General features: G+C 41.1%; 1 protein-coding gene across 1 annotated transcript; it reads right to left on the bottom strand.

The window, feature by feature from the left end:
- Nucleotides 1-45,041: 45,041 nt before the first annotated feature.
- Nucleotides 45,042-46,810, bottom strand: LOC135630722 (uncharacterized). Its single transcript, XM_065137880.1, has 3 exons — nt 46,577-46,810; nt 45,321-46,524; nt 45,042-45,064 (listed from the first exon to the last, which is right to left on the bottom strand). Exons 1-3 carry the CDS (start codon nt 46,808-46,810, stop codon nt 45,042-45,044), a joined length of 1,461 nt encoding a protein of 486 aa, XP_064993952.1.
- Between the last annotated feature and the right edge of the window lie 25,279 nt (nt 46,811-72,089).

Raw genomic sequence — 72,089 nt, 5'->3', positions numbered from 1 at the left:
TTCATGTATTCATATCATCACATAAGGAATATCAAGAAGAATTGGTAATGAGATTTACGAGTTATGTAGACAAATTATGAATATTAAGAGACATATTATGATTCTTTTTAGATAACTCAAATAGCAAAAAGAAAGAATCATTGTAAGTTATTTTGATTTATAAAAAGAATTCTCAAGTTATAATTCCAAGAAATCAAGATTCATTTCAATACATTTCAATAAGAACACAAAGTAGGTGATCTTGATTCATAAATGATTTCAAGTTATAATTCCAAGAAATCATGATTCATTTCAATAAATTTCAATAAGAACACAAAGTAGGTGATCTTGATTCATAAATGATTTCAAGTTATAAATCATGGGAAATTAAGATCATGATTTCGATAAAACCCATTAAATTCAAATCATCAAAATCTCAACATTACTTTCAAGAGATTCAAAATGGCATATATAATTTTATTAATCTCTTATTGAAATAGTCAATAAGGTAGAGAAAAATAAATTTTCAAGAAAAATACTTTTCTCTTTTTAGTTGTTTTAATTCATATGATTTTATTTCATCTATGCCAAACATGTAGCATGTTTTAAAATCGAAAGTGCAAGTTTTATTATGACAAATATCAATAAGGCACTTTCATTACTGTGAAAATCGCAAGATTCATCATCCATAATTATAAAACCAATAAACACGATTTTTAAAATCTCATGCATAGAATAAAATCATGGTATCAAAACATCATTATATCATCAAGCATGATTTCATATTTTCAGTCAAAATCATTTTGTTTGTTTATCATAAAATATGTATTTGTTGAATCTTGGATTTTGATGATGAAATCAATTGATGGGTTAATTGATCTAATCCATATTATTGAGTTAAGTGTGTAGGATTAACTACGATAACCAGAAAACACAAAGCAAGAATACCGGAGTCAAGATCGATGGACGTTTAAGAGTCCGAAGAATCATCGGAGATGCTACCGGAACCAACCGAGAAAAAATCGGGAACCTATCGGAATTTTCGGAAGTTCGCCGAAGAGATCGTCGGAGGTTCATGGAGATCACCGAGAAGGCTCGGCTACTCGTTAAAGTCATCACAAGATCGGGAGCTTGATGGGAGTCCGTCGGAAGAAGCTCGTCGGAAAGCTCGCCGAAACAAGACTCGACGTTCGCGGTTGAAAGCTTGCTTAGGATGTGTTTTTGTTATGTAGTTCACTTGTAATTAGGATTAGGATTAAGAGATAATCCTATATCCTGGTTAGGGGCCAATTGGGCCCAAAGTCAGATATGGTTTGGGCTTAAATTAAGCCAAACCAGTGAAATCGGAGTGCCAGGCGGTGGCACTGCCCAGGACCCGAGAGCTGGGCGGTGACACCTCCTTGGCTGGGCGGTTGCACCGTCCAGCACCCGAGCGCTGGGCGGTGGCACTGCCTGGCTAGGCGGTGGCACCTCCAGCACCGGGAACCCTAAGAGAATTCAAATTTTGGAGCCCAAAATTTGAATCCTCTTGAGGCCTATAAATACCCCTCAAATCTCAGCTGAGGTTACAACTTTTGAGAAGCATTTTGATTGAGAGAAAAGTCTTAGAAAGTCTTAGCAAGTCTTGTTTTCAATTTGCTAGAGAGTTCTCCTCCTTCTTTCTTATTGAAAATTTGTAAGAGATTGAGCTGCTTGTAAAAGGTTGTAAGAGGGGTGTTTACCCTTCCATTTCAAGAGACTTGCTAGTGGAAGGTGGGAGCCTCATCGAAGAGGGGCCTCACAAGTGGAGTAGCTCATTTGACCGAACCACTCTAAAAATCGGCGTAATCTCTGGTTTGCATTTTATTATTGCCATTTACATTACTGCAAATCTTCTTACTGCTTTAGTTCCTTATTACCCTTGCTGTGCAACTTTAAGAATACGCTTTCAAGTTAAACTTTTCAAGTTCCGTTCTTATCGTACGAAAGATTTTGATAAAATCAAAGTTTTAATCCGCTGCACTAATTCACCCCCCCCTCTTAGTGTCGCTCCGATCCTAACAAGTGGTATCAGAGCAAGGTTATCTCTCATATTTGGTTTAATACCCAAGAGAGATGGCTTACTCCGGCATGCAAGAGGGCCATTCTATTGCACGACCACCTTTGTTTAATGGGTCGGATTACACATATTGGAAGACTCGCATGAGAATCTTCCTCATTTCTATGGACTTTGAGCTTTGGTCTATTGTCGAGAATGGATTTCAAAAATCTTCTCTTCCGATGAGCGAATAGGATGAATCGGAGAAGAAGGTTTTTGCTTTAAATGCAAAGGCTATGAATGCCTTGTTTTGTGCACTAGACAAAAACGAATTTAATCGTGTTTCAATGTGTGATTCGGCTTTTGATATTTGGAGAACTCTTGAGGTCACTCATGAAGGCACTAGCCGAGTGAAAGAGTCCAAAATCAACATCCTTGTGCACTCTTACGAACTTTTCCGAATGAAACCAAGTGAGTCCATCGGAGACATGTACACCCGGTTTACGGATGTCATCAATGGACTCAAAGCTTTTGGTAAAGATTTTACTAACTTTGAACTAGTAACTAAAATCTTAAGATCCCTCCCTAAAAGTTGGGATCCAAAAGTTACGGCCATTCAAGAGGCCAAAGACCTTAAAGCATTCCCTCTTGAAGAACTCATTGGGTCTCTAATGACCTACGAAATGACATGTTAAGCTCATGACGAGCTCGAGAACCCCCTTCCAAAGAATAGGAAGGATATGGCACTCAAATCACAAGAAGACCACTTGAAAGGAACATCAAGTGATGAGGACAGTGACAATGACATTGCACTTTTGACTCAAAAATTTAAAAAATATTTAAGAAAGAACAAATTTAAAAATAATACAAAAAATAAATTTGAACAAAAGAAGGACCAAGTGATTTGCTATGAATGCAAAAAACCAGGACACTATAAGAACGATTGTCCTCAAGCCAAAAAGAGAACATCAAAGAAGAAGGCGTTCAAGGCAACGTGGGATAATTCAAGCGCATCCGAAGAAGAGGAGTCCAACACCGAGCAAGTTGCTCATTACGCGCTAATGGCGTTAGGAGAAGAGGTATGTGATTTATTTAATGAAGATTTATCTTTTGAAGAACTATCTATCGCTTTTCATGAATTATTTGATGAATGTAGAACTGTTAGCAAGAAGTTAAGTATCTTAAAGAAAGAGCATGCTTTGCTACAAGATAAGTTTGATAGTCTTCAAACTCCTCCATGCTCTAAGTGTGAGCACTTAGAAGCAATAAAAAATAAAAATTTTCTTCTTAAGGAAACCTTAAACAAGTTTAAGGTTGGTAGCAAAGGATTAGATATGATCCTTGCACACAAGGGTCACATCGCAAATAGAAATGGAATTGGATTTGTAAAAGGATTACATCAAAATCCTACCACTTTCATTTCCTCTTATATGAAATGCAACTTTTGTTGCAAATCCGGACATATTGCCTACAAATGCCCATTTAGGAAAATTAGTTCACAAAAATTAATATGGGTTCCTAAAGGAACTATAAAGAATTCAATAATAAATAACAAAGTTAGTGGGTCAATTTTTGAGACACCCAAAATCAAATGGGTACCTAAAAATCATCCTATTTTGTAGACAAACCCACAAGCTAGGAGCAAGAGATGGTATCTCGATAGTGGATGCTCAAGACATATGACTGGAGATCCATCTCATTTCTCTATGCTCACTAGCAAAGAAGAAGGGTACGTTACCTTCGGAGACAACAACAAGGGCAAAATCATTGGCAAGGGAACTATTGGTAACAAATTTAATTTTTCCATTGATGATGTCTTACTAGTTGATGGATTGAAACATAATCTCTTGAGTATTAGTCAACTATGCGATAAAGGTTACATCGTTAGATTTGAATCAAATATGTGCATTATTGAAAAACCAAATCATAACATGACTATGATTGCTTTAAAACAAAATAATGTCTATACCATCAATCTTGATGAACTAAGTAATGAAATGTGTTTCTCCGCCGTAAATGATGATGGTTGGCTTTGGCATAGGAGATTAGGCCATGCAAGCATGAAAACAATATCTAAGATCTCATCTCAAGAATTAGTACAAGGAATTCCAAATATAAAGTTTATTAAGGACAAAGTATGCGATGCATGTTAACTAGGCAAACAAATAAAAACAAGCTTCAAACCAAAAAATCAAATTAGCACCACTAGACCATTACAATTGATCCATTTGGACTTATTTGGACCAATTGATACAACAAGTCTAGGTGGAAGCAAATATGCTTTTGTGATTGTGGATGACTACTCTAGATACACTTGGACCTATTTCTTAGCTCACAAAAGTGATTGCTTCAAGTGTTTCTCTAAATTTTGTAAACTCACTCAAAACGAAAAAGGCTTCATGATTTCATCAATTCGGAGTGATCACGGTGGTGAATTCCAAAACCGTGACTTTCAAAATTTTTGCGAAAGTAATGGGTACAATCACAACTTCTTAACTCTAAGAAATCCTCGACAAAATGGAATAGTTGAAAGGAAAAATAGAAACCTACAAGAAATGGCAAGAACTATGTTGAATGAACATAGTTTACCTAAGTACTTTTGGGCCGAAGCCGTAAATATGGCTTGCTACATCATGAATAGAGTCCTAATAAGACCATCCTTATCCAAAACTCCCTATGAATTATGGAATAACAAAAAACCAAACATCTCCTATTTTAAAGTTTTTGGTTGTAAATGCTTTATTTTAAATGAAAGGGATGCCTTAGGAAAATTTGATGCTAAATCCGATGAAGGCATCTTTCTTGGTTACTCTTCCGTTTCTAAAGCTTTTCGGGTTTTTAATAAAAGAACTTTAGTAATTGAAGAGTCTATTCATGTAGTTTTTAATGAAGTTTCAAATTTAAAGAAAAATGATTTTGATGATGATCTTGGTTTTGATAATTTGAATTTGAATGAACCCCCTCCTCAAAATAGCAACTTGGATGCACCTTCTTCCGAAATTTCCTTACCTAAGGAATGGAAGTATATAGATGATCATCCAAAGGAACTAATTATAGGGGATACATCTAAAGGGGTTCAAACTCGTTCCTCTTTCAAGAATTTTTGTGCTAATGCCGCCTTCCTTTCTCAAATCGAACCTAAATGCATTGACGAGGCCATAAAAGATGATTTTTGGGTTATTGCAATGCAAGAGGAATTGAATCAATTTGAGAGGAATAAGGTATGAGAGCTTGTTCCTAGACCTAGTGACCATTTAGTCATTGGTACTAAATGGGTCTTTAGAAACAAGCAAGACGAAAATGGTATCGTGGTTAGAAACAAGGCTAGATTAGTAGCCAAAGGTTTTCAACCAAGAAGAAGGTATCGATTACGAAGAAACCTTCACTCCCGTGGCTCGATTAGAAGCCATAAGGATGCTCCTTGCCTATGCTAGTAGTAATAATTTTAAACTATTTCAAATGGATGTCAAAAGTGCTTTCTTGAATGGTTTTATTTCCGAAGAAATATATGTCGAACAACCTCCCGGATTTGAAAATTCTCTTCTTCCTAATCATGTATTCAAATTGACTAAAGCTCTCTATAGCTTAAAACAAGCTCCTAGAGCTTGGTATGAAAGGCTTAGTTCCTTTCTTATTTTAAATAATTTTACCAAAGGCAAGGTTGATACTACATTGTTTATTAAACATTTTAAAAATAATTTTCTTATTATGCAAATTTATGTTGACGATATTATTTTTGGCTCTTCGGATGAATCACTATGTGAATCATTTGCCAAATGTATGAGTCATGAATTTGAAATGAGTTTAATGGGTGAATTAACTTTCTTTTTAGTATTACAAATCAAACAACTTAGTGATGGTATATTTCTTAACCAATCCAAATATACATTAGAATTGTTAAAACGATTTAACATGGATAATTCAAAAACAATAAACACCCCTATGAGTACTGCGACTAAGTTAGATATGGATGAAAATAGTGAAAATTTCGATCAAAAAACATATAGGGGAATGATAGGTAGTCTACTCTACCTCATCGCGACTAGACCAGATATTATGTTTAGTGTAGGACTTTGCGCTAGGTTTTAATCTAATCCTAAATTATCTCATCTAAAGAGTGTTAAAAGAATATTTAGGTATCTTAAAGGAACTCCAAATTTAGGATTGTGGTATCCAAAATCTGAAAAATTCGATCTAATAGCTTATGCAGATGTCGATTTTGGCGGATGCAGGATAGATAGAAAAAGTACATCCGGAACATGCCAATTTTTAGGACATGCACTTGTTTCTTGGACTTCCAAGAAACAAAATTCAGTTGCACTATCTACGGCGGAAGCCGAATACATTGCTGCAAGTGCATGTTGTGCACAAGTCATTTGGATGAAAAATACATTAGAAGACTATGTAATTCACTTTAAAAACATTCCCATAAAATGTGATAATACTAGTGCCATATGTCTTACTAAAAATCCAATTCAGCACTCTAGAACTAAGCACATCGACGTTAGGCATCATTTCATACGCGATCATGTCCTTAACAATGATGTTGTTCTAGAATTCATTGACACAAAGCATCAATTAGCAGATATATTTATAAAAGCTTTGAATGAAGACCAATTTGAATTCATTAGAAGGGAATTAGGTATGTTAAATTGTCCCTAAGAATAAACTTGTTTGAATGGATTTTCCATAAAGTTTTTCATTCTCTCTCCGTTCCTCGGTGACTTGTTAAATTATCTTATCCTATCTTGAGTCAAACACCGCTTCCATCTGATCAAGATTAATGATTTTATAATATTTTGAATCTCGAAATTGATTTTGATGGCTTGATTATGAGTTTCAAGTTGACGAATTGAATTTGAATGGATTTGTATTCGAATTATGATCTTGACTTATTGGAGTTACTACTTAAAATTTTTTTCTTATCCCAATCTCTTCTTTGTACATCTACAATTTTTGTTATTTATAAAAAGAAGAGATTTGATAATATGGATGAATGCTGAATTTTCCTTTAAGATGAACTCTGCGTAAATATTTTAGCATACTTAATTTTGAATGATAAAATCTTTGTATGATAAATTATGTGCTTCAAGTCTCATTCCCTTTTTGTTGATGACAAAGGGGGAGAAAAGTGATGACTTGTATCATTTTAATAGCATGACTTATATGAATTGCAAAAGCTTGTGTGATATGAATGTCTTATATGCCTTGTAAAATCCTTGAGAATATCACAAGATTGATTGATCATATTGAAAGTATGCCTTACATCGATATCATGAAATTCATGTTGAAAATCTTTATCTTCTATCGTAGTAAAAATTGTCTCTTATCATGATTTTTATCGAAGTTTCGCATTTACTATTGCTTAATGAGAATAACGATAAACTCTACGGTTAGAACTTATCAGTTTATGCTTGAATTCAATGGATGAAATTCAAGTGTTTTCATCTTCTCATAATATGGCATATAGATAGGGGGAGTTATGTTTAACTCCGTCATCAATTCATTGTCATCATCAAAAAGGGGGAGATTGTTGAATCTCGGATTTTGATGATGAAATCAATTGATGGGTTAATTGATCTAATCCATATTATTGAGTTAAGTGTGCAGGATTAACTACGATAACCAGAAAACACAAAGCAAGAATACCGGAGTCAAGATCGATGGACGTTTAAGAGTCCGAAGAATCGTCGGAGATGCTGTCGGAACCAACCGAGAAGAAATCGGGAACCTATCGGAATTTTCGGAAGTTCGTCGAAGAGATCGTCAGAGGTTCACGGAGATCACCGAGAAGGCTCGGCTACTCGTTAAAGTCATCACAAGATCGGGAGCTTGATGGGAGTCCGTCGGAAGAAGCTCGTCGGAAAGCTCGCCGAAACAAGACTCGACGTTCACGGTTGAAAGCTTGCTTAGGATGTGTTTTTGTTATGTAGTTCACTTGTAATTAGGATTAGGATTAAGAGATAATCCTATATCCTGGTTAGGGGCCAACTGGGCCCAAAGTCAGATATGGTTTGGGCTTAAATTAAGCCAAACCAGTGAAATCGGAGTGCCAGGCGGTGGCACCGCCCAGCACCCGAGAGCTGGGCGGTGACACCTCCTTGGCTGGGCGGTTGCACCGTCCAGCACCCGACCGTTGGGCGGTGGCACCGCCTGGCTGGGCGGTGGCACCTCCAGCACCGGGAACCCTAAGAGAATTCAAACTTTGGAGCCCAAAATTTGAATCCTCTTGAGGCCTATAAATACCCCTCAAATCTCAGCTGAGGTTACAACTTTTGAGAAGCATTTTGATTGAGAGAAAAGTCTTAGAAAGTCTTAGCAAGTCTTGTTTTCAATTTGCTAGAGAGTTCTCCTCCTTCTTTCTTATTGAAAATTTGTAAGAGGTTGAGCTGCTTGTAAAAGGTTGTAAGAGGGGTGTTTACCCTTCCATTTCAAGAGACTTGCTAGTGGAAGGTGGGAGCCTCATCGAAGAGGGGCCTCGCAAGTGGAGTAGGTCATTTGACCGAACCACTCTAAAAATCGGTGTAATCTCTGGTTTGCATTTTATTATTGCCATTTACATTACTGCAAATCTTCTTACTGCTTTAGTTCCTTATTACCCTTGCTGTGCAACTTTAAGAATACGCTTTCAAGTTAAACTTTTCAAGTTCCGTTCTTATCGTACGAAAGATTTTGATAAAATCGAAGTTTTAATCCGCTGCACTAATTCACCCCCCCCCTCTTAGTGCCGCTCCGATCCTAACAGTATTTTTCATGATTATTTTCAGAACTACTAGCATGATCATAAATTTTACATTTTCATCATTTTTTTTGTAATTTTCAAGAAAATTAATTCTACACTAAAAAAGAAAATGTATTATGAAGAGCATCATGTAATTTCGAAATAAATTAAGGGGGTTTTGATTACCTCATCGTTGAATATCGTTAAGGCGTAGTTTGCCACCTCTCCTTTCTTGATTTTCTCCTCGTCTGCGGAGGAGTTCGATTCATCCCACTTTAGGTTCTTCTTCTTTGGCCTCTTCCTTCGTTCAAGTTTATTGTTTATTTTAAACTTGTTTCTTTTAATGAATTTTTTAAATTTTCTTGTTAGAAGTGCCAAGTCATCATCACAGTCCTCATCACTTGAGTTTTCTCTCAAGTGGCTTTCTGAAGTTTTAAGTGCCATATCCTTCCTGTTCTTTGGAAGGATGTCTTCTTGCTCTTCATGAGCTTTACAAGTCATCTCGTAGGTCATTAATGACCCGATTAGTTCTTCAAGAGGGAAGTTGCTTAGATCTTTCGCCTTTTGAATAGTAGTGACTTTAGGATCCCAACTCTTAGGAAGGGATCTTAGAATCTTATTTACGAGCTCAAAATCCGAAAAACTTTTTTCGAGTCCTTTTAGACCGTTGACGACATCCGTGAAACGGGTAAACATGTCGCCAATGGTTTCACTCGGTTTCATCCGGAAAAGTTTGAAAGAATATAACAGAAGATTGATTTTTGACTCTTTCATTCTACTTGTGCCTTCGTGAGTCACTTCGAGTGTGTGCCAAATATCAAATGCGGTTTCACAAGTTGAAACACGGTTAAACTCGTTTTTATCAAGTGCACAAAATAAGGCATTCATAGCCTTTGCATTAAGAGCGAAAGCCTTCTTCTTCAATTCATTCCAATCGATCATTGGAAGAGAAGACTTCGAAAATCCATTTTCGACAAGATTCCAAAGTTCAAAATCCATAGAAATAAGAAAGATCCTCATTCGAGTCTTCCATTAGGTGTAGTCCGTCCCACTGAACATGGGTGGACGTGTAATAGAATGGCCCTCTTGGTTTCCGGCGTATGCCATCTCTCTTGGGTTTTAATCCATTAGAGAGTTAACCCTGCTCTGATACCAATTTTTAGGATCAAAAGCACTAAGAGGGGGGGGGGGGTGAATTAGTGCAGCGGAAAACCTTATGCGATTAAAATCGAAAACTGCTTTCATTCGGTAGAAGTGATTTTGGTAAGAAAGCCGATTCGTAAATCACTTCAACTTTTGACTAGGAGAGATGCAGCAAAGATATGAACGCAGTTTGAAGTTATGATGGAAATCAGATTATAAGCGCAAACTGAAATACGACGTTCGTACGATAAAAGCGATTTCGGTATAAAAGCTGATTCGTAAACCACTTTAACTTGAGATAAGGCGAGATGTAGTTAAAGCAAAGATATAAAGGTAGTTTGCAGTTATAATGGAAATCAGAACGTAAGCGTAAACTGAAATACGACGTTCGTATGATAAAACTGATTTGCATTTTAAATCCCGATTCGGAAAGCACTGAACTTTGAAACACGTTCATAAAAACACAAAAGGCAGTAAGCTATTAAGGAGGTTTGCAGTAAAGATAAGATGCTCAAAGTAAATGCAAACCGAGATTTAGAGTGGTTCGGTCAATCTTGACCTACTCTACTTTTGGCTTCCTCCACCGACGAGGTCACCGACGTCAACTAGAGGCCTTTCTTCAATAGGCGAAGGCCAACCACCCTTTTATAGATTCACTCCTTTTGACGGGCTTAGGAGACAACCCTTACAGAATTTTCTCTCATCTCTTTACAACTCAGAACTTGGAAGAACAGAGGGAGAAGAACTTTTGGCCTTTACAACAATTTTGAGCTCTAAGAATCACAGAAAAGGATCAAGATTTCGGTGTTAGTTCATTGCTCTTTCAGTGCTGAATGGGTGGGATATTTATAGGCCCCAACCCAGTTCAAATTTGGAGCTCAAAACTGTCAATTCCCGGAATTCCGAGATCAGGCGGTTGCACCTCCTGACTGGAGCGGTTGCACCGCCTGGCAGAGCTCGAAGACTGAGCCTCTGGGCGGTGCCACCTCCTGTCAGGGGCGGTTGCACCTCCTGCCAGAGCTCGAAGACCGAGCTCAGGCAGTGCAACCTCCTGATTGAGGCGGTTGCATCGCTTGGCAGAGCTCGAAGACTGAGCTCAAGCGGTGCCACCGCTTGTCAGGGGAGGTTGCACCGCCCAGTCTCGCTCGGAGACTGAGCCCCAGGCGGTGCCACCGCCTGGCTGGAGCGGTTGCACCTCCCAGTCTCGCTCGGAGACTGAGCCCAGGCGGTGCAACCTCCTGCCTTAGGCGGTTCAACCGCCTGGCAGAAATCAGGGTCCGAATGGGTTGATCCATTCGGCCCAATTCGGGTTTTTCAGGGGCCCAATTGCCCCAATATTAAGTTAATGGGATCACCTCCCATTTCCAACTTAATCAAAGTGCTAACTACGATTTTTCCTAAGACATTTACTGCAACTTGCTCCGGTGCGTCAATCGCTTCTTCCAGCGAGCTTCCGGCGAACTTCCGTCGATCATTCGATAAACCCTCGGTGATGCTCCTGCGGACGTCCGGCAAACTCCTGGACTTGCGACGATTCACTTGGCTAGTTCCGACGAGCTTCTTTGGCAAGCTTATGGACTTCTCGGATTTGTTCCCGCAGAACCTCCAACGACTGTCCAAACTTCCGTCGAACTCTCGAACTCCCAACGTGATCATTGTCTTGACTCCGGCGCAACTCCTACTGCATGTCTTTCTTCCATCGTAGTTAATCCTGCACACTTAAAACAAAACTTCAATCGAGACAATTAATCCTAAGCAATTAACCAAGTTGTCCGACATGTCAATGGTCCCTCGACGCTTCGTCCGATTCTTCGGCGCATCGTTCTCTCCTACAGCCTATTGCCCAATCAACCAGTTGACTCCACAACTCCGATATCCTTGGCACAATACCCGCTCTTCTTGGCCCGATGCTTGAGTCCACGGCCCGAAGCCTTCTGTCGATACGTCGACCGATCCACGGCACAATATGATTTTCCTACTTTATTTGTCTCATCCTGATCGAAGCATCCTGCGTCACTCAAAACGCAGATTAAATCATAAACATATATCAAGTAGTTTCATCATCAAAATATGAGATTCAACAATATATGCCAAAATATAATAAACAAAAAGATTCTGTATCAAGTCACACGTGCCATCACTCACGTGATTGGCTTGCTAGGCACCTATGACTAGCAAGACATACACCATCACAAGCTAGGAGCAAGAGATGGTACTTTGATAGTGCATGCTCAAGGCATATGACCGGAGATCCATCTCAATTCTCTAAGCTCACTAGCATAGACGAAGGCTATGTCACATTCGGAGACAACAAAAAGGGTAAAATTATTAGCAAAGGAACCATAGGTAACAAATCCAACTTCTTTATTGAAGATGTTTTGTTAGTTGATGGTTTAAAATATAACCTCTTGAGCATTAGTTAATTTTGTGATAAAGGATATATCGTCAAATTTGAATCTAATGCTTGCATCATTGAAAAACCACACAAAAACATATCTATTGTTGCATTAAAACAGAATAACGTATACACCATTGACATCAATGATCTTTGCAATAAAATGTATTTCTCGGTTTTGAATGAGGATGCTTGGCTTTGGCATAGGAGATTAGGTCATGCTAGCATGAAACTAATCACTCAAATATCATCCAAAGAACTTGTATGAGGAATTCCTTATATCAAGTTCATCAAAGATAATGTGTGTGATGCTTGTCAATTAGGAAAATAAATTAAGGGTAGTTTCAAATCTAAGAATCAAATACCTCTAGGCCCTTACAATTAATCCATATGGACTTGTTCGGACCAATCTCTACATCAAGCCTAGGATGTAGCAAATACGCCTTCGTCATTGTAGATGACTATAGTAGATACACATTGACTTATTTCTTGAAACCCAAAAATGAATGCTTTAGAGATTTCACCAAGTTTTGTAAACTTGTTCAAAATGAAAAGGGTTTTATGATTTCATCAATTCGAAGTGATCACGATGGTGAGTTTCAAAATCATGATTTTCAAGAATTTTGTGAATCTAATAGATATAACCACAACTTTTCTACTCTAAGAAATCCTCAACAAAATGGAGTAGCAAAAAGAAAGAATAGAAATTTACAAGAAATGGCAAGAACCATGTTGAATGAACATAGCCTACCCAAATATTTTTGGGCCGAAGCCGTAAACACTGCATGCTATATTTTGAATAGAGTTCTAGTAAGACCCTTACTTACCAAAACTCCCTATGAGTTGTGGAACAATAAAAAACCCAATGTTTCATATTTTAAAGTTTTTGGGTGTAAGTGTTTTATCTTAAATGAAAAAGATTCCTTAGGAAAATTTGATGCTATATCCGATGAAGAAATTTTTCTTGGGTATTCTTCGGTTTCTAAAGCTTTTCGTATCTTCAATAAAAGAACTATAATTATAGAAGAATCTATTCATGTTGTTTTCAATGAGATTTTTGAAATCAAGAAAAATTATTTTGATGATGATGTTAATTTCGATTCTTTGAATTTAAATGAAACCCCTTCTCCAACTAGCAACTTGGATGCATCCACTTCCGAAACATTCTTACCGAAGGATTGAAAGCATGTAGATGCTCATCCTAAGGAGCTAATCCTAGTAGACACATCTAAGGGGGTTCAAACGCGTTCTTCTCTTAAAACTTTTTGTGCCAATGCCGCTTTTCTCTCCCAAATTGAACATAAATGTATTAATAAAGCCATGAAAGATGATTCATGGATTATTGCAATGCAAGATGAGTTAAATCAATTTGAGAGAAATGAGGTGTGGAAGCTTGTTCCTAGGCCAAATGATCATTTAGTTATTGGTACTAAATGGGTCTTTAGAAACAAGCAAGATGAATATGGTATCGTGGTTAGAAACAAGGCTAGATTAGTGACCAAAGATTTCAACCAAGAATAAGATATCGATTACGAAGAAACCTTCGCTCCTATGGCTAGATTAGAAGCCATAAGGATGCTCCTTACCTATGCTAGCAATAATAATTTTAAGTTGTTTCAAATGGATGTTAAAAGTGTTTTTCTTAATGGCTTTATTTCTGAAGAAGTTTATGTTGAACAACCTCCCGAATTTGAAAATAATAGCCTCCCTAATAATGTATTTAAATTAACTAAAGCTCTCTATGGTTTAAAACAAGCCCCAAGGGCTTGATATAATAGACTTAGTACTTTTCTCATTGAAAATAACTTCACAAAAGACAAGGTCGATACTACATTGTTTATCAAGAATTTTGAAAATAATTTTCTTATTATTCAGATTTATGTTGATAATATTATCTTCGATTCTACGAATGAAACTCTTTGTGAATCTTTTGCTAAAACCATGAGTCTCGAATTTGAAATGAGTTTGATGGGAGAATTAACCTTTTTCTTAGGCTTACAATTTAAGCAACTAAGCAATGGCATCTTTATTAGTCAAACTAAATATGCTTTAGATATACTGAAAATATTTAATATGGATAGCTCAAAAGCTATTAACACTCCTATGAGCACCTCCACTAAGTTAGAAGTTGATGAAAGTGAAGAAAGCTTCGATCAAAAAACTTTTAGGGATATGATAGGAAGTTTACTTTACCTCACTACAACTAGACCAGAGATCATGTTCAGTGTAGGACTTTATGCTAGGTTTCAATCGAACCCTAAGATATCTCATCTCAATCAGTTAAAAGAATACTTAGATATCTTAAAGGTACCACAGATCTAGGATTATGGTATCCAAAATCCGAGAATTTTGAGTTAATTGCTTATGCTGATGCGGATTTTGCTGGGTGTAGACTAGATAGAAAAAACACTTCAGAACATGTCAATTTTTGGACATTCCCTTGTTTCCTGGTCAGCTAAGAAATAAAACTCGGTTGCACTATCAACAACCGAAGCTGAGTATATTGCAGCTAGTGCATACTGTGCACAAGTTGTGTGGATGAAAAATACCTTAGAAGATTATAAAGTCCATCTTAAAAACATTCCCATTAAATGTGATAACATAAGCGCAATATGTTTAACAAAGAATCCCATTCAACACTCAAGAACAAAACATATTGATATTAAATATCACTTTATATGAGATAATGTCACTAATCATGATGTAATCATAGAGTTCATTGATACTAAGCATCAACTAGTTGATATTTTTACAAAACCTCTAAGTGAAGAACAATTTGATTTCATTAGAAGAGAATTAGGAATATTAATATATCCGAATGCATAAACTTGTTAAGATTATTTTTTGAACTTTTTTTTTATTTAATGATCAAATCACTTAATTGCCATGATGATTTTACACAATTACATGCCTTAATTACATGTTGAAAATTATGTGTTTTGGATATAAAAATTTCTATGATAATAAGCATGTTTTATCTTCATGATTGAATTTGAAAATCTATAGCAAAACCTCATCCGAATGCATGAAAGTGTTAAATTTCATTTTCGGATTTTTTTTATCCTAACAATTGGATTTTCTCGATACATTATTCTCTTCCGGACTTAATAAATATATGTCATATCGAGTCTTGGATTCACATCATTGATTTTTGATACATGGAATCAACTAGCAAATGCATCTCTCATAGACTTATCATGTGAAAAATATCTTTCGAGAAATGGATTGGACGATTCCTTTTATATCTTTTGAGAAATAGTTTTACGTGCAAGGATTTGATTCACACACATATTTTGATTCTTGTAAAAATAAAGCGTGCTTTAATATCTTATCAATTTTAACTTCATTCGAGTAAGCTCACAAATGGCTTTCGTCCATTATGCAAAAAGATAATAACAAATAAAGAGGAAGAAGTAATGCATCTCCATGTCATGTTTTCCTTGAGAAGTTTGTATAATTGGTATCCTATCACTCATTATTGAAAAATGACATAAACCTAGTTAAAACTTGCTAATATCGTTCTCCTTTTTGTTGATGACAAAGGGGGAGAAATATATGAATTGATACTATGAGTGTTATATTTGAATTTAATGCTATATAAATTGATGCTATGAGTACCATATTTGAATTTGAATTATGTTAAGATATCAAAAGCTTGCATCGAAATATATGATAAATTGGTGATAGAATTACTTGATTGCCATATTTGCACTATGCCATATATCTAGAGCATACATCGCAATTCTACAAATTGATATCTTGTCATGTGATGAAATGCTATGATTGCTAAACACTTGAAACATTTGTATTATGTTAAGATATCAAGAACTTACATCATAGTTTTATATGTTGATATCTTACCATATGATGAATTGCTACGATTGCTATCTTTCACATTTGAAATGTAAAACCTGAAAATGGATGTCAAGCCTTGACATCATTTTCAGAGAAATACATCATTATAAGAATCATGATGGGAGTATTGATAAGGTTAAACGATCTTAACTTATCAATATGTCTCTTGAATTCAAAGGCTTTGAATTCAAGAATGACTTATCTCAAGTATGGCATATAGATAGGGGGAGTTAAGGTTAACTCCGTTATCAATTGATTATCATCATAAAAAAGGGAGAGATTATTAAATCTCAGATTTTGATGATGAAGTCAATTGTCATTTGTTATCTAATCCATATGTTGAGATAAGTGTGCAGGATTAACTACGATGGAAGTAAGACATGCAGCAGGAGTTGTGCTGGAGTCAAGACTATGATCACGTTGGGAGTTCTAGAGTTTGACGGAAGTCCGGACGATCGTCGGAGGTTCTACGGGAATAAATCCGAGAAGTCCAGGAGCTTGCCAAAGTGGCTCATCGGAACTCACCAAGTGGATCATCGTAAGTCCGGGAGTTTGCTGGAAGTCCGCCGGAGCATCGCCGAAGGTTCGTCGGATGTTCGTCGGAAGTTCGCCGGAAGCTCGCCGGAAGAAACGATTGACGCACTAGAGTAAGTTGTAGTAAATGTCTTAAGAAATATCGTAGTTAGCGTGTAGATTAAGTTAGGAATGGGATGTGATCCCATTAACTTAATTTGGGGGCAATTAGGCCCTTGATAGACCCAAATTGGGCCAAATGGATCAGCCCATTCGGACCCGGATTTCCTGGCCGGCGGTGGCACCGCCCAGGAGCTCAGTCCCAGGAAAGCTTGGCAGTGCAACTGCCCAGGTCAGGCGGTGGCACCGCCTGAGCTCAATCTCCGAGCGAGACTGGGCAGTGCAACCGCCCCAATCAAGTGGTGGCACCGCCTAGAGGCTCAATCTCCGAGCTGCCAAGCGGTTGTACCGCCCCAGTCAGGTAGTAGTGCTAGTCATAGGTGCCCAGCAAGCCAATCACGTGAGTGATAGCATGTGTGACTTGCTACATAATCTTTTTGCTTATTATATTTTGGCATATATCATTTTATAACTATTGCATATATGCATATATATATTGTGATGTCCTTGGATTTGTGCAATGGGAATCGGATCGTGATGAGATCACGAAAATGAGATCGATTCACCTTTAAACACATATCCTAAATAATCCCGGTCATAGGTTACTCGAGAGGGACATCGTGATAACCGGACAGACTAGTATATTATATACCTGTCCATATGATGGATGTAGCTGGTCTTATAGCTGCTCGTGTAGGGACACTTGGGATATAGTACAGGTGCTCATTGGAGAATGAGTTAACTAATTGATCCGTTTACGGAATGCTGGATGGTTGATGATGCCTTATTGTCAGATAGCGATTCCATAGTCCTAGTGGTATATCTGGTCCTTAGATTTGAGACACCAAGGATGTCCTGTATGAGTACTCCACTCTTTGATACTAGACTTATAGGTTTGGCTGTCCCAGATCTAGTACAACTGGTCATTGGGCGTGGTAATCGACCATACGAGGGCTATTGAGTGTCGATAGAGGATCATCAACTCTCGATGTTATGAGAGGAATATCCCATGTGTTCTTGCTCAGACAAATCCTTGGCCAAGGTCATTTAGGTTGAGAGAGAAAGAGTTCTCCGGGAAAATCCGATTAGAGCGAGACTCGAGTAGAAACCGTGTGGGTTCTGATAACACCATTCTCGATATACGGTCTCTGGGATATTAGATAGATGAGGGACTATATATAATTGTTAGGATCGGAGCGGCACTAAGAGGGGGGGGGGGGGGGGGGGTGAATTAGTGCAGCGGTAAAGTACGATAAACTTTTGACGATTTAAACACTTTCGGAAACTTCATACGATAAAAGCAACGTTTCGTTTGAAACCGTTTCGATTGCGTTTTAACTTGAAGGGATACGTAAGAAGGAGACAAAGAAGTATAGCATTAAAGTGCAAATGGTTTGCAGTAATATAAATGACAATAAGTAAATGCAAACCAGAGATCACGCCGATTTTAAAGTGGTTCGGTCAAATGACCTACATCCACTTGCGAGGCCCCTCTTGGATGAGGCTCCCACCTTCCACTAGCAAATCTCTTGAAGGGGAAGGGTAAATACCCCTCTTGCAACTTTTTATAAGCGGTTCACTCTCTTACAGATTTTCAGCAAGAAAGAAGGAGGTGAACACTAGCAAATTGAAAACAAGACTAGTTAGGACTTTTCTAAGACCTTTTTCTCAATCAATTGCTTCTCAAAAAGTTATGATCTCAGTTGAGATTTGAGGGGTATTTATAGGCCTCAAGAGGATTTAAATTTGGGCTCCAAAATTTGAATTCTCTTTGGGTTCCCGATGCTAGCGGTGCCACCGCCTGTTAGTGGCGGTGCCACCGCTTGTAAGTGTCAGACACTGACAGTGGACTTGCGGTGCCACCGCCCAGCCAAGCGGTGCCACCGCCCAGCTCTCGAGTGCTGGGCGGTGCCACCGCCAGACCCTTCGGTTCACTGGTTGGGCTTCAAATTTAGCCCAAACCAAGTCTAATTTTTGGCCCAATTGGCCCCTAACTAGGGTATAGGATTATCTCTTAATCCTAATCCTAATTACAAGTGAACTACATAACAAAAAAAACATCCTAAGCAAGTTTTCAATTGCGAACGTCGAGTCTTGTTCCGGTGAGCTTTCCGACGAACTTCTTCCGACGGACTCCAAACAAGCTCTCGATCTTGTGATGACTTTAACGAGTAGCCGAGCCTTCTCGGTGATCTCCGTGAACCTCCGACGATCTCTTCGGCGAACTTCTGAAAATTTCGACAGGTTCCCGATTTCTTCTCGGTTGGTTCCGGCAGCATCTCCGACGATTCTTCGGACTCTTAAACGTCCATCGAACTTGACTCCGGTATTCTTGATTTGTGTTTTCTAGTTATCGTAGTTAATCCTGCACACTTAACTCAATAATATAGATTAGATCAATTAACCCATCAATTGATTTTATCATCAAAATCCGAGATTCAATAATCTCCCCCTTTTTGATGATGGCAATCAATTGATGACGGAGTTTAAACATAACTCCCCCTATCTATATGCCATATTATGAGAAGATGAAAACACTTGAATTTCATCCATTGAATTCAAGCATAAACTAATAAGTTCTAACCGAAGAACTTATTGTTATTCTCATTAAGCAATAGTAAATACGAAACTTCGATGAAAATCATAAGTCAAATGATATGGGACGATTTTTACTACGACAGGAGATAAAGATTTTCAACATGAATTTCATGATATAGATGTAAGGCATGCTTTCAATATGATCAATCAATCTCGTGATATTCTCAAGGATTTTGCAAGGTATTTTGCAAGGCATATAAGACATTCATACAAGCTTTTGCAATTCATATAAGTCATGCTATTAAAATAGTACAAGTCATCACTTTTCTCCCCCTTTGTCATCAACAAAAATGGAATGAGACTTGAAGCACATAATTTATGATTATAACATTGATCATACAAAAATTTTATCATCCAAAATTAAGTATGCTAAAATATTTACGCAGAGTTCATCATAAAGGAAAATTCAACATTCATCCATTTTATCAAATCTCTTCTTTCTATAAATAACAAAAATTGTAGGTGTACAAGGAAGAGATTGTGATTAAAAAAAAATTTCAAGTAGTAACTCCAATAAGTCAAGATCATAATTTGAATACAAACTCATTCAAATTCAAATTGTCAACTTGAAACTCATAATCAAGCCATCAAAATCAATTTTGAGATTCACAAAATATCATAAAATTATTAATCTTGATCAGATGGGAGCGGTGTTTGACTCAAGATAGGATAAGATAATTTAACATGTCATTTAGAATCGAAAGAGAAGGATTAGATTCACCGAGGAACAGAGAGAGGATGAAAAACTTTACGGAAAATCCATTCAAACAAGTTTATTCTTAGGGACAATTTAACATACCTAATTCCCTTCTAATGAATTCAAATTGATCTTCATTCAAAGCTTTTGTACATATATCTGCTAATTGATGCTTTGTGTCAATGAATTCTAGAACAACATCATTGTTAAGGGCATGATCGCGTATGAAATGATGCCTAACGTCGATGTGCTTAGTTCTAGAGTGCTGAATTGGATTTTTAATAAGACATATGGCACTAGTATTATCACATTTTATGGGAATATTTTTTAAGTGAATTCCATAGTCTTCTAATGTATTTTTCATCCAAACAACTTGTGCACACCATGCACTTGCAGCAATGTACTCGGCTTCCACCGTAGATAGTGCAACTAAATTTTGTTTCTAGGAAGTCCAAGAAACAAGTGCATGTCCTAAAAATTGACATGTTCCGGATGTACTTTTTCTATCTATCCTGCATCCGCCAAAATCGGCATCTGCATAAGCTATTAAATCGAATTTTTCAGATTTTGGATACCACAATCCTAGATTTGGAGTTCCTTTAAGATACCTAAATATTCTTTTAACACTTTTAAGATTAGATAATTTAGGATTTGCCTTGAAACGATACCCATTATGGGTATCGTTTCAAGGGAACACTCGTAAGGTACATGTCTCATATTCTTGGAAGCCACAATGATGCAAGAGTTGCTTATCTTTTGGTCATGCAAATGAGCCTGTCAACAAACCCCGAAACCAATTAATAAGATCTACAGGCCACGTCAGATGCCTCAGCAACAAGGTGAACCTCCCCTAATGGTAGTAGAACCGGTGGTGACGCAGACGTGTGAGCATTTCGACTCGCAGGGACAGCGCCATAGACAAGACAAATCAGGAACTTTATCTCTCCCTATTATGTCGGAGCTTTCCACAACAGCCCATGGTACTCATAGATAGGAGAAGCATAAGTTGGAAACTTCATCTCTTACTATATTACCGGATCCATCCACAATAGGAATTCCAATATCCACTCAACATGCCAACCAAGACATTGTGACTCAACAAACTCAAGCACCAACAAACATCACTAGCAAGGATATTCTGCCACAACAAACACAGGCCCCAACAAACCTGGTTAGTAAGGATATTCTGCCTCAACTATCTCATGCATCAATAAATCATACTAACCAGGATATTGTGCCTCAACAATCAGACTACTTGACTCAAGGTATAAAGTTTAAAAATTTGATAGCTGTGGATGAAGTGGATAAATATAGAAATAAAGCCTTAAAAGGTAAAGATATTGTGCGGGAGGAAAATACAAAACCTAAGGATAAGAAAAAGGATGGTACTATCCATTCAAAGTCGTAGAATGAATACCTTACTTTCTTTTTCTGATGAAAATAATTTGCTGGAATGTTCGTGGACTTAATAAGCCTGAAAAATATTGGGAGCTCAACAGAATAATCAAGTCTGCCGCATGTGATATTGCTATTCTCGTAGAAACAAAAATTAAAAAATCGCTCATTCTTGCTCAAAAGAATTTAATATGGCCGGACGCAGAACTGTTTACCAATGACTCTAGTAAAACATTTGGTAGAATATGGGTCTTATGGCATCCTAACTCCATTAATGCTTGGTTTATTTCTGCTACCGATCAATTCATTCATCTTAAGGTGGAGGACAAAATGAATGGCTGTCAATTCAATTTTATTGGTATATATGCTTCAAATAGTATGCAAGAAAGAAATACACTTTGGACCGATCTGACTAACATTGCAAATAACTGTCTTAAAATGCCGTGGATTGTTCTTGGTGACTTTAATATTGTTCGATACACAAATAAAAAAGTGGGGGGTAGATAGCATTCTGAAAGTCAGCTTCAAAGATTTAATGATTATATAGACACTGCCGCATTGATTGATATGAAATATGTGGGCAATTGGCTCTCCTGGAGTAATCAAGGCGATGGTAATAGAAAAATAATGGCACGACTAGACAGATGTTTGATTAACCAAGAATGGTTAACAGTTTACCCTGATTCACTTCTTGAGTATGATGCACCATTATTTTCTGATCATTCCTTAATGTATATACACGCAGAGAAAGCAACACCTAGAGGTAAGAAACCATTTAGATTCTTTAACATGTGGAGTACTCATCCTCAGTTCCTTGATATTATCAGATCAGCTTGGAATATTAATATACATGGTTCGCCACTTTACATCTTATGCCAAAAGTTCAAAATTTGCAAAGCGGCACTGAAGGAGTGGAATACAAACACCTTTGGAAATATTACCACTCGGGTTCAAATTTACAGAAAGGAACTAATGGTGATACAATATGAGCTACAACTTCAGCCCCAAGATGAGAATCTTATCTACAAAGAGACAGAAGCCAGAAGTAACTTCATGCAAGCCTTAAAGCAGGAGGAAAGTTTTACAAAGCAGAAGTCTCGACAGCATTGGCTAACTCTAGGAGATTCCAATACTAAGTTTTTCTATGCATCCATTGCTACTCGAAGAGCTGTTAATCACATCAGAAAATGCAAAGACAAATATGGTAATCTTATTGAGAATTTAGATAAAGTTAAAGCATACATTGAGCGATTTTTTTATTCCTTACTCAATCAAGCGGTGCAACCTAATAACATTCATGTGGAGCCAACTAGAAAGCTTGATTCGGATGACATTTCAATCCTCAATGCCCTAGTTACAGATGATGAAATTGTAAGAGTTGTCTTTAAGTCACCGAAGGATAAAAGCCCTGGTCCAGATGGATTTCTAGCTGAATTTTACCAAACTGCATGGTCTTTTATTGGAAATGATGTGATTAAGGCTTGCCAACATTTTTTTCTCTTCAAGCCGTATTCTTAGAGAGATGAACTGCATTTTTATTTCTTTAATTCCCAAGAATGCAGGGGCTGATTCACTAGAAAACTATCGACCCATATCATTATGCAACTTTATTTACAAGATCATCTCCAAAGTGTTGGCAGATAGAATGCAAAAGGTAATACACAAGATTATTAGTCCAAATCAGGCAGCTTTCATCAAAGGGAGAAGTATACATCATAATATTCTGCTTGCTAATGACTTGATAAAGGACCTGCACTCAAATGCGAGAGGGACAAAAATATGTTTTAAAGCTGATTTACGGAAAGCCTTTGATTCAGTTAATAGGAGTTTTATCTATAAGATGCTCATCGATATGAACTTCCCACAGAAATGGGTAAATTGGATTCAAAGTTGCTTGGAAACTCCAAAGTTTTTGATACTTTTTAATGGCTCACCTATTGGTTTTTTTGGGAGCACGAATGGCATCCGACAAGGTGATCCACTTTATCCATATCTCTTTACTATTGCAATGGAAGGACTTAGCTGTATGTTAGAACAAACAGTCTTGAATGGCGGTATTAAGGTACCAAATGCTGGTTCTATTCACATATCACACATGATTTACTTATATTTCTCCAAAATGATCCAACTTCAGTGAGGAACCTATCTACTATTCTAAATGACTTTGGTATGGTTTCTAGCCTTCAGTTAAATCATGCGAAAAGTAAAATCTATATGGGTCCTTGCATTGAGGACAAGGACTTTATTACACACACTTTGGGGGTTAATGAGGAAAGTCTGTTAGTTCCTTATCTGAGTCTCCCACTCATATCCACTAGCATTCATAAAACCCACTGTCAGCCTATCCTACAAAAAATAAAGAATAGAAATTCTTCCTGGAAAAATAGGCTTCTATCAAAAGCAGGACGACTTGAACTCATCCGTTCGGTGTTGGACTTATCCAAGATATTGAACGGCTATTAATGAACTTCTTCTGGAATGGTACAAATGATAAGGCAATGCATATGGTAAATTGGGACAACATCTGTAAACCGAAAGATGAAAGGGGGCTGAACTTGATAAATATTAGAGATTGGAATAAAGCAAGTTTGGTACAACAATTGTGGGATCTTTTGCAAAATAAATGTTCCTTATGGTCACAATGGGTTTCTGCTAGGTATCTTTCAAAGGAATCAATTTGGGAAATTTCAACAAGAACATATCACTCTATAGCTTGGAAAGGAATTTTAAAGGCAAGGAATTGGCTAATCAAACACATTTCTTATGCAATCTCTTTTGGAACTAGTACTAATATATGGTACGATCCTTAGATAAATGGGAAGAGTATATTTCAATTATATGGTGATAGAATATGAAAAGACCTTGGGGCTCCCAATCCTAATCCTATTTCATTACTAAAGGTACCTGGTGTCTTCCTAATCCTATTTCTCCTGAAATGATATCACTTTGGCCAACTATCAAAGCTATTCCAATCAGGAACAACTCTTCAGATACACTTATTTGGCCTCATGACAATGGTAAATTTAGTGCCACATCCGTTTGGAATCAAATCAGGCAAAAAAATAACAAGTGGATCCCAAGCAGCTGGACATGAGATAAACCGGGATCACAGAGACATTCCCTATGTACATGGCAGGCCCTTCTTAATAAACTACCTACAATAGATAATATTAAGAGAAGAGGTATCTATCGTGTTAACCGATGCTCCCTTTGTTTGCAATAAGAAGAAACTATTGACCACCTCTATTTTGCTTGTGAATATACTAAATAGATATGGAAGGAGATTCTCTAGCGATTTGAACTCAATAGGCTGTCGCAACCAAACTTGCATCAAGAATTAGGCGACCTCATACAAAGTTTCTCAAGAAAAGGACCTCTTACACAATTGGCAAATGTTACTTTCAGATGTGCTATTTGGTGGATATGGAAGGAGAGATATAGTAGAATCTTTGAGTGTCAACACTGTTTCAGCTATAATTTTTAGCACCAAATGTGGATTCAGGCAGGACCTAGTTCGTTTGAAATTAGACTCTTATATCTTTCTTTTGACACTGATTTTGTAGATTTTGGACACCAAATACTTACCCAAACATCTGTTTCAAATGAGCCTATAGATGCTGTAGAACAGGGATCAAAATTTCTGACCTTTCGATACTAAAATGCCTATAACTCCCTGTTGGAAATTCTGATTTATACCAAACTGATTTCATTTGAAATTAGAATTGTAAACCTTTCTTTTGTTACATAGATTGAAGAATTTGGAATTCAAATGCCTATTCTGTTATCTGTTGATTCCGCCCTATAGATTTTGCAAAACAGTGATTTAGTTTTTGACCTTTGGTCACTAAATCAATGGTAACTCCTTGTTGGAAACCTTGATTCGTATGAAACTTGTTTCATCAGAAAATAGATTGATATATCTTTCGACAGTAGCTTTCTTAAGGATATTGGAGTATAATTGATAATCTGAAGTATTTGTTCAATGTGCCTCTTGAATTCTGTTAGAAATCGAGCTTTGGTCGATTTCGCGTATTCTGTTTCATTCGTTTGGAAATAGATTCCATTCAGCCCCTTTCGCTCAATTGAGGCTTATATTAGTGCTTGAATTCTGGTTTGATCTTGTCTGTAAATTATTTACATTCTTGAATCCTTTTGTGTAATGTTTATGCTATATCGCATTGACACATATTGGCACATGTATATCCCATTGATCCGCGTTTGCTTTCAATATGTGCCTATTCTAGTTTCATTCCTTTGGATATTGAATTCATCTAACCTTCTTATTTGAATTGAGCTATATATGATTGCTTGGAATCCGTGTATACTCTTGCTTTTATTTCATTCTAAATCTGAACACATTTGTGAGAGATTGTTGCTTGCATCGTATTGACTCGTAAAGGCACATGTACGTTTGTTGTTCCGCGTGTGCTTCCAATATATGCTATTTATTATTCATACTGCCCTTTTATACTCTAGTGTTGCGGGATAATGTGAACCTTTGCCAGAAATGGTAAAGGGAGTTATGCATAGAGCCTGCGATGCTCTGCCGGCCCCCTCTGACTTCACCTAGACGTGGGTGGATGGAGCTCCCAGACGTGGGAGACTTCTGTCTAGTGGTCATTCAGAAATGGATGAATCACATTCTGTCTGTGGTCCCACTACACCTTCTGTATATTTGATATGATATCCAGAGCTTTGGTTATGTGTTTCTGTACATGCTTTGGATAAGAATGATATGAATGCAACGTCAAAGATGACATTTGAGCTTCTGTTTGGTATTTGTTGTTGATATGCTCCGAAATGTTCCAAACGCCATTGATATGCTCCGGAACATTTTATACGCTACTGATATGCTCCGAAACATTTCAGTTGTTATTTATATGCTCCGAAATGTTTCATTCATTGTTGATATGCTTCGAAATGTTCCATATGCCGTTGATATGCTCCGGAACATTTCATATGCCATTGATAAGCTCCGATATGTTTCATTTGTTATTGATATGCTCCGAAATATTCCATATACCGTTGATATTCTCCGGAACATTTAATACGCCACTGATAGGCTCCGAAACATTTCATTTGTTATTTATATGCTCCGAAATGTTTCATTCATTGTTGATATGCTTCGAAATGTTCCATTCGCCATTGATATGCTCCGGAACATTTCATATGCCATTGATAAGCTCTGATATGTTTCATTTGTTATTGATATGCTCCAAAACGTTTCATTCGTTACTGATATGCTCCAATTACTCTATGGCCCATCTGTTATGAACCAAATATGTATGATTGAAATGACAATTGTGATTCTGCACCTAATGATATTACGTCTATGAATTCTTATATTCTGCCTTGCATTTTGAAACTTTATCTCTTTGGAAATTGTCCTCTTTTGACATGGATATGTTAGTCACTTGTTGAGCTTTATATGCTCACCCCGTTGTTGTATAAATTTTTCAGGATAGCTTGTCACTTGCTTAAATGTTAAGATTGGGCTGAGGCAGTGGAAAGGTTAAAGATTTTGGGCAGATCTTTATTAGAATATATGTTTTTGTTGTATAAGCACACGCTGCATCTAATGAAATGTTGACGATGAATCTAAACTTGTGGATTTTGTATAAGTTTAAAGGACCTCTCATGTTTAAGATTCTGGAATGTTAAGTTTAATTCGTGTAACGATACGAACTTATGGTAAACGTTGGTTTTATGATTGTACAAACTCCCACACTTGTGAATTTATGTTATGGTTATTAGTTTGGTGAGTTGGGTTCAGATTTTATGAATCGTCGAGCGATGTGTTGTATGTTTATGAACTGCACAGGTTTATAAATTTTTATATTATAGAGGTGAAATTTTGATCTGAATGTTTTCTTAGTGACCTCAAATGTTAGTTTGGATCCTGGATTAGTTTGTGATGAAAACTTTAATAATATTATCGATATATTATTTGAGGGGCGTGACATGTATAGACAAAGCTATTTGTAGAAACTTTACACATAATCAATTTACTTTTACTTACCAAAAAAAAAAATTAGGATTTGATTGAAACCTAGCGCAAAGTCCTACACTAAACATAATATCCGGTCTAGTCGCGGTGAGGTAGAGTAGACTACCTATCATTCCCCTATATGTTTTTTGATCGAAATTTTCACTATTTTCATCCATATCTAACTTAGTCGCAGCACTTATAGGGGTGTTTATTGCTTTTGAATTATCCATGTTAAATCATTTTAACAATTCTAATGTATATTTAGATTGGTTAAGAAATATACCATCTCTAAGTTGTTTGATTTGTAATCCTAAAAAGAAAGTTAATTCACCCATTAAACTCATTTCAAATTCATTTTTTTTTGGTAAGTAAAAGTAAATTGATTATGTGTAAAGTTTCTACAAATAGCTTTATCTATACAAGTCATAGACAAAGCCAAGTAACTTATAGAGTGCGAATGCGATAGTTATGACTACACATGTTGTAGACTATAACTCATAATTATAATCAATATAGAAAATATTTATCCAGATATATCAAAACTACCTGTGGGTACATAATTTGGCATCATTCCCAAGATCTTTAGCTAATAGCAAAATTAAATTTGATAAAAATATCTTTTTCTCTTTGGGTAAAGTGCTCCGTTTTGAGATCTTGCTCCATACAGGATCTTGAGTCTCTAATAATCTCTTTCAATAATTGAGCATTGTTTGTGTGTTGGCATTCAAATATTCTGTTACATCTCTCCTTCCACATCCACCAAATAGCGCATCTGAAAGTAACCTTTGCTAGTTGTGTTAGAGGCCCTTTTCTTGAGAAACATTGCATGAGGTCGCTTAGTTCTTGGTGCAAGTTTGGTTGCGGCAGTCTATTGAGTTCAAATCGCTGGAGAATCTCCTTCCATATCCATTTTGTATAATCACAAGCAAAATAGAGGTGGTCAACAGTTTCTTCTTGTTGCATACAAAGGGAGCATCGGTTAACATGATAGATACCTCTTCTTTACATATTGTCTATTGTCGGTAGTTTATTGAGAAGAGCCTGCCATGTACATAAGGAATGTCTTTGTGATCCCGGTCGATCCCATGTCCAACAATGTCTTTGTGATCCCGGTCGATCCCATGTCCAACTGCTTGGGACCCACTTGTTATTTCTTTGCCTAATTTGATTCCATGCGGATGTGGCACTAAATTTGCCATTGTCATGAGGCCAAATAAGTAATATCTGAAGAGTTGTTCCTGATTGGAATAGCTATAATAGTCGGCCAAAGTGATAACATTTCGGGAGAAATAGGATTAGGGAGACACCAAGCACCGTTAGCAATGAACTCAGAAACCTTCCAATCTTTGGGAGCCCCAAGATCTTTTCGTATTCTGTCACCATATAATTGAAATATACTCTTCCCATTTACCCAAGGATCAAACCACATATTTGTACTAGTACCAGAAGAGATTGCATAGGAAATGTGTTTGATTAGCCAATTCCTTGCCTTTAAAATTCCTTTCCAAGCTGCTGAGTGGTATGTTCTTGTTGAAATTTCCCAGATTGATTCCTTTGAAAGATACCTAGCAGAAACCCAATGTGACCATAAGGAACATTTGTTTTGCAAAAGATCCCACAATTGCTGTACCAGACAAGCTTGATTCCAATCTCTAATATTTCTCAAGTTTAGCCCCCCTTCATCTTTCGGTTTGCAAATGCTATCCTAATTTACCATATGCATTGCCTTATCATTTGTGCCATTCCAGAAGAAGTTCATTAATAACCGTTCAATATCATGGAGAAGTCCAGCAGGTAGAAGAAATGCATTACACCAATATATAGAGTAGGAGTGCAATACCGAACGGATGAGTTCGAGTCGTCCTGCTTTTGATAGAAATCTATTTTTCCAAGAAGAAATTCTATTCTTTATTTTTTGCAAGATAGGCTGACAATGGGTTTTGTGAATGCCTGTGGATATGAGCGGGAGACCCAAATAAGGAACTGGCAAGCTTCCCTCACTAACCCCCAAAGTTTGCACAATAAAGACCTTATCCACAACGTAAGGGCTCATATATACTTTACTTTTCGCATGATTTAACTGAAGTCCAGAAATCATACCAAAGTCATTCATAATAGTAGCCAGGTTCTTTACTGAAGTTGGTTCATTTTGGAGAAAGATAAGTAAGTCATCTGCAAATGTTATATGTGATATATGAACAGAACCAGCAATGGGTACCTTAATGCTGCCATTTAAGACTGCGTGTTCTAACATACAGCTAAGTCCTTCCATCGCAATAGTAAAAAGATACGGAGATAGTGGATCACCTTGTCGGATGCCATTCGTGCTCCCAAAAAAACCAATAGGTGAGCCATTAAAGAGTATCGAAAACTTTGGAGTTTCCAGGCAAGATTGAATCCAATTAACCCATTGCTGTGGGAAGTTCATATCGAGGAGCATCTTATAGATAAACTTCCTATTAACTGAATCAAAGGCTTTCCGTAAATCAGCTTTAAAACAGATTTTTGTCCCTCTTGCTTTTGAATGCAAATCTTTGACCAAGTCATTAGCAAGCAAAATGTTATGATGTATACTTCTCCCTTTGATGAAAGCAGCTTGATTTGGGCTAATAATCTTGTGTATTACCTTTTGCATTCTATTTGCCAATACTTTGGAGATGATCTTGTAAACAAAGTTGCATAATGATATGGGTCGATAGTTCTCTAGTGAATCAGCCCCTGCATTCTTCGAAATTAAAGAAATAAAAGTGTAATTCATCTCTCTAAGAATATGACCTGAAGAGAAGAAATGTTGGCAAGCCTTGATCACATCATTTCCAATAATAGACCAAATAGTTTGGTAAAATTCAGCTGGAAATCCATCTGGACCTGGGCTTTTGTGCTTTGGTGAATTAAAGACAACACGTACAATTTCGTCATCTGTAATTGGGGCATTGAGGATTGAAATAGCTTCCGAATCAAGTTTTCTAGTCGGCTCCACATGAATGTTATTAGGTTTCCCAGCTTGATTGAGTAAGGAATAAAAAAATTGCTCTGTGTGTGCTTTAACCTCATCTAAATTCTCAATAAGATTATCATCTTTGTCTCTGCATTTGCTGATACGGTTAACAGCCCTTCGAGTAGCAATTGAAGCATAGAAAAATTTAGTATTGGAATCCCCTAGTGTAAGCCAATTCTGTCGAGACTTCTGCTTTGCAAAACTTTCCTCCTGTTTTAAGGCTTGCATGAAGTTATTTCTGGCTTCTGTCTCTTTGTAGATAATATTTTCATCATTTGGCTGAAGTTGCAGCTCATGTTGCAATGACATTAGTTCATTTCTGCAAAATTGAACTCTAGTGTTAATATTGCCAAAGGTATTTGTATTCCACTCCTTTAGTGCTGCTTTACAGGCTTTGAGCTTTTGACATAAGATGTAAGGGGGGGATCCATGCACATTAACATTCCAAGCAGATCTGATAATATCAAGAAATTGAGGATGAGTACTCCACATGTTAAAGAATCTAAACGGTTTCTTGCCTCTTGGTGTCGATTTTTCTGCGTGTATATACATTAAAGAATGGTCAGAAAACAAAGGAGCACCATACTCAAGAAGTGAATCTGGGTAAACTGTTAACCATTCATGATTAATCAAACACCTATCAAGTCGAGCCATTATTTTTCTGTTAGCAGCACCTTGATTACTCCAGGAGAGCCAATTACCCACAGATTTCATATCAAACAATGCTGCAGTGTCAATGTAATCATTAAAACTTTGAAGCTGGCTTTCTGAAAGTTGTCTACCCCCCTCTTTTTCATTTGTGTACCGAACAGTATTAAAGTCTCCAAGAACAATCCAAGGTACATTGAGACAACCATTTACAATATTAGTCAGGTCAGACCAAAGAGTATTTCTTTCTTGCATACTGTTTGAAGCATATATACCAGTGAGATTGAATTGACAGCCATTCTTTTTATCCTCTACCTTAAGATGAATGAATTGATCAGTAGCAGAAATAAACCAAGCATTAATAGAGTTAGGATGCCATAAGACCCATATTCTACCAAAAGTTTCATTTGAGTCATTGGTAAACAATTCTGCATCCGGCCATATTAAATTCTTTTGAGCTTGAACGCGCGATTGTTTAATTTTCATTTCCACTAGAATAACAATATCACATGCGGCAGACTTGATTATTCTGTTGAGCTCCCGACATTTCTCCGGCTTATTAAGTCCGCGAACATTCCAGCATGTTATCTTCATTAGTAATAAACAAATGAAAAGGTAGTAAGGAATACATCCTACGACTTTGGATGGATTGTACCATCCTTTTTCTTATCCTTCGGTTTTGTATTTTCCTCCCGCACAATATCCTTATCTTTTATGGCTTTATTCCTATATTTATCCACTTCATCTACAGCTTGCATATTTTTAAACTTTAAAGTACCTTGAATCATGTGGTCTTGATTGGCAGGGTTTGTTGAAGCTCGATAAGATTGTTGCAGCACAATATCCTGGATAGTACTTATTGGAGCAGCCTGGCTAGAGAGGTTTGTTGGGGCATGAGTTTGTTGAGACAGAATATCCTTGTTGGCGATGTTTGTTGAGGCCTGAGTTTGTTGAGGAAGAATATCCTTGCTGACGAGATTTGCTTGGACCTGAGTTCGTTGAGCGATTGTAGATGGATCCGATGGTATTGGAAGAGATGAAGTTCCTGACTTATGCTTCTCCTGTCCACTAGTAACATGGGAAACCTCTGTTGTGGAAGGCTCTGACATTATAGGAAGAGATAAAGTTTTAGAATTGTCCTTCTGTCCGCGGTGCTTTCCTTGCGAGTCGGAGTGCTCAATAGTTTTTGCCACCATCGGTGCTACTGCCTTAGGCAGATGTAGGGCGACCTCGCCAACAGCTAATACAGCAACTTTTGCTCCATTACCCATCTTGAGGTCCATCTCGCCTCTCTCTAGTCTCCTAGGCCTTGCCAGAACCTGCAACGAATTGCATATATGATAAGCACTATCGGTATCCAATACCCATGTGTTATCATAAGAGTCTGACAAATGGAGACTGATCATGAATGTACCTGAAGCTTCATCAAGCTTTTGTTTCGCCCTTTCTGCAAGGTACTCTTTGCAGTTTCTCTTCCAATGCCCATCTTTACCATAGTGGAAGCACTGGCCTTTGTCCTTTGCTGGGTCTTTCTTAGCAACCTTTGCTTTACCTTGTTTGCCCTTGCCCTTTCCCTTCTTAAGGGACCTTTCTGCTTTCCTTTTCTTTCTGGTCTCACCAGTGTAGAGAACTGGCTTCTCTTTCTTAATAGTACTCTCCGCCTCCCTCAACATATTGAGGAGCTCTGGGAGAGTCACCTCAAGCTTGTTCATATTAAAATTCATTATGAACTGTGAAAAGGAATCTGGTAGAGACTGAAGCACAATGTCCACACACAAGTTATCCTCTAGGACCATTCCTAGACCTGTGAGTTTCTCTATCCACTCAATCATCTTTAGGACATGGTACTGAACCGGTGTCCCCTCAGTCATCCTAGCGCGGAAAAGGCTCTTGGATATCTCATATCGTTGAGTCCTTCCCTGTTCCTCAAACAATTTGCGGACATGTAGGAGAATGGATCTGGCATCCATCTTTTCATGTTGTCTCTGTAACTCTGGAGTCATAGAGCCCAACATATAGCACTGAGCAAGAGTGGAGTCATCAATGTACTTCACGTAGCGAGCGATCTCATCCTCGCTTGCCCCTTCTTCGGGCGTAGGCATCACTATATCAAGGACGTACAGGATTTTCTCCGTTGTGAGAACAATTCTCAAGTTACGGAGCCAATCCGTATAATTTGGACCAGTGAGGCGGTTGACATCAAGTATGCCACGTAAGGGATTTGAAAACAATATTTTCTGAAAATAAAGATGTAGCAAAAATGAATAACATGCAGATTTTGCAAGAAATAAACTATCAAGATATGGACTTCTATCTTAATATGCTCCCACTATTTTACTATCGAGTCACGCGACACCCTCAGCACGTAAAACGGAAGTCTCCGGCAGACTTCTAGTGGGGATCAGGATCCAATCAGCGTCTTAGTGTAACCTCGAGGGACTCGACCAATCACACTAAGCCTAAAAGGTAGGCAACTCTTGCCGATCACAACTCCTTGTGATTCCCGTCCTGTTCGGCCTCCGAATCACCATGGCCTCGAGGGACTCGACCAACCATGATGCTCGGTTAAGTCAACACCTTCGTTACAAGATGAGTCTGATTTGATGATATACCCTCGAGGGACTCGACCAAGCATACCATGTCCTCAGGTCACCGGTGGCATCTCTATGTCGTAAGCAAGATAGCGAATCGCGATATAGGTGAGTCTCGAGGGACTCGACCAACTCAACCTACACCGGGAATCGGTTCCTACTCATAACGATGGAAGGCCACGTGGGTCAATCTAATTGCCTCACGTTTACCGACTTAATATTATCGAGAGATGTTTCTATGATTTGGTCTCCTAATATGACATGTCACACATATACATATTTAATATATATCTACATCGCATGTAAATATATATACATATCTAGTATGTGTATAAGCAATCACATCAGATGATCATGGACCACAACCTAATATGATTTGGCCTGAGCCAATAGGCCTAATCACTCACATCAAGATCTATGTGTGCAACGGTGCATCTCCATGCCCTGTGATCGTCCATCTCGTCCTTGTCGGTTCCGTCGATATCTTGATGCATCTCCATGCATCACGATCGTCCGTCTCGTAGGTCCCGCTATCGCATCCACGCTCCCGCTGCGCCTCCTCATGTGATTACAACTTAATCATGGGCACGCAGGCCCGACAATAAATGAGAAATATAATGGAGGTTCGCAGACCTCAATAACAATAATCACAAGTACACACATCACACGGTCCATGATCATCCGTCCACACATCATACATCACATGTATAAATAATCATCATCATGTAGGACTACTAGATAATAATAAAAATAATAATCAACTAAACCTTTTAATTAATTAATATTTTCTGAAATCAGGGATATATAGGAAATTTCTCAATTCCTAAGGGTATTTTCGTAATTTTGACAAAAGACAGAAACTGAAATTTCTCAAATTCTGAGGGGCAAAACTGTCTTTTTCCTAGAAAACCCTAATACCCTTTCCCCCTTTCGCTGTTGCCGCAGCCGCCACCCTGCCGACGACGGCCTGTGCGGCGAGGGGCGGGGCGCTGCCCTCGCCTGCGGGCGGCACTCCCGCTGGCGGCGCTGCCGCTGCAGGTGGGCGCCCCCGCGGGCGTCGCCGCCTCCGCGGGCAGTTCTGCCGGCGAGGCAGCGCCCGCAGGCGGTGCTGCCTCGCTGGCGGCCGACCCTGCGGGGTTTTTGCCCGTGGGAGCAGCGGCCACAAGCGCCGCTGCCCTGCGGTGCCTCAGCCCGCGCTGCTGCCCCGCGGCGACTCTACCCGCGGGCTCAGCGGCCGCAGGCGCCTCTACCCACGGGCTGCCAGCCCCGCCGGCCGCAAGCCTGCTGCAAGCAGACCGCCGGCCGGCTGCTGCAGGCACAGCGCTTGCGCATGCGCCGGCGCTGTGCTGCCTGGCTGCGGCTGCGGCTGCCGCTGCAGGTGGCTGCAGGCATGCAGATCGAGGGCAGCAACTGTTGCTGCCCTTCCTCGCTTTTGCGTCAACGATTTTGACGTCAAAATTCTTCCTAAACACAACACACGCAGTTCAAAACCAATCATTCGCACGAACAACCTGGCTCTGATACCACTGTTGGGAAATCATTAGGGGTGACATCATATGCGCAGCGGAAGAACAAGAAAACAAAAATCCCCGATTCCCAAAAAGATGTTCGTCGTCGTGCGAAGATTGGTGCGCAAAAATCCGCAAAACACAAAACTGCGTATAGAGATTGTGTTACCTAGGGAGATCGTATATCCCTGTTTCCTTGCAGATCCTTAGGAGAGGGTGAAGGAGGTCAAGCGTCCTCCTCTCTAGCGGTGATCCACACAGCAGGGTTGCGACGACGCTCCTCAAAACTCCAGGCCTACTCTGAGGTGGAGAGGGAGAGGAGAATAGGAAAGGCAAGCAAAGACTTTAGCCTATGAGGCTGTGAATCCCTCCTATTTATAGAGATCCCGTGTCAAACCCTAATGGGTCTTTCCCTAGTGGGTATTGGATCTGCATCCAATAAGACAAGGGCTCCGTCGGATATCTCATATCCGAACCTCTACTCATCGCAATGCCTACCATATGTGTGTGACCCTCTAGGCCCAATATCGAGCTGGCCGTGAGTCATACCTGTCAGAACTCCTTCTAACTCAGTGAATTATTATCTCTGTAATAATTCACTCGACTCATCAACTACGGACGTACTAGGCCACTACGCCGTAGTCCCCAGACGATACAGGGGAATCCAATCCATTGGACCTATCTGTCCTCAGTTACCATGTACCTATAGTCCCTCATCCATCTAATATCCCAGAGACCGTATATCGAGCATGGTGCTGTCAGACCCATACGGTTTTTACTCGAGTCTCGCTCTAATCGGATTCTCCTGGAGAACTCTTTCTCTCTCAACCCGAATGACCCTGGCCAGGGATTTGTCTGAGCAAGAACACATAGGATATTCCTCTCATGACGCCGAGAGTGGATGATCCTCTATTGACACTCAATAGCCCTCGTAAGGTCGACTACCACTCCTAATGACCAGCTGTACTAGATCTGGGGACAGTCAAACCTATAAGTCTGGTATCAAAGAGTGGAGCACTCATACAGGACATCCTTGGTGTCTCAAGTCTAAGGACTAGATACACCACTAGGACTACGGAATCGCTGTCTGACAATAAGGCATCATCAACCATCCAGCATTCCGTAAGCGGATCAATCAGTGAACTCATTCTCCAATGAGCACCTGTACTGTATCCCTATTGTCCCTACACGAGCAGCTATGAGACCAGCTGCATCCATCATATGGACGGGTATACAGCACACCAATCTATCCGGTTATCACGATGTTCCTCTCGAGTAACCTATGACCGGGATTATTTAGGATGTGTGTTTAAAGATGAATCGATCTCATTATCGTGATCTCATCACGATCCGATTCCCATTGCACAAATCCAAGGACATCACAATATATATATATGCATTTATGCAATAGTTATAAAGTGATATACGCCAAAATATAATAAGCAAAAAGATTCTGTATCAAGTCACACGTGCCATCACTCACGTGATTGGCTTGCTGGGCACCTATGACTAGCAGGAGGACGCTTGGCCTCCTTCACCCTCTCCTAAGGATCTGCAAGGAAACAGAGATACACGATCTCCCTAGGTAACACAATCTACTCTATATGCAGTTTTGAGTTTCACAGATTTTACGCACCAATTTTCGCATGACGACGAACATTTTTTTGGGAATCGAGGATTTTGTTTTCTTGTTCTTCCGCTGCGCATGTGATGTTGCCCCCAAGATTTCCAAACAATTGAGACGATCATCTCTGTTGATCGTTGTCGACGAAGGACCGTGTACCACCTCGCAGCCACACATCACGGTCGTGCCCGAGCAAAGGTCCGCTTGCGAGCAGTGGCAGCGCGGCACCACGGGCATCCGGCACCACCTATGAACGCGGTGACCGCGGAAGGCAGTGGCTGCATCCCGTGTGAAGGCGGCGGCCGCCCTCACGCATAATGGTGGCGCCCGCAGAAGGCGCCTGCGGAAGGGCAGCCGCTGCCCCCGTTGACAGAGGGTAGCAGCAGCGGCCGCGCCAAGGCAGCAACCACGCACAGGTCGTGGCAGCGGTCGCACGCGGGCATAAGCGGCACAGGTAAGCGCAGCGGCGTGGCAACCGCGCACCGGCGGTGGCCGCGCATATGTAGGCCGTGCATAGGCGATGGCCATGCGCAAGCAGGAACCGCCGCAGCGGCCGCTCGTGGGCAGAGGCAGCCCCGTGGCGGCAGCGGCCGCGGTCGCACGTTGGCAGGTGCCATCGCAGCGTACACGCGTTGGCAATAGCCGCGGCCAGCCCTTCAGCTCCGCACGCAGCGCTGCAGCGACTGCGCGCGAGCAGCGGCAGCGCCGCAAGTGCAGGCGGTGGTGACAGCAAGCGTAGGCGATGGCGGCGGCAAGGCAGATTAGGGTTTTTGCATAATTATGATTTTGACCTCGAAGCTAGGATTTTGCAAAATTACAGTTCTACCCTTTGCAAATTTCACAATTCCAATTTATGTTCTATCAACATATTTACAATATTACCCTCGGATCTAATTTCTACTAAATTACAGTCCTGTCATTCATAAATCGAATATTTTTTATTTATATCCTATCAAATATTTACAGTATTATCATTATAAAATTGAGAAATTTAGTTTATATTCTCAATTATAAAATTGATAAATATGATTTATTATAATTATGATTGAATTTAATCATGATTATATTTTGGTTATTTGATTGGATTTAATTTTTGATTAAAAAAATATAAATTATGGTTTACTTTATAGTTTTCTCATATGAATTACTGATTATATATGTGATAAATAAAATCTAATTATTATTTTTGGATATTTATTTAGTTATTCACATGTATATATTTGAAATTATGAAATAATGTTTACCTTTCAAATGAAGGCATTATTTTTATGTTATCATGATTATCATTTGGGTTTTCTTTTACTGATTAATGTTCAATTATTATTATGTTTATTATTCTATTATTGAACTACTTAGCATTAATGTTCAATAATTATTAAGGTTATTATTTTATTATTGAACTATTTAGCATTAATGTTCAATAATTATTATGGTTGTTATTCTATTATTGAACTGCTTAGCATAAATTAAAGAAATTTGATGAATATTATTTATAATTCATCTCCTTAAGTTTTATCTGACTTGTAGCTGCCAAAGTGATCTTGGATGATAAACTTTTGTGATATGAATTACAATAAAAGTTTTATCATTTATAGGGCATTTTAGATTGTATTTTATATTTTTGTATTGGTCCTACAGCCACCAAAGTGACCTGGACCGATAATTTATAAAATAAATTATGAAATTAGTCCTAAATGATATTAAATAAAAATAATATTTATAATGGCAGTATGAATCAAGATAAGGAAATTTAGTGAATATTATTTATAATTTATCTTCCTAAGTTTTATCTGACCGGTAGCTATCAAAGTAGCCTAGGATGATAGGCTTATTAGATTTGAATTACAATAAAGTTCATGTCATTCATGGGATATTTTAGATTATATTTTATCTTTTTGTATTGGTCTTGCAGCCACCAAAGTAACCTGTACCAATAATCTATAAAACACATTATGGAATTCATCTTAAATGACATTAAATAAAATAATATTCACGATGGCACATATAATTATGAGATTTAGATAATCCTAAAGGAAAATCTATTTCAAATAATTATATGATGGGGTAGGATGATACTGTTTTGGATATTCTTATAGTTTAGGGTTATATACCCAAAGGTTGTTGAATCTCGTATTTTGATGATGAAACTACTTGATATATATTTATGATTTAATCTGCGTTTTGAGTGACGTAGGATGCTTTGATCAGGATGAGACAATTAAAGCAGGAAAATCATGTTGTGCTGGAGGAACATGTCAGAAGATTGGACGTCGGGCCGGTGGATCGGTCGACGTATCGACAGAAGGCTTCGGGCCGTGGACTCGGGCATCGGACCAAGAAGAGCGGGTATTGTGCCAAGGATATCGGAGTTGCGGAGCCAACTGGCCGATTGGGCAATAGGCCGCAGGAAAGGATGATGCGCCGAAGAATCGGACGAAGCGTCGAGGGACCAATGACATGCCGGACAACTTGGTTAATCGCTTAGGATTAATTGTCTCGATCGAAGTTTTGTTTTGAGTGTGCAGGATTAACTACGATGAAAGTTAGACAAGCAGCAGGAGTTGCGCCGGAGTCAAGTTCATGATCACGTTGGGAGTTCGAGAGTTCGACGGAAGTTCGGACGGTCGTCGGAGGTTCTACGAGAACAGATCCGAGAAGTCCGGAAGCTTGCCAAGCGAAGCTCGTCGGAACTCGCCAAGTGGATCGTCGCAAAGTCCAGGAGTTTGCCGGAAGTCAGCAGGAGCATCACCGAGGGTTCATCGGATGATCGACGGAAGTTCGCCGGAAACTCGCCGGAAGAAGCGATTGACGCACCGAAGCAAAGCTGCAGAAATTGTCTTAGATCTAATCGTAGTTAGCACGTTGATTAAGTTGGAAAATGGGAGGTGATCCCATTAGCTTAATCTTGGGGCAATTGGGCCCTTGAAAGACTGAAATTGGGCCGAATGGAGCTAACCATTCGGACCCTGATTGCACCAGGAGGTGCAACCGCCTAGGCCAGGAGGTGGCACCGCCTGGGCTAAGCCTCCCAGCGAGACTGGGCGGTGCAACCTCCCTAGCCAGGAGGTGGCACCGCCTGAGCTCAGTCTTCGAGCTAGACTGGGCGGTGCAACCTCCCTGACAGAGAGGTGGCACCGCCTGAGCTCCGTCTTCGAGCAAGACTGGGCGGTGCAACCTCCCTAACAGAGAGGTGGCACCGCCTGAGCTCGGTCTTCGAGCTCAGTCAAGAGGTGGCACCGCCTGGGCTCAGTCTTCGAGCTCTGCCAGGCGGTGCAACCTCTCCAGTCAGGAGGTGCAACCGCCTGATCCCGGAATTCCGGGATTTGATCGTTTTGAGCTCCAAATTTGAACTGGGTTGGGGCCTATAAATACCCCACCCATTCAGCACTGAAAGCACAGAACACACACTCGAAATCTTGCTATCTTTCTGTGTTTCTTAGAGCTCAAAACTGCTAGTTCTCCTCTTTCTATTCTTCAAGTTTGAGTTATAAAGAGAGGAGAGAAAACTTTTGTAAGGGTTGTCTCCTAAGCCCGTCAAAAGGAGTGAATCTGTAAGAGGGTAGTTGGCCTTCGCCTATTGAAGGAAGGCTTCTAGTTGACGTCGGTGACCTCGTCGGTGGAGGAAGCCAAAAGTGGAGTAGGTCAAGACTGACCGAACCACTCTAAATCTCTGGTTTGCGTTTATTTTGAGCACTTTATCATTACTGCAAACCTCCTACATAGCTACTGCTCTCTGCGCCTTTACGAACAAGTTTCTAAGCGCTGATCTTTCCGAATCTGCATTCAGACGTAAATCGGTGTTTTCATACATTATAGTTTATGTTTACGTTTTGATTCTGCAAAACTGTCTTCTGCGCTTTTACGAACGAAGTTTCTAAGTTCAGATCCCTTTAAAACTGCGTTTAGACGTAAACTGCGCAAACTGTGTTTAGACGTAAAACTGTGTTTTAGACGTAAACTACTTTTAAACGTAAAACTACGTTTAGACATAAAACTGCTTTTAGATGCAAATTTCGTTTAGACGTAAAACTACGTTTAGACGTTGTTAGTGTAAACACCTTTTTTTCTTAGCCGTGACCCGGGAGGTCGTCTCGGCTCGTTCGGGGGTCCGAATGGTGGGGATCTCCCTGGGGCGATGCTCGTCTCCACCGGGGTGGTCGGGTGCGGCCTCGGACTCGGGGCGCTGCAGCGACTTCCTCCGGGTGGGGACCCCTTGCCTGCGTGTCCCGAACGGGAGACCTCGGCTTGATACCTGCACAAAGGTCGGGTCGGTTCGACCCGACCCCTCCGACGATCAAGTTAGAGAGATGAAGTGGCGGTTGTTCTGGGCGTCCAGTCTGCCCTCTTCCCTTTGGCTCGAGGACGTTTATAGGGGAACTCGGCATTATCGGGCGCGCCATCCCGTCGGTCGGGGCCGTATCTCTGATGGCGTCCGACATCGCCGAGGATGTTGCGTATGGGATCGGGGAATCGCAGGGCATGAGCGAGCTTCAACCGCTACCTGCTTCTGTCTCGTCCTACTGTGCTGGGTTGATTAAGGGGCTGTGGGCTCAGTGAGGCTGACGTCCGGACGCAAACCGTTGCCCTCGTTGCTCTCCCTGGGGCACCGCGCCTGTCCACGTGCGGGGGGCGTTGCCGGGAGTGGGGTTTACCATTTTTTGCCATATCATATCCCCCCCCCAAAGGAAGCCATGGCTCGGCACCGGACGGTGGGGATTCGAGGCGTGGCTTTGATCGGTAAGCGGCGGTGTTCTTCGTGGTTCACGATTGAGGCACAGGTCCGGGGCAAGTAGGCCACGCTGCGTAGGTGCTTAGTGCAGCATGAGGTCGGGGAATGTGTCTCGGGCGTGCTGGCCGCGCCGAGGATGTGGTCTCGGGAGCATGCGGTCGAGGAGCACGTCTCGGGCGGGCTGGCCGCGCCGAGGAGGTCTCGGGAACATGCGACCGAGGGGCACGTCTCGGGCGGGCTGGCCGCACCGAGGATGTGGTCTCGGGAGCATGCGGCCGAGGAGCACGTCTCGAGCGGGTTGGCCGCGCCGAGGAGGTGGTCTCGGGAACATGCGGGCGAGGAGCACGTCTCGGGCGGGCTGGCCGCGCCGAGGAGGTGGTCTCGGGGACATGTGGCCGAGGAGCACGTCTCGGGCGAGCTGGCCGTGCCGAGGAGGTGGTCTCGGGGACATGCGGCCGAGGAGCACGTCTCGGGCGGGCTGGCCGCGCCGAGGAGGTGGTCTCGGGGACATGCGGCCGAGGAGCACGTCTCGGGCGGGCTGGCCGCAACGAGGAGGTGGTCTCGGGGACATGCGGCCGAGGAGCACGTCTCGGGCGGGCTGGCCGCGCCGAGGAGGTGGTCTCGGGGACATGCGGCCGAGGAGCACGTCTCGGGCGGGCTGGCCGCGCCGAGGAGGTGGTCTCGGGGACATGCGGCCGAGGAGCACATCTCGGGCGGGCTGGCCGTGCCGAGGAGGTGGTCTCGGGGACATGCGGCCGAGGAGCACGTCTCGGGCGGGCTGGCCGTGCCGAGGAGGTGGTCTCGGGGACATGCGACCGAGGAGCACGTCTCGGGCGGGCTGGCCGCGCCGAGGATGTGGTCTCGGGCGCATGTGGTCGAGGAGCACGTCTCGGGCGGGCTGGCCGTGCCGAGGAGGTGGTCTCAGGCGGGCTGGCCGCGCCGAGGAGGTGGTCTCGGGGACATGCGGCCGAGGAGCACGTCTCGGGCGGGCTGGCCGCGCCGAGGAGGTGGTCTCGGGGACATGTGGCCGAGGAGCGCGTCTCGGGCGGGCTGGCCGCGCCGAGGAGGTGGTCTCAGGGATGTGCGGCCGAGGAGCACGTCTCGGGCGGGCTGGCCACGCCGAGAATGTGGTCTCGGGGACACGCGGGAAGATCGTCGTTCTTATCAGACGTCGGAGGGGTCGCAGTGGCTGTTCTCCGTGCTGTTCCCCGCAGCGACCTTGGGTCCGCATTTATGATGGGGTGTTCGTTGGCCTTCCCTGGTGCGACGAGCGAGTGTGCGGATGAGCTGTTGGCCGCTATGGGGAGACGAAGGGACGTCTCTCCTAGCGGGGCTTTTCCTATATAAACGGTGCACTCGGCCCGTTTCACGATTCCGGTCGCTGAGTCTTGGACCTCGTCGCCCTTTCTGTCATCACATCCTCTCCTTTCCTACGCCGTCACTCCCCAGTTGCTCTTGTTCGTCTCAAAGCCGGTAAGGATGCCCCTCTCGCCTGTCTCTTCATCTCCGTCCCCTGATAGAGTCCGGGAGCGCACGCCTCCGCCCTCCCCGGACGAGGAGGCGGCGCGAGCCCTTGAGGCTCTAATGTGGCCGCACGACCTCGACTCGGCGGTGAGCGGGTCGTTGCTGGAGAAGCTCCAGGGGCGTTATCACATCCCGGAGGAGTTTGTTCTGGTCGCACCTGACCCGGGGCAGCGGTCGTACGACCCGGTGCCTCGAGGTTTCGCGCTGACCCAAGATGCCCTAGAGGCTGGGTTGCGCCTTCCCCTTCACCCCATCATCGTCTCCTGCCTATCTCTATGGCGGATTTCGCCTTCCCAGGTGGTGCCTAACTCATGGCGGTACCTGGTAGCGTTCTTGGGGGAATGTTACTATGCTAACATCACCCCTACCCGAAACCTCTTTCTCTCTTGTTTTCGCCTTCTCAAGGGGCCGGGGGGCTATTTCGTGTCAGCCCGGGCTGGCTTTCGCGTCGGGGGAGCCCCTTCGAATAACAAAGGGTGGAAAGGGTGGTTTTTTTACGTTAGCTGGCCGAGGGATTGGGGCTTCGGAGTTCGGTGGGCGGTGAGGGTGATAGATAACACAGTCCCGGACTTGAACGACGAGGAGCGTCGGGACTTGAAGAGGCTTCGGGCAATCCTTCCCGGTTCTCAGGCCATTCGAGCTATGACCGAGGAGTGGCTAGCCGAGGCGGGTCTTAGCCCGGCTTTCGGGGGTATGTTTGTAGAGGGTGTTCTCTATGCCTTGTTTGTTTCCACAGTTTGTGATGGTTTGCTTGTCTCCTTTGTAGGAATGAAGCTCCTGTCCCTTCGTGGTGGTCGCTCCTCGTCGGCTTCTTCCCCGCGCCAGTCCGCTGCTTCCTCTCTGCGTTCCCCAGCCGACCCGTTGCCCGGTTCAGCGGGTGCCCCATTAGAGATCCCAGAGGGACGTCCGTCAAAGAAGGCAAAGACGACGGGTCCCGGGAAAGCCAAGGCGGGGGACCACTCCTTCAACAATCGTGGGCGCCAAGCGGACCACTCGGGACGAGGGGCCTTCCCGAGTTGAAGGGCCTAGCCAGGGGACGGCCGGGAAGAGGTCGAGCCTGCCCACGGTGGATGATCTGTGCGGGCTACGCACGGGGGCCGATGAGCCCCTATGGTCAGCGGTGATGGGCGAGCTTCCGCCGGGGGAGGCTTCCGACCCACTGGTTGCCCGATGGAAGGGGCTGTCCCGAGGGGACAAGGTATGGGCCGGGGGAGATCCCTCTGCTGCCTTTCTTCGAGGCGTGCTCCACCCCGACCTAGCTCGGGACCTATACACCCTGCCTTCGGAGACCATGCTTAACAAGGCGGGGAGGTTTCTAACACTGGTAAGCGTTTTGCTAACTCCGGGCATCCTCGCGACTGCGCGCTGACTCTTATTTTCCTGTGGCAGGGCCTCCACTATTCGACGGCGCTAATGGACCGAGTGCGCGATGCTGGCCAGGCAATCTAGGACCTCAGCGAGCGCAACTCTGAGTTGTGCCGCCAGCTAGAGGAGGTTCGGGCCGGGTCGGGCCCCGAGGCGGTAGCGGCCGCGGAAAAACGTGCAACCGATTCCGAGGAAGAGGTGGCGCGCCTAAGAGCAGAGCTCGAGCAGTCGGGCGATTCAGTCAAGGAGCTCCAGGAGTTCCTCCGTTTGGATCGGGCCGAGCTCCGCCTGTTGAAGTCGGAGGCGCTTGGTCTCACCAAGAGGGCGGGGAAGGCCGAGGCCGAAGCCCGCGCTGCCTCCGATGCGCTGGCCGAGGAGGTTCGCCTCCGTCCGTCGAAGGACAAGGAGGCGATTGAAGCCTACAAGAGGTCCGAGAACTTCGAGCTCAGGCTGACCCGAATGGGACGAGTATCCTACGAGTATGGATACAGAATCGCCCTGGGTCGCTTCTGCTCATGTCCTCCTGTCGGCGAATTGAGGTCCATTGTCGGTGACGATGGACTAGGGCAGGCCGAACCGAGTTATGAGGTTTCTCCACACGAACCTTTCCACTTGTGACTCCGTAATGGTCGCTAGAGGCTCGGCTTCGACCCACCTGGTAAAGTAGTCCACTCCCACGATGATGTACTTCCGCTGGCCGGAGGCGGGTGGGAGAGGCCCTAGTATGTCCAGTCCCCATTGCGCGAATGGCCAGGCACAGTCGACAGGGGTGAACAGGACCGCCGGCCGTCGGGCGGTGCGGGCGTGCTCCTGGCACGAGCTGCACCGCCGCACGAAAGCTTTCGCGTCCTGGCGCATGGTCGGCCAATAATACCCCTGTCGGAGTATCTTGTGCGCCAGGGCTCGTTCGCCTATGTGTTCCCCGCAGGCCCCTTCATGCATGTCGGACAGAATGGTCCGAGCTTCGTTCGGCTCTAGGCAGCGTAACAAGGGGCGCGAGAAGGACCGCTTGTACAGTCGTCCTTCCTCTTCGATGTACCATGCCTGCGTCCGACGCAAGCGTCGAGCCGTGGTTTCATTGTCGGGTAGGGCCCCATCCCGCTTGAAGCGTAGCATCTCTTGTACCCAAGTGGCCGGCGCGCCGCCCGTGACCGTGGCGACGACCTCTATGGCTCGGTGGGGGAGCACTTCGGTCTCGGGTTGAGCCCAGGGGGCCGAGCCGGACGCCCATTTTGCCAGGGTGTCGGCTCGCTGGTTCTCGCTCCTGGGAACATTCGACAATTCAAAATGGGCAAACTTGGTGGCAAGGCTTTTTACCTGTGCCAGATATTTCGCCATAGTCGGGTCCCGGGCTTCGTATCCGCCGTCGAGCTGCCTAGCCACCAGCTGTGAGTCGGTGATGACGCGTATGTCAGTCACCCACATTTCCAGTGCCAACTGGAGCCCCGCCAGGAGAGCCTCGTATTCTGCCTCGTTGTTGGTGGCCCTGAACCCGAAGCGGAAGGAGCGCTCGATCGAGCGGCCGTCAGGTGTCACCAGCACCAGCCCTGCACCGGCGCCTTTTGCGTTGGCCGACCCGTCTACGTGGAGGGTCCACGTCTCACGCGGTGGCTCGAGTTCCTCGCCTGTGCTCGGGGTCAGCTCTGCAATGAAGTCTGCCACGACCTGGGCTTTGATGGCGGTCCGTGGTATATACTGTATGTCGTGCTCGCCGAGCTCTACTGTCCATTTGAGGAGACGCCCTGCAACGTCGAATTTAGACAGGATAAGCCAGAGCGGCTGGTCAGTTATTACCTCCATCGGGTGGGCCTGGAAATAAGGGCGGAGCTTTCGCGCCGACAGAACGAGCGCCAGCGCCAGCTTTTCGATTGGCGGGTAGCGTTCTTCTGGCCCGCTCAGCATGTGGCTGACATAGTAGACCGGCAGTTGGTCGCCGGAGTTTTCTTTGACCAGAACCGAACTGACCGCGTGCTGGGAGGCGGCGAGGTAGAGACTCAATTTCTCCCCAGGGGAGACTGAAGCGAGTCGGGGGAGGTTGGCCAGGTGTTGCTTCATCCGCTCGAAGGCCCTCTCGCATTCCGTCGTCCATCGGAAGTTCTTCGGATCCTTCAGGGCCTGGAAGAAGGGGAGGCAGCGATCTCCCGATCGGGAAAGAAAACGTGATAACGCGACTAGGAGGCTGCATGTCAATGATGGCCTGTATCTTTTCCGGGTTGGCGTCAATCCCTCTCTCATGCATGATGAATCCGAGGAATTTTCCCGAGGTCACGCCGAAGGCGCACTTGGCGGGGTTGAGGCGCAGGCCGAACCTTCGCAGGGTGTCGAATGTTTCAGCTAGGTCGGAAGGATGGGCCTCCGCCATTCGGCTCTTTACGATCATGTCGTCGACATATATCTCCATGTTTCGTCCAATCTGGTGGGCGAATATCCTGTTCACCGTCCTCTGGTAGGTCGCCCCGGCATTTTTCAACCCGAACGGCATGACTTTGTAAAAATATACCCCTTGCTCGGTGAGGAAGGCTGTGTGTTCTTGGTCTTCGGGTGCCATCCTGACCTGGTTGTACCCGGAGAATGCGTCCATAAACGAAAGACGGGCGTGGCCGGCCGTGGCGTCAACTAGCTGGTCGATCTTCGGTAGGGGGTAGCAATCTTTTGGGCAAGCATTATTGAGACTGGTGTAGTCAATGCACATCCGCCAGCTTCCATTAGGCTTTTTGACAAGGACTACATTGGAGAGCCACTGTGGGTACCTCGCCTCTTCTATGAAACCGGCCGCAAGAAGTCGGTTTACCTCTTCTCGGATGGCCAGTTGCCAATCCGGGGCCTGCCGCCTGGGTCTCTGTTTTACCGGGCGGGCGTCGGACGAGATGTTCAAGTGGTGCAGCGCGACTTCCGGGTGGACTCCGACTAGGTCAGTCGGCGTCCAAGCGAAGATGTCGGCGTTGGCTCGCAGAAGGCCGACGAGCTGCTGTTGCTCTTGTTCGGGCAGTCCCGACCCGACTTTGACTGTTTGGTCGGGCCTTCCTTCGATCAGTGGCAAGTCAATGGTGGATTCCTTCGGCTCGGGGCGGGGGGTCGGTTTTTTTCCCTCCCGGGGGTCTTCCAGCGGGGATTGGATCCTCGCTCTCTTGTTTAGTGACACAGCGGTCAAGTAGCAGCGCCTGGACTCCCAGGAGTTCCCCGCCACTTCCCCGACCCCATCGTGGGTCGGGAACTTGATGGTTTGGTAGTAAGTTGAGATGACGGCTCGGGTCTTGTTGAGGGTTGGCCGTCCGAGGATGGCGTTGTATGCCGTGGGGAGGTCGACCACCAGAAAGGAGGTCATCACTGTTTTTGCCTTCGGGAAGACTCCCAAAGTTAGGGGCAGGGTGATGACCCCTAGTGACGAGATTGAGGCGCCGGTGAACCCCGTGAGTGTTGAGCATACCGGCTTCATGTTCTCCTTTACCAGACCGAGCTTTTGGAAGGCGTCCCAGTAAAGTATATCGGCCGAGCTTCCAGTGTCGACCATGATCCTTCTCACTTGCGCGTTGGCGATTCTGGCTGATATTACCAACGCGTCATCATGTTCGGCTGGTTCAGGTCCCCCGGTCGGGAAGGTGACTTCGGGGCCTTTTTCCTGTTTGGTGGCTTCAGCCCGGGAGGCCCTGGCGTATGCCCTTCCGCCCGCCATGGAACTCCCTCCGGACGCTGGTCCGCTGGTTATGACATCTATGTGCCGCTCGATGGGGCCTTCCGGGCGTGGCGAGAGCTCCTTGTCTGGTCGGAGGTATGAGCCGAGGTGCCCTCGGCGGATGAGCTCCTCAATTTGCCTTTTTAATTCTCGACACTCCTCGGTGTCGTGACCGGGCTGTCGGTGGAAACGGCAGTATTTAGAGCGGTCCGCGAGTTCGCGCGGGCTCCTCATCGGGTAGGGGTCTTTGAGAAGGCCTTTCTCCTTAATGTGGAGAAATATTTCGGTCCGAGAGGAGTTCAGGCCCGGGGGAGGGGACCTAGGTGCCGCATCGTTGAGGCCGCCGGCCCTACGCCGGGAGGTAGCGGGCTGTTGTTGTTGGGACTGCTCTGGCTTGACCCTCTTGCGCTCATTGCGCCTCCCGACCATCCATGCCTCAGCAGCGATGTACTGGTTCGCACGCTGCAACATTTCGGGAACCGAAGTGGGGGGTCGCTCCACCAGAGACCAAAAGAATTGGGTAGGGCGCAGGCCCATCATGAATGCCTACATCATCAAAGAAGGGTGAGCGTCAGACAGCCCACGGATTTGTGTGGTGAAGCGGTTCACAAAGTGAGAGGGGCTCATCCTCCCTCTGGTGGAGCCCGAGGAGCATCGCCACCGACGGCTTCGGTTTGGCATGAGCGAGGAAGTTAAGCTCAAAGTCTCTGGCCAATTGGTCGAAAGAGGCGATGGTCGCGGTCTTCAGATTGCTGTACCACGCTCGGGCTGGGCCCCGCAGGGTTGTCGGGAACGCCCTGCACATCAGGGCATCGGATGTCCCGTATAGTGCCATTTGGGCGCGGAAAGCAGCTACGTGGTCCGCCGGATCGGTGGCACCGTCATAGGCATCCAATGACGGGAGCCGAAAATGCGGCGGGATTGCTTGCTCTTGAATCTCGGGGGTGAAGGGGGACCCCTGGTGTCGCTCGGCCCCCGGGTCTCCCCTGGTCCGGTGAACCTCACGCTGCACCTCGTCCAGCCGGCGGCCTACGAGGCGTAGCTGGGCCCACAGGCCCTCCGCCGAGTTTGAAAGTGGGGCCACGGGCGTCGGGTGCGCCGCTGGTTCCTCCGCTCCTCGGCTCCTGGGTTGGGTCGATTGGTCCGGAGGCGAAGCGGGAGACTCGGGGAGCGGTGCGGGGTTTTGAGCGACGGGCCGTTGCCGTGGTGGAGGTAGGGTTGAGTGTGAAGACGTCGGGGGAGAGACCAGCGGGATGATGGTCTGCATCACTCCCGTAAGAGCCCGGACCTGGTGCGTGAGGTCGTAGAAGGCTTCGGGTGGCACGGGTGACGGGCCACCGGGATTGGCGATGGGTGGCGATAGACCCGGATCGTTGAACAATCGCCAATAGCGCTCCGAGATCGCAGCGGGGCGCTCGTCCCGAACCCCCTCCTGTTGGGGATGTTCTTCCGTTGCGTCGGTCGTGTGCGACCGGACGGCTGGGGGTTCGTCGGAGTGAGCCTGTTGATCGCTTGACATTCGGACCGGCCCTCCTTCTAGCGCCATTATGTTAGTGTAAACACCTTTTTTTCTTAGCCGTGACCCGGGAGGTCGTCTCGGCTCGTTCGGGGGTCCGAATGGCGGGGATCTCCCTGGGGCGATGCTCGTCTCCACCGGGGTGGTCGGGTGCGGCCTCGGACTCGGGGCGCTGCAGCGACTTCCTCCGGGTGGGGACCCCTTGCTTGCGTGTCCCGAACGGGAGACCTCGGCTTGATACCTGCACAAAGGTCGGGTCGGTTCGACCCGACCCCTCCGACGATCAAGTTAGAGAGATGAAGTGGCGGTTGTTCTGGGCGTCCAGTCTGCCCTCTTCCCTCTGGCTCGAGGACGTTTATAGGGGAACTCGGCATTATCGGGCGCGCCATCCCGTCGGTCGGGGCCGTATCTCTGATGGCGTCCGACATCGCCGAGGATGTTGCGTATGGGATCGGGGAATCGCAGGGCATGGGCGAGCTTCAACCGCTACCTGCTTTTGTCTCGTCCTACTGTGCTGGGTTGACTGAGGGGCTGTGGGCTCAGTGAGGCTGACGTCCGGACGCAGACCGTTGCCCTCGTTGCTCTCCCTGGGGCGCCGCGCCGCGCCTGTCCACGTGCGGGGGGCATTGCCGGGAGTGGGGTTTACCATTTTTTGCCATATCAGACGTAAAACTGCATTTAGATGCAAACTGCGTTTAGACGTAAAACTACGTTTAGACGTAAAACTGTGTTTAGACGTAAAACTGCGTTTAGACGCAAACTGCACTGCACTTAGACGCAATCTGATTTTAGACGTAAATTGCACTTAGACGCAAACTACACTTAAACGCAATGTGCGCTTAGACGCAAACTGCGCTTAGACACAAACTGCGCTTAGACGCAATCTGTGTTTAGACGTAAACTGCGCTTAGACGCAAACAGCGCTTAAACGCAATCTGAGCTTAGACGCAAACTGCGCTCAGATGCAAACTGCGCTTAGACGCAATCTGCATTTAGACGCAAACTGCAAACTGCGTAAATTGCCCTTAGACGCAAACTGTGTTTAGACATAAACTGCACTTAATCATAAGTCTTAGAATTGGCTTTTGCATCAAAATAGTTTTTATCGAACGAACGCAGCTTTCGTTTTTAATCGCTGAAAGATTTCCGCTGCACTAATTCACCCCCCCCCCTCTTAGTGCTCTTGATCCTAACATTTCGGATTTACACCCGAGAGAAATGGCTCTTCAAGAGGGCTTTTCGGTCTTTCGTCCACCGTTCTTTAACGGATTGGACTACACTTATTGGAAAACTCGAATGAGAGTTTTTTTGATTTCTCTAAATATGGATTTATGGAATATCATTGAAAACGGTTTTCAACTTCCCTCTAAACCGATGAACGAATGGTCGGAATTAGAGAAGAAGTATTTTTCTTTAAACGCAAAGGCTATGAATGTCTTATTTTGCGCTTTGGACAAAAATGAGTTCAATCGGGTTTTTTTGTGCGAAACGGCTTTCGATATTTGGCGCACTCTTGAAATCACGCATGAGGGAACTAGTAGAGTCAAAGACTCGAAAGTTAATATTTTACTACATGATTTCGAGCTTTTTCATATGAAACCAAGCGAAACCGTTGTTGACATGTACACCCGTTTTACGGATGTCGTCAATGGTTTAAAATCACTTGGTAAAAGCTTTTCGGATTTTGAACTCGTTAACAAAGTTTTGCGCTCATTTTCTAAAACTTGGGATTCAAAAGTAACTGCTATTCAAGAGTCGAAAAACTTGAACCAATTTCCACTTGAAGAACTAATTGGTTCATTGATCACATATGAAATGACGTGCAATGCACGTGAAGAACTTGAGAACCACCTTCCAAAGAACAGGAAGGATTTGGGACATAGAACATTTGAAGACCACTCGAGCATAAGCTCAAGTGATGGTGAACTTAAACTACAAATGAAACAAAAATTAAAAAGTAAAAAGAACGGAACTACTTGCTTTGAACGCAAGAAGAAGAACAAAAATTGGGATGAATCGAGCTCCTCTGAAGACGAGGAGAAAATCAACAAAGACGAGGTGGCAAACTATGCCTTTACGCCTTTCGACGCTGAGGTAATCAAAATGCCTTTAATTTACTTCGAAATTACATGATGTTTTTCATGATGCATTTTTCTTTTTTTTTTAATTTTCTTGAAAATTATATTTTTAATAATTTAATAATGAAAATGCAAAAATATGATCATGCTTGTAATTTTGAAAATGATAATGAAAATTGCATGTCTTATGTTAATGCAAGATAGAAATCTAATGATTGTACACCTAGTGAGATTAAATCTTATTTATGTGCTTGAGAAGCAAGAATGTATATTTCGATGATTTTCATATTGCTTTTCAATGACGATACATGGCTTTTGTCTGGAAGGCTTGATATTTTTCATTGTCTTTGTTTGTTAAATATGATGTATGATTTTGACATAAGAATAAAGATTTGAGATTTTAAAGTTATACACGATAATTTTTGTGATTGATGGTTTTATGATGAAATTCATTTCACGATCCTAAACGTTGATGCATGTTTTCATTTGACATAAATGAAAAGGCATGCTAACATGAAATCGATCACTTACGATGAAACACTTCAAAAAAAAAAAGGCAAGAAATATATGAATTGATGCTATAAACACTATGCTATGATTATCCCATGCTTGCATCACCAAGAAATGTGTACATCATGCCCTGTATCAAGATATCAAACAAAAATTTGCATCATACGAGCTGATATCTTACCATGTGATGCAATGCTACACTTGCTAAAATATTCGAAATGTGTACATCATGCCCTGTATCAAGATATCAAACAAAATCTTGCTTCATAGTTTTACGCATTGATATCTTACCATATGATGAAATGCTACAATTGATGAACACTTGAAATGTAATCCTCTATCTTATTGATTTTTCAATAAATCTATGCTTGTCATACATGAATTTATTGAATGTAATTTTGAGGATGATTTCAGATTTGACAAATGCTTGATTCGTATTTACGACATAAGATACACTTTAAATATGAATCATGCATCAATCATGTTAAATGCTTCAATCATTTTCTATCTCTAGAGTTCTCGATTTTGATGAAATACAAGTGATAAATTCATTTATGATATCTTGTAAATCACTTGAATTATGAATGAGTTTTTTATGATGTGTTAAAAGAATCACTTAAAAAGAAAATGCTTTTCCCATCTTATCGAGATTAATGATTTCATGATATTGTGTGAATCTCGAAATTGATTTTGATGAAATAGTAATAACGTTATTCATGTTATGAATCTTAAAAATGAAAATATGCTTCATGTGATAATATGAATACATGAAACACTTATGATATTCCGTGTATTCATAAAATATTTATCTCATCATCCAATAACTCTTCTTGATATTGCTTATGAGATGAAATGAAATAATGCATGAAATACAAATGAGGAGTCAATGATCATGCATAATAGGATGTAATGAATTCTGACATTTAGATACCATCGTTTGAATATCTATGATTATGTTGCCAAAATGATATATCATGAATGCTTGAATATCATGTTTGATATGCTCATGATGATGATTGATTTTTCGGTATCGTGCATAAAAAAATGAAATGTAATGTTAATGAATTTGTGCATTGAAACTATAATGATGCACAAATAAGAATGATTACTTACCTTTGTCATGATTTAGAAATTGATGTAAAGGGTTTTTCCCTTCTTTTTGACAATGACAAAGGGGGAGATAGATTGCTAGCACAATTTAAGAAAAAGGCAAAAATTACAAAAGAGAAGAAATTGCTATCTTGAACATCACCGATAATTGCTAGCTTGAAATGTCAAGAAAATACAAAAACTTGTTTATTTTCTTGCACATCTAAAGAGAAGATGCAAATGTAACACTTGCCAAATTGTTTGCTTGCCTCATGTAAAACATTATCTCTTGCTAATTTGGCATTTTGCTAGCTTGCACTTTGCAACGAAAGCAAAAATGACACTTCTCAAAAGAGAAGAAAGAGCTTGTTATCTTGAACATCACAAGCTTGCCAAACAAAAATTGCAAAAGTGCTATCTTGCCTATCTCAAGAAGCAAAACTTGCATATCGTAAAAAATTTGCTAGCTTGCAACTTGCATATTTCAAGAAGCAAGAGTTGCCTTCTTGAACATCTCTAAATTGCTAGCTTGCAAGTTCTAAAATGTTGCAACATTGCTAGCTTGCATGTTATAAAAGTGCTATCTTGTATGCTGTAAAACTTGCATATCTAAAACTTGATAGCTTGAATGTTCGAAGCATGATGTAACAATTGCTAAATTTTCCGGCTTCAAAACTGCATGATGATAAAACTTGATATTATGTTTTTCATGCAATGAGTTGAACCAATATCATAAACACTTGATTGTGGTACTTCTCCTTTTTGTTGATGACAAAGGGGGAGAAGTATGTTGATGACATGATATGTTATGCATAAGTTTATGCATAAGTTCATAATGATGTGTTGCAAGTATTCATGATGAATATTGCAATGACTTGAATTCAGTTTGAATTCAAGATTCTATCAATATGGCATATTGATAGGGGGAGTTTGTTTAAACTCCGGGAGTTAAGTTTAACTCCGTCATCAAGTGGTTGTCATCATCAAAAAGGGGGAGATTGTTGAATCTCGTATTTTGATGATGAAACTACTTGATATATGTTTATGATTTAATCTGCGTTTTGAGTGACGCAGGATGCTTTGATCAGGATGAGACAATTAAAGCAGGAAAATCATGTTGTGCCGGAGGAACATGTCAGAAGATTGGACGTCGGACCGGTGGATCGGTCGACGTATCGACAGAAGGCTTCGGGCCATGGACTCGGGCATCGGGCCAAGAAGAGCGGGTATTGTGCCAAGGATATCGGAGTTGCGGAGCCAACTGGCCGATTGGGCAATAGGCCGCAGGAAAGGACGATGCGCCGAAGAATCGAACGAAGCGTCGAGGGACCAATGACATGCCGGACAACTTGGTTAATCGCTTAGAATTAATTGTCTCGATCGAAGTTTTGTTTTGAGTGTGCAGGATTAACTACGATGAAAGTTAGACAAGCAGTAGGAGTTGCGCCGGAGTCAAGTTCATGATCACGTTGGGAGTTCGAGAGTTCGACGGAAGTTCGGACGGTCGTCGGAGGTTCTGCGATAACAGATCCGAGAAGTCCAGAAGCTTGCCAAGCAAAGCTCGTCGGAACTCGCCAAGTGGATCGTCGCAAAGTCCAGGAGTTTGCCGGAAGTCCGTAGGAGCATCACCGAGGGTTCATTGGATGATCGACGGAAGTTCGCCGGAAACTCGCCGGAAGAAGCGATTGACGCACCGAAGCAAAGCTGCAGAAATTGTCTTAGATCTAATCGTAGTTAGCACGTTGATTAAGTTAGAAAATGGGAGATGATCCCATTAGCTTAATCTTGGGGCAATTGGGCCCCTGAAAGACTGAAATTGGGCCGAATGGAGCTAACCATTCGGACCCTGATTGCACCAGGAGGTGCAACCGCCTAGGCCAGGAGGTGGCACCGCCTGGGCTAAGCCTCCCAGTGAGACTGGGCGGTGCAACCTCCCCAGCCAGGAGGTGGCACCGCCGGAGCTCAGTCTTCGAGCTAGACTGGGCGGTGCAACCTCCCTTACAGAGAGGTGGCACCGCCTGAGCTCAGTCTTCGAGCAAGACTGGGCGGTGCAACCTCCCTGACAGAGAGGTGGCACCGCCTAAGTTCGGTCTTCGAGCTCTGGCAGAGAGGTGCAACCGCCTCAGTCAAGAGGTGGCACCGCTTGGGCTCAGTCTTCGAGCTCTGCCGGCGGTGCAACCTCTCCAGTCAGGAGGTGCAACCGCCTGATCCCGAAATTCTGGGATTTGATCGTTTTGAGCTCCAAATTTGAACTGGGTTGGGGCCTATAAATACCCCACCCATTCAGCACTGAAAGCACAGAACACACACTCGAAATCTTGCTATCTTTCTGTGTTTCTTAGAGCTCAAAACTGCTAGTTCTCCTCTTTCTATTCTTCAAGTTTGAGTTGTAAAGAGAGGAGAGAAAACTTCTGTAAGGGTTGTCTCCTAAGCTCGTCAAAAGGAGTGAATCTGTAAGAGGGTAGTTGGCCTTCGCCTATTGAAGGAAGGCTTCTAGTTGACGTCGGTGACCTCGTCGATGGAGGAAGCCAAAAGTGGAGTAGGTCAAGACTGACCGAACCACTCTAAATCTCTGGTTTGCGTTTATTTTGAGCACTTTATCATTACTGCAAACCTCCTACATAGCTACTGCTCTCTGCGCCTTTACGAACAAGTTTCTAAGTGCTGATCTTTCCGAATCTGCATTAAGACGTAAATCGATGTTTTCATACATTACAGTTTACGTTTACGTTTTGATTCTGCAAAACTGTCTTCTGCGCTTTTACGAACGAAGTTTCTAAGTTCAGATCCCTTTAAAACTGCGTTTAGACGTAAACTGTGCAAACTGTGTTTAGACGTAAAACTGTGTTTTAGACGTAAACTACTTTTAAACGTAAAACTACGTTTAGACGTAAAACTGCGTTTAGACGCAAACTGCGTTTAGACGTAAAACTACGTTTAGACGTAAAACTGTGTTTAGACGCAAACTGCGTTTAGACGTAAAACTATGTTTTTGGACGTAAAACTGTGTTTAGACGTAAAACTGCGTTTAGACGCAAACTGCACTGCGCTTAGACGCAATCTGATTTTAGACGTAAACTGCGCTTAGACGCAAACTGCGCTTAAACGCAATCTGCGCTTAGACGCAAACTGCTCTTAGACGCAAACTGCGCTTAGACGCAATCTGAGTTTAGACGTAAACTGCGCTTAGATGCAAACTGCGCTTAAACGCAATCTGAGCTTAGACGCAAACTGCGCTTAGATGCAAACTGCGCTTAGACGCAATCTGCATTTAGACGCAAACTACAAACTGCGTAAATTTCGCTTAGACGCAAACTCTGTTTAGACATAAACTGCACTTAATCATAAGTAATCTTAGAATTGGCTTTTGCATCAAAATAGTTTTTATCGAACGAACGCAGCTTTCGTTTTTAATCACTGAAAGATTTCCGCTGCACTAATTCACCCCCCCCCTCTTAGTGCTCTCGATCCTAACAAAGGTAACAACGATGGTATTAGTTCTCCATAAGTGATCTTGAGTGAACACTAGATATATCAATATTTCACCCAAAGGTGAAATATAGATGATATCAATAGTTCATCATATTTTGGAAACTCAAAGCATTAATGTTATATTATTACTGTGGCACTTCCTTTATTGTGTTTTTGTAAATGTCCCTATACTTTTTGAAATAAATAGCTTGAGCATATACAAGTTGTATTGAGTGAGTGAGACATTGATCATATTAATTGAACAGAACATAATCTTAATTACTGAAAGTTCTGTGAAATAAATAATTGAGGTGTCTGATCAAGAAAGATATGAAATACTCAATTTTCTAATACTTAGACTTCAGTACAATTTACAACTAGTGCATGAGAATATATAAGAATTAATTTAAATTTTCTGATAAGTCATTAGTTGATATTTTAAAATGATAATATTTAAGGAATTCAAGATTATATTCTCAAAATAAATGATAAAGTTGTAAGCTCAAGACTCATAATATTTTGAGTACTACTCAGGGAGTAGAGTACTACTCAGGGAGTAGGTAACACTAAAATAAGGATGAAGCGTAAGTCCACCTGAGTTTATAATTACTATATAAACTCATAAAAGAATATCTTCATAATAAAGTGTTACTTTTGTAGCAAATAAAGTTATGTGAAAAAGAAATATACTATAAGATTTGATTTTAAATGAAAAAGGTATAAATATAACCTTTATATGGTTCAAATCAAATATTACAGATATTATTGATGGACTAATTTGATGCTTCAACATATTTTACCAATAATAGATATTCATTAAAATAAAAAAAATGAAGAGAGATAAAACCAAAAGAGAATGAGATATTTATCAATATAGGGAATCATCTTAAAGTGAAAGCGATATTAGTTTGTATTTATCGCTTATATATAAAGATGATTCAATTTGATAAATCTTGAGAATCCATGTTGTGTTCTTATAATTCTGGGAATTTGAGTTCTTTACCTAGAATTGTTAGAATATTATTTCCTTTTTGGTCGTTGTAAACTTACTATGATTCAATAAAATTAACCTTTAAATTCTGTATAATAGTCTATACAGAATTAATATGAATCATAAGTTTACAATGATCCTATAATTAAATATTGAAGTGAAATGTAGTTTTATAAACTCCTTGAGGTTATGTCTATCACTCTATGCTTTCATCTCATTAAAGAGAGACATTTTATCACCATATAACCAAACTATTGAGATATGATTATATATATCTAATTTATGTAATGTCTATGACCGTTTACACTCTTGAAGTGTATATAAATGAAGTTGATAAACAATTAGATAGAAAAGTCAAGATCATCATATTTGACATGGGTGATAAATTTTATGGTATTTATGATGAACCCAATTATAATTCTTTTGTTAGATTCTTAGAAAAATAAGGTATATGATTTACCAGATGTATTACAACAGAATATGATTGCTGAAAGATATCATCGTACCTTATAGATATGGTTAAGAGTAATGATAAGTTATTCTTTTGTATCCAAATCAATATGAGAAGAAGCTCCAAGGACAACTATGTATATCTTGAATGGTGTTCCTAGTAAGTAAATTACATGACTTCTTTTAAGTTATGAAATAATAGGAAACCTAAGTTAAGATATTTACATATTTAAAATTATCCTATGGAGATAAGGATCTTCAACTCATATAAAAGAAAATTAGATTTAATAATTATTTTTGAATATTTTATATCTATTCAGAAAATTTTAAAAGGGTACATATCTTATTGCTCTAATTATAGTACAACGACAATTAAATCTAGTAATGTAAGATTCCTATAAAAGAGCAAATCAGTGGGAGTGAAATTCTCAAAATTTAATTTTGATATAGAGGAGATACAAGTTAATACTCCTTTATTATTCGAGAGATTGTTGTTACTCAAATCATTAAATGATTTGATAAAAGTGAACAACAAAATAACATTACTAAACTCCCACATTATTTTGATATCATTATTAATGGTCTTGTAGAACAACTATAATTGATAACTTTGAGAATATCTCAAAGGGGAAGGAATCATGTCATTTATGGTTATTATGTTGTATATATACAAGAATTATATTAGATATAGGAATCAGAATGGATCCCTTATTTTGTCGCGGGTCATGAAAAGTAATGATTTTGAAAAGTAATATGATGCAATAAAAGAAGAGTTAAAATCAATAACTAGAATGGTATCTGATAAATTTATCAAATTGTCCAATAATAGTAAAAGTGTCTATTATATAAATGTGACTCAAAGGACAATGTCAAACGATATAATGGTCAGACTTGTGGTTAAAAGTTTTACTCATAAAGAATGTATCGACAATAACGAGATTTTTAATGAACTTGTTAAGAATCATCATGACATTAGTGATTCATTATGAGTTTGAGTTATATCATAATGATATAAAATTTTTTTAAAAAAATCTAGCTTTATATGGGTTACTTTAAATGATTTACAAAGAAAATGAAAGAAATATAAAGTTTTGTTAGGATCAAGAGCACTAACAGGGGGGGGGGGGGGGGCGGGGTGAATTAGTGAAGCGGAAACCTTTCGACGATAAAAAAAAAATGTTTGAACGATAAAAACGATTTCGGTGTGAAAGCCAATTCTAAGATTACTTTAACTTAAGATCAAGCGAGATGACGTTAAAGTCAATCTATGAAGGTAGTTTGCAGTTATGATGAAAACTAGAATATAAGCACAAACTGAAATATGACGTTCGTACGAAGAAATCGATTTACGTCTAAATGCTGATTCGTAAATCACTTGATTAGGCGAGATGCAACTTAAGCAAGGATATAAAGGTAGTTTACAATTAAGATAGAAATCAAAATGTAAACGTAAACTGAAATATGATGATCGTACGAAAAAATAGATTTACGTCTAAATGCTGATTCGGAAAGTGCAAAGCTTGAAACTCGATTGTATATGCGCAGAAAGCAGTAAGCTTTAGAGGAGGTTTCTAGTAAAGATAATATGCTCAAAGTAAATGCAAACCGAGATTTAGAGTGGTTCGGTCAATCTTGACCTACTCCACTTTTGGCTTCCTCCACCGACGAGGTCACCGACGTCAACTAGAGGCCTTCCTTTAATAGGCGAAGGCCAACCACCCTTTTACAGTTTCACTCCTTTTGACGGGCTTAGGAGATAACCCTTACAGAATTTTCTCTCCTCTCTTTATAGCTCAGAACTTGGAAGAAAAGAGGGAGAAAAACTTTTGGCCTTTACAACAATTTTGAGCTCTAAAAATCACATAACAAGATCAAGATTTCGGTGTGTATTCTGTGCTTTTTCAATGCTGAATGGGTGGGGTATTTATAGGCCCCAACCCAGTTCAAATTTGGAGCTCAAAATTGTCAATTCCCGAAATTTCGGGATTAGGCGGTTGCACCTCCTGACTAGAGCGGTTGCACCGCCTGGCAGAGCTCGAAGACTGAGCCTCTAGGCGGTGCCACCTCCTGTCAAGGGCGGTTGCACCTCCTGCCAGAGCTCGAAGACCAAGCTTATGTGGTGCAACCTCCTGACTGAGGCGGTTGCACTGCTCAGCCAGTGCTCGGAGACTGAGCCCAGGCGGTGCCACCTCTTGTCAAGGGAGGTTGCACCGCCCAGTCTCGCTCGGAGACTGAGCCCAGGCGGTGCCACCGCTTGGCCGGAGCGGTTGCACCTCCTAGTCTCGCTCGGAGACTGAGCCCAAGCGGTGCAACCTCCTGCCTTGGGCGGTTCAACCGCTTGGCAGAAATCAGGGTCCGAATGGGTTGATCCATTCGGCCCAATTTGGGTTTTTCAGGGGCCCAATTGCCCCAAGATTAAGTTAATAGGATCACCTCCCATTTCCAATTTAATCATTATGCTAACTACAATATTCCCTAAGACATTTACTGCAACTTGCTCCGGTGCGTCAATCGCTTCTTCCGGTGAACTTCCATCGATCATCCGATGAACCCTCGGTGATGCTCCTGCGGACTTCCGGCAAACTCCTGGACTTGCGATGATCCACTTGGCGAGTTCCGACGAACTTCTTTGGCAAGCTCATGGACTTCTCGGATTTGTTCCTACAGAACCTCCGATGATTGTCCGAACTTTCGTCGAACTCTCGAACTCCCAACGTGATCATTGTCTTGACTCCGGCGTAACTCCTACTGCATGTCTTACTTTTATCGTAGTTAATCCTACACACTTATCTCAACATATGGATTAGATAACAAATGACAATTGACTTCATCATCAAAATTTGAGATTCAACAATCTCCCCCTTTTTGATGATGACAATCAATTGATAATTGAGTTAACCTTAACTCCCCCTGTCTATATGCCATACTTGAGATAAGTCTTTCTTGAATTTAAAACCTTTTAATTTAAGAGACATATTGATAAGTTAAAATCATTTAAACTTATCAATACTCCCATCATGATTCCCATCATGATGTATCTATCTAAAGATGATGTCAAGGCTTGACATTCATTTTCAAATTTTACATTACAAGTTTGAATGATGGTAATAGTAGCAATTTATCATATTGTAAGATATCAACATGTAAATCTGCGAAGTAAGATTTTGATACCATTACATGATGCACACATTTCAAATATTTTAGCAATTATTGCATTTCATCACATGGTAAGATATCAATACGTAAAATTACGATGCAAGTTTTTTGTTTGATATCTTGACCTGATACAAACAAGGCATAATGCAAATTATAGCAATCATAGCATCTCTTGGTGATGCAAGCATGGCATTAATACTCATATATTTCTCCCCCTTTGTCATCAATAAAAAGCTTGGTAATTGTGATACCAGGAGAACAATATAAGCAAATTTTAAGCATAAGTGTGATAATTGTTCATGCCTTTACTCGGTTCATGTTATTTTCCAATAGTAAGTGATAGGAAATCAATTATACAAGCATGATATGTAGATCAGTTTGAATACTTCTTCCTTTTTATTTGTTATAATCTTTTTGCATGAAGGAGGAAGGCCATTTGTGATACCAGCTATTTGTGAGTTTACACTGAGTGAAGTTAAAACCGATGAGAGATTAAATCATGCTTCAGGTATCAGGATATGTATGTGAAGCAAATCTTTGCAAGTAAAAATACTATCATTCATATTTCAAGATGGAATTCATAAGCAGGAATCATTTCATCAAATCCATTTCAGAAAAATATTTTTCACATATAAGTGTATGAGAAAATCCAATTTTTAGGATACCAATTGTTAAGCGAATCCAAACATGAAATGAACACTTTCATGCATTCGGAAAAGACTATGCTACAGATTTTCAAATACAATCATGAAGACAAAACATGCTTATTGTTATGGAAATTTTTGTATTCAGCACATAATTTCCAACATGTTATTTTGGCATGTAATGGCAATCAAGTGATTTGATCATTCAATAAAGTTTGAAAGATAATTGTAACTAGTTTATGTACTCGGACACATCAACATTCCTAATTCTCTTCTTATGCAATCAAATTGTTCTTCACTTAGAGGTTTTGTAAAAATATCAGCTAGTTGATGTTTAGTATCAATGAATTCTATGATTACATCATGATTAGTAACATGATCTCGTATAAAGTGATGTCTAATATCAATATGTTTTGTTCTTGAGTGTTGTATAGGATTTTTCGTTAAGCATATTGCACTTGTGTTATCACATTTAATAGGAATATTTTTAAGATGAATTTTATAATCTTCTAAGGTATTTTTCATCCATACAACTTATGTACAGCATGCACTTGCTGCAATATATTCAGCTTCGGTTGTTGAAAGTGCAACCGAGTTTTGTTTCTTAGATGACCAGGAAACATGGGCATGTTCTAAAAATTGACATGTTCCTGATGTGCTTTTTCTATCTAGTCTACAGCTAGTAAAGTCCGCATCAGTATAAGCAATTAACTCAAGATTCTCTGATTTTGGGTACCATAATCCTAGATTTGTGGTACCATTAAGATATCTAAGTATTTTTTTAACTGCTTTGAGATGAGATATCTTAGGGTTTGATTGAAATCTAGCACAAAGTCCTACACTGAACATGATATCTGGTCTAGTTGCAGTGAGGTAAAATAAACTTCATATCATACCCCTATAAGTTTTTTGATCGAAGCTTTCTCCACTTTCATCAATTTCTAACTTAGTGGAGGTGCTCATAGGAGTGTTAATAGCTTTTGAGTTATTCATATTAAACTTTTTCAGCAAATTCATAGCATATTTAGTTTGACTAATAAAGATGTCATTACTTAGTTGTTTGATTTGTAAGCCTAAGAAGAATGTTAATTCTCCCATTAAACTCATTTCGAATTCAAGACTCATAGTTTTAGCAAAAGATTCACAAAGAGATACATTCGTAGAACCAAAGATAATATCATCAACATAAATCTGAACAATGAGAAAATTATTTTCAAAATTCTTGATGAACAATGTAGTATCAACCTTGCCTTTTATGAAATTATTTTCAATAAGAAAAGAACTAAGTCTCTCATACCAAGCCCTCGGAGCTTGTTTTAAACAATAGAGAGCTTTAGTTAATCTAAACACATGATTAGGGAGGCTATTATTTTCAAATCTAGGAGGTTGTTCAACATAGACTTCTTCGAAAATAAAGCCATTAAGAAAAGCGCTTTTAACATCCATTTGAAACAACTTAAAATTGTTAGGATCGGAGCGGCACTAAGAGGGGGGGGGGGGGTGAATTAGTGCAGCGGATTAAAACTTCGATTTTATCAAAATCTTTCGTACGATAAGAACGGAACTTGAAAAGTTTAACTTGAAAGCGTATTCTTAAAGTTGCGCAACAAGGGTAATAAGGAACTAAAGCAGTAAGAAGATTTGCAGTAATGTAAATGACAATAATAAAATGCAAACCAGAGATTACGCCGATTTTTAGAGTGGTTCGGTCAAATGACCTACTCCACTTGCGAGGCCCCTCTTCGATGAGGCTCCCACCTTCCACTAGCAAGTCTCTTGAAATGGAAGGGTAAACACCCCTCTTACAACCTTTTACAAGCAGCTCAACCTCTTACAAATTTTCAATAAGAAAGAAGGAGGAGAACTCTCTAGCAAATTGAAAACAAGACTTGCTAAGACTTTCTAAGACTTTTCTCTCAATCAAAATGCTTCTCAAAAGTTGTAACCTCAACTGAGATTTGAGGGGTATTTATAGGCCTCAAGAGGATTCAAATTTTGGGCTCCAAAATTTGAATTCTCTTAGGGTTCCCGGTGCTAGAAGTGCCACCGCCCAGCCAGGCGGTGCCACCGCCCAGCGCTCGGGTGCTGGACGGTGCAACCGCCCAGCCAAGGAGGTGTCACCACCCAGCCAGGCGGTGCCACCGCCTGGCTCTCCAATTCATTTGTTTGGCTTAATTTTAGCCCAAACTAAATCTGACTTTCGGCCCAGTTGGCCCCTAACCAGGATATAGGATTATCTCTTAATCCTAATCCTAATTACAGGTGAACTACATAACACAAAAAAAACATCCTAAGCAAGTTTTTTAATCGCGAACGTCGAGTCTTGTTCCGGCGAGCTTTCCGACGAACTTCTTCCGACGGACTCCCTGCAAGCTCCCAATCTTTGTGATGACGTTAACGAGTAGCTGAGCCTTCTCGGTGATCTCCGCGAGCCTCCGACAATTTCTTCGGCGAACTTCCGACACGTTCCCGATTTCTTCTCGGTTGGTTCCGGCAACATCTCCGATGATTCTTTGGTCTCTTAAACGTCCATCGAGCTCGACTCCGGTATCCTTGCTTTCTATTTTCTAGTTATCGTAGTTAATCCTGCACACTTAACTCAATAATATGGATTAGATCAATTAACCCACCAATTGATTATATCATCAAAATCCGAGATTCAACAATCTCCCCCTTTTTTATGATGACAATCAATTGATGACAGAGTTAAACATAACTCCCCCTATCTATATGCTATATTATGAGAAGATAAAAAACACTTGAATTCTATCCCATTGGATTCAAGCATAACCCGATAAGTTCTAATCGTAGAACTTATCGTTATCCTCATTAAACAATAGTAAGTACGAAACTTCGATGAAAATCATAAGTTAAATGATAAGGGACGAATTTTGCTACGACAGAAGATAAAGATTTTCAATATAAATTTCATGATATCAATCTTGTGATATTTTCACGGATTTGCAAGTCATATAAGACATTCATATCACATAAGTTTTTGTAATTCATATTAGTCATGCTATCGTTCTGGCGTAAGTCATCACTTCTCCCCCTTTGTCATCAACAAAAAGAGACAAGCCAGTTAATTGATGATCATAGTAAAAGGTTTAGCATTTATCAAAGTTCATCATTCAAATTTGCCAGAAATAGTTTATCCAAAAGACATCATCATCTATGCAGATTAAGACAGTAGTTATCTAAAAGGAAAGATCAGTTATCGTTCAATCGATGACAAACTTGAACTTGTTGTTAAAAGCAAACAGAACAGAATAAAAAGATACATTAATTTAATCCTTAGGAGGTAATCCACAGTGCTGATACATGATATCTATTTTTTCATTCATCTGTCGTAGTGTCTTCAAAATTTCAACTTGTTGATTCTGAATTTGTTCTTGCTGTGATTTGATCTGAGATAGCTTCGCCATAATGATATCTTCAGAGGAGGAAACAGGAGCTGAAGGTGCTGCGCCAAAGGGACTAGGAGGAGGAGATTCATTTCCCATAAGAATTGGTGTTTCGGGTTGTTCTATTGGTGTAGGAATTGGATCCGTCCTTCTAGGCTGCCTAACCCATATGCCATTGCTAAAAGTGCACCTAAGTCTTTTCAGCAGGTTTTTATTTATTATGTTATATCGATCATTTTGAATAGATTCTTCATCGGGTGGAATGCAAATGTCATAGGCATGAAGAATTCTAGTGATTAACCTCCCATATGGCAATATAGTATCTTTAGTCATAATATCCTACATGTGTTGGCGAATTAAGTACCCAAAACAATTATGCTGACCGGTCATAATCCAATACATGGTTCCTATCTCTATTTGACTTATTTCGTCAAGATAAAATTGTTTGGGGAATATGATTCTTGTGATAATGTGATGAAGAATTTTAGAGTTGAAAGGCAGTAAGTGTTCACAGCTTTTGGGTAGGAAGTCAAGGTTTAGATTTGCAAAAATTGTTTTCACGGCTTCGGTATAGGTTGCTCCTATGGTTTTGACATCCCATTTACCTTTAAAATAGCATCCCCTATCTTTTTCAGTTATGCCAATTAGCTCACAAATGGTGCTGTCAAATATTCTAATGGGTGTTCCTAGAATGTAAGTGCTTAGGCTATTATTGTCCTTATATAGGTTGGCATAGAACAATCTCACTAACCGTGGATAGATTGGTTCCTCTATTTGTAGTAGAGGTAGAGCTTCTAGGTGTGCAAACCACCTAATGGGATCTAAGTCCTCTAGTTCATCCAAATCAACGTATTTTCCCTTATGGACACATCGTGTTTCAAATTTTGGAAAGCTAAGGGCTACCTCTTTTGATCTAAAAAGGTCATGGTTATATGAATCTCCTTCAATCCTTATTCCTTTTGATCTCTTAGGAGCCATTTTCTAGACAGGATGATGATGAAATTGTGAAAAATAAGCAAGAGAAAGAGAAAAGAAAAGAGGGATTTCAAGTGTTACCTTGTGGAGATTATGTTGAGAGATGGAAAGCTTGGACCACCAAGAATCCTTCTCCAATGTTTCTAAGAGTTAGAATGAGGGTTAGAGGGAATGGGAGAGGGTTTTTGAGAGGTTTTTCTTCGGGTTGGGGGCGGTGTCACCGCCGGCCCTAACCCCTCGGGTTAAAAGGGTTACTCGGTCGGTGTCACCACCAAACTGGTCGGTGTCACCGCCTGGCGCCCGAGCGCCAGGTGGTGCAACCGCCGGATCTGGCGGTGCCACCGCTGGCATCACGCGCAGGAAAGAAAAAAAATTTTTCTTCCTTCCTTTTGTTTAGCTTCTTCCCTCAAGATCATAAGTTATACTTTAATGGATCATTTTGAATTGAAGAGGAAGGAAGAATTCAAATTCATAAACGAAGGGAAAAGAACGAGTCCTTTTTGTGAAGTTCATTTTAGGGACAATTTAGCATGCCTAATTCCCTTCGGATGAATTCAAATTGGTCTTCATTCAAAGCTTTTGTAAATATATGATATGAATGAGCAAGTTGATTATAATTCTGCCAAAGACCCTTTAACTATTCATCGAGGACCAATGACAAGAGCAAAATCTAAAAGGATGAAAGAAGCCTTAACTTGTTTATTAGAAGGCATTTGGAAGGAGCAAGCTAGTCAAAACTTGGTCAAGGTTCTATGGATACAAGAAGAGCCTAAAATAATCAACCTGATTCAAATAAGTCAAAATCATGAAGAGAAATTCCAACCTTGAGAGAAGGATGAATTTTTAGCCATCTTTAAAGAATAAAGGTCATTCAGCCATATTGGACCATATTAGGAATTGTGTGTTTATTCATGAATAATTATTCAAAACAATTCAATGTAGATTCATGAGTAATCTACATTCATGCATTAGGAATATAAATGTCATTTAATATATTCATTCCCTTTATACTTGGCCTTTGTACTATATAAACAAGGCTGACTCTCTTTGTAAGAGCACATATTGGAGAAGTATATTCGACTTACAACACCGGTGAGTGTTTTGTTTTTAAGTTCTTGCATGAACTTTGGACTTATCAAGCATTCTGTTTATGGCGTTCAAAACCCAAGAAAAATCTTTGTTTTTCCTTTCAACTTATCAAGCTTTTTAGTTTGTGGCATTTTAAGGGAATCAAAGTACTATTCTAATTACTTCATCAAATTTTCATTGATTATGTGATTAGAATAGTTTTCCTAACTTCAATCTTGAACGATCCATCTTGTTTCAAATCGTTGGAGGGGGTCAATTTTCATTCCATATGTATCATAGCTCTTTAGCTATCGGGGTATATGGTTGCTAAGTTGAAGATTTCCATCATTTGGTATCAGAGCTCGGCTCAAGTTTGAGGTTTGCGTATCTATTTATTTGCTATCTTTTAGATTTTCTTTTCTTTTCTCTTCTTCTTCTTTTTGGCCAATATCTATAATTATTGTTCTTCTTTCATCTTCATTATTGTGCTTCTTGTGTTATTACTATTTTTATTTGTAATTCCACACGGTATAAAAAAAAAAAAGAGATCAAAAAAGTCAAAAAAAAAAAAAAGAAGAGAGAAAATCAAAGGCTAAAAAAAAAAAAAAAGAGAGAGAGGGAAATCAAAGGTCAAAAAAAAAAAAAAAAAAAAAAGAGATCAGAATTAAAAAAAAAAAAAATTGCGGATTCAAAGAATACTTGCAAATTACAGAATTTGATCTTTGTTCATTTGAATTTCTATTTCGATTTGGAAATCTTTCTTCATTTCTAAAAAAAAAAAAAAAAAAATTCTAGTCTTTGCTTATGATTAAAGTGCATTACACACATCTTTAAATTGACCTATCTTTTGTTTGCTTTTAAAGTTGTCCAATTTCACTATTTTTTTTGAATTGCCATAATCTGAATTGTTTGTTTAGGTACCTTAGTTAATCTAAGAACTCAAATAACAAAACAAGAGAGGTAAAAGACAAGAGCGATAAGATCAGTATAGAGAAAAGCCAAAAAAATTATGTGAAACATGAGTGGAGTGAATCAAATCTAGAGTGAAAAAAAAAAAAAAAAAAAACGTGAGGGAGTGTTGGTGAGGTTGTTCTAACTTTGTTTTTCAGGTTGTACACATGTCTAAAGATAAAGAAGCGAGTTCTTCATCCAATGATCTTTTAGTTCAAGCAATGCAGCAACAATTTGAACGTATGTTCAAAGTGATGGGAGATGTAAGAGATCATCTAGAAAGGCATGATGATGCAATTAATAGATTGCAAGGTGAACCACGGCGTGGGAGACAACCAACCTTTGTCAATGATGAATATGATGGTGGCGATGACGTGGATGATGACCAAGTTACTCTAATTGGTCAAGATATTAATCCTAGAAGACAAACTAGGAGAGGACGTTTTGATGGTGTGGACAAAAACATAGGCAGCATCAAAATGAAAATTCCTTCTTTTCAAGGGAAGAATAATCCAGATGCCTATTTGGAGTGGGAACAAAAAGTGGAGATGATATTTGAATGTCACAACTACTCTGAAGAGAAAAAGGTAAAATTAGCCGCTGTTGAATTTTTTGATTATGCTATTGTTTGGTGGGATCAATTGTGTAAAGACAGGCGTAGAAATGGTGAAAGGCCTATGGAGACTTGGTTGGAGATGAAACAAATCATGAGGAGGAGATTTGTCCCTAGCTATTACTATAGGGATTTGCATCAACGGCTGCAAACCTTGACACAAGGTTCCATGAGTGTTGATGAGTATCACAAGGAGATGGAGATAACCATGATAAGGGCTAATGTGGATGAAGATCGTGAGGCCACCATGGCTCGATTCCTAAGTGGATTAAATAAGAACATTGCTGATCTTGTAGAATTGCAACATTATGTGGAGATTGAAGATATGGTGAATGTGGCCATGAAGATTGAGAGGCAACTCAAAAGAAAAGCCACAAGGTATGATTCAAAATCTTATTCGGGTTCTTCTTCTTCTTGGAAACCGAATTGGAGTAAAAAGGATGATAAACCCATTGTTAAGCCTAAAATTGATGAGACTAAAGGTAGAAATGAATTAGGCAACAAGGGTAAAGGTGAGAATCTACCTAATCAAACTAGAGGTATTAAGTGTTTTAAGTGCCTTGGGCATGGACATGTGGCACGCGAGTGTCCTAATAAAAGAGTTATGATCATGAGGGATGGAATTGTAGAATCTGAAAGTGAGAAAGATGATGATGAAGACATTCTAGAGTATGCTAAAGGTGAAAATCTAGTTGTTCAACGCATACTTAGTTTGCAAAATGAAAATGATGAACATGGTGAACAACGTGAAAATCTGTTTCATACTCATTGTTTGATTGCTAACAAGTTGTGTAATGTGATTGTTGATAGTGGAAGTTGCACAAATGTGGCAAGCACCTTGCTCGTGGAGAAACTGAAATTACCTACTATCAAGCATTCAAAACCGTACAAGTTACAATGGTTGAATGATAGTGGTATAGTAAAGGTAAATCGACAAGTGTTAATTTTCTTTTCAATTGGTAGATATAAGGATGAAGTTTGGTGTGATGTGGTACCTATGTATGCTAGTCATATGTTATTGGGGAGACCATGGCAATACGATCGAAGGGTAATACATGATGGATTCAAGAACCGTTATTCTTTGATCATAGATGGACAGAAATATCAGCTTGGACCTTTGCCTCCAAAGACAATTTTTGAGGACCAAATGCGTATAAAACAACAATATGAGGAGCTTGAGTCTTCATTAACCAAAACTTTGGGGAGGGAAAAAGAAAGGGAGAAAAAAGAAAATGATGAGTTGAGTAATAAAAATGAGAGTATACTTATAAAAAAAAATAAAAATGAGAGTATTGGGAAATACAAGGGGAGAGAAAACAAAGAAAGTTTGAGTGAAAGAAAAATGAGTGTTTATGCCAAAATGAGTGATGTGAAGAAAGCCTTAACCATGAGGCAGCCCTTACTTGTACTTATGTACAAGGATGTTCTGATTGCTTCTAACAAAATTGACAAGAGTTTGCCTAGTGTTATTGTTGATCTTTTGCAGGAAAATGAGGATCTCTTTCCCGAAGAAGTTCCTAATGGTTTGCCACCAATTAGAGGAATTGAGCATCAAATTGATTTCATTCCAGGTGCAAGCATACCAAATAAGCCAGCATATAGATGCAACCCCGAAGAGACCAAGGAAATCCAAAAACAAGTAAGTGAGCTTATGAAAAAAGGGTATGTGCGAGAAAGCATGAGTCCGTGTGCAGTTCCTGTTCTGTTGGTGCCTAAAAAGGATGGATCATGGAGAATGTGTGTTGATTGCCGAGCCATCAACAAAATCACGGTAAAGTATAGACATCCTATTCCTAGGCTAGATGATATGTTGGATGAATTGCATGGTTCTTGTGTGTTTTCAAAAATTGATTTAAAATCTGGATATCATCAAATAAGAATGCATGAAGGTGATGAATGGAAAACCGCTTTTAAAACTAAACATGGTTTATATGAATGGTTGGTTATGCCTTTTGGCCTAACTAATGCACCTAGTACTTTCATGAGATTGATGAATCATATTTTACGTGCTTACATTGGAAAATTTGTAGTGGTTTATTTTGATGATATACTTGTGTATAGCAAAAGTTTAAATGAGCATGTAACACATTTAAAAGCTATTTTTGACGTGCTTAGAAAAGAAAAGTTATATGCTAATATAAAGAAATGCACTTTTTGCACTAATAAAATTACTTTTCTTGGATATGTTGTTAATGATAAAGGAATACATGTTGATCAAGAAAAAGTGAAAGTAATTAGGGAGTGGCCAAAACCTACCAGTGTTAGTGATGTTAGAAGTTTTCATGGTCTTGCTAGCTTTTATAGAAGATTCATTAAGGATTTTTCTACAATTGCTGCACCAATAACTGAATGCATAAAAAAAAATATGGGATTTAGATGGGGTGAAAAACAAGATGATGCTTTTAATTTGCTTAAAGACAAACTCTGTTCAGCACCTTTGCTTGCTTTACCGAACTTTGCTAAAACTTTTGAGATTGAGTGTGATGCGAGTGGAATAGGAATTGGAGGAGTCTTAATGCAAGAAGGCAGACCCATTGCATTCTTTAGTGAGAAGCTAAGTGGAGCAAGTCTTCACTACCCAACATATGACAAGGAGTTTTACGCTTTAGTAAGAGTGTTAGAGACATGGCAGCACTATCTTTGGTATAAGGAATTCATTATACACACCGATCATGAGTCCTTGAAATATCTCAAAGGACAAGGAAAACTAAACCGTAGGCATGCAAAATGGGTGGAGTTTATTGAATCCTTTCCATACATCATCAAGTATAAACAAGGTAAGGAAAATGTGGTTGCCGACACTCTTTCTAGAAGGTATGCTCTAATTTCTCAACTTGATGCAAAATTATTGGGTTTTGAGTATATTAAAAATTTATATAATTCTGATCATGATTTTGCTAATGTTTATGGGGCATGTGAGAAAGGGGGTTTTGATAAGTTCTTCAAGCATGATGATTTTCTTTTCAAAGAAAATAAATTGTGTATTCCTCAATGTTCAATGAGAGAATTACTTGTGAGAGAGGCACATAGTGGAGGTTTAATGGGGCATTTCGGGATTAGAAAAACTTTAGATGTGTTAAGTGATCATTTC

This window comes from Musa acuminata, chromosome BXJ3-2 (genome assembly GCF_036884655.1).
Source record: "Musa acuminata AAA Group cultivar baxijiao chromosome BXJ3-2, Cavendish_Baxijiao_AAA, whole genome shotgun sequence".
In the NCBI taxonomy this organism is placed as follows: Eukaryota; Viridiplantae; Streptophyta; class Magnoliopsida; order Zingiberales; family Musaceae; genus Musa; species Musa acuminata.
Note: the sequence above shows the minus strand (reverse complement) of the source record. Positions and strands in the feature narration are given on the sequence as shown.

Excerpts from the sequence above, each read along its gene's own strand:
- LOC135630722 (XM_065137880.1), bottom strand. The coding sequence starts at position 46,810 with ATGGAGATATATGTCGACGACATGATCGTAAAGAGCCGAATGGCGGAG. Across the intron at positions 46,525-46,576 it reads ACATGCAGCCTCCTAGTCGC|GCCCTGAAGGATCCGAAGAA; the intron begins GTTATCACGTTT and ends CCCTTCTTCCAG. Across the intron at positions 45,065-45,320 it reads GGCCTGCGGGGAACACATAG|GTGGGTCGAAGCCGAGCCTC; the intron begins GCGAACGAGCCC and ends CTACTTTACCAG.